Source organism: Heterocephalus glaber, unplaced genomic scaffold (assembly GCF_053883595.1).
Source record: "Heterocephalus glaber isolate CG9 unplaced genomic scaffold, H.glaber_assembly_v1.0 deba00001586, whole genome shotgun sequence".
Classification (NCBI taxonomy): Eukaryota; Metazoa; Chordata; class Mammalia; order Rodentia; family Bathyergidae; genus Heterocephalus; species Heterocephalus glaber.
Genome location: NW_028258364.1, coordinates 3684998 through 3757086, shown reverse-complemented (window position 1 = coordinate 3757086; position 72089 = coordinate 3684998). Strand labels below are relative to the sequence as shown.

The following is a 72089-nucleotide window of genomic DNA, read 5'->3' as shown; positions in this document are numbered from 1 at the left end:
CTGTTGGAATTTCAATTGGGATTGCATTGAATCTATATAGCAGTTTTGAAAGTATGGTCACTTTCACTATATTGGTTCTTCATACCCAGGAGCAAGGGATGTCTTTTCATTGTCTGATATACTCTTCAATCTGATATCTGATATCCTCAATCTGATATCCTCTTCTTTTTCAAGTTTTCAGAGTAGAGGTCTTTGATTCCTTTTGTTAGGTTGATTCCTAGGCATTTCATTTTTTTGGATAATATTGTGAAAAGAGTTGTTTCTCCAGTTCTGCTTTCAGTGAGTCTGTTGTTCATGTACAGGAATGCTTTTGATTTTTATGTGTTGACCTTGGATCCAGCTACTCTACTGAATTTGGTTATTAGGTCTAGAAAACTTTTGGTGGAGTTCTTGGTGTCTTCTATATAGGGTATCGTGTCATCTGCAAATAATGATAATTTGATTTCTTCATTTCCTATCTTTATGCCTTTTATTTCTTTCTCTTGTCTAATTGCTGTGGTTAATGTCTTCAAAACTATATTAAACAGGAGTGGTGATAGTGGACATCCTTGTCTTGTTCCTGAATTTGGTGTGAAGGATTTCAGTTTTTGACCATTTAGTATGATATTGTCTGTTGCTTTTTCATAGATGGCTTTTATCAGATTGAGGTAGAGACCATTTATTCCAGTTTTCTGTAGGGTTTTATCATGAATGGGTGTTGGATTTTGTTGAATATTTTTTCTGCATCTATTGAGATGATCATATGGTTTTTGGTCTTGGCTCTATTAATATAGTGTGCTACATTTATTGATTTACATATGTTGAACCATCCCTATATCCCTGGGATGAATCCCACTTGGTTAGGTTGTATGATCTTCTTGATGATCTTCTACATTCTGTTTGGCAGTATCTTATTGAGGATTTTTGCATCTGTGAGATTGGCCTATAGTTTTCTTTTTCAGTTGGGTCTTTCTCTGCTTTTGGTATCAAGGTGATGCTTGCAATTTCATGGAAGACTTTAAACAGTAGTGGCAATAGTTTTTCTCTAAATGTCTTGTAGAATTCAGCAGTGAAGCTGTTAAGATGCAGGCTTTTCTTCATTGGTAAGTTTTTAATTATGTTTTCAATTTTGCTTATTGATATTCGGTTGTTCAGAATTTTTAGGTCTTCTGTGTTCAACTTTGGCAATACATATGTATCTAGAACTCTGTCCATTTCTTCTGTATTTTCCATCTTATTGGTGTATAGGTTCTCAAAGTAGGTATTGATGATCCTCTGGATTTCTGCCAGGTCCATTGTAATTTCACCCTTTTCATTTCTAATTGCATCGATTTGGGTCTCTTTTTTTTGCCTGTTTTTGATAAGGTTGGCTAAGGGTTTGCCAATTTTGTTTATTCTTTTGAAGAACCAACTCTTTTCTTCATTGACTTTTTGTATCATTCTCTTAGTCTCATTTGCATTGATTTATGCTCTGATCTTTATAATTTCCTCCTTTGTATGAGCTTTGGGTTTGTCCTGCTCTTCTTTTTCTAGAAGCTTGGGGTTCAGCCTCAGGTTTTTATTTGAGCTCGCTCTGTTTTCCTAATATGAGTATTCACTACTATGAATTTCCCTTGTAAGACTGTGTTCATTGTGTCCCATAGATTCCGATATGTTGTATTGGCATTATCATTTAATTGTAGAAACTAATTTCTTCTTTAATTTCCTCTGTGACCCATTGGTTATTCAGAAATGTGTTGTTCAATTTCCATGTGTTTATGAAATTCTTATGGTTTCTTTTGCTATTGATCTCCAATTTCATCACACTATGGTCTGATAATATACAGGAGATAACCTCAATTCCTTTGCATTTCTTTAAACATGTTCTACAAGCGTGTATGTGGTCTATTTTGGAGAATGACCCATGTGCAGCTGAAAAGAATGTGTATTCTGATTTTGTGGGGTGGAACACTCTGTAAACATCTGTTAGGTCCATTTATTCAAGAGTTTGATTGAATTCTAGTATTTTTTAATTTTTTGTCTAGTTGATCTATTTGTGACAGTGATGTATTGAGGTCTTCCAGTACTATTGTGTTAGCACTTAGTTGATTTTTCATGTCTGTTAGTATTTGTTTTATATAGTTGTGTGCACTAGTATTTTGTGCATATATATTTATGATTATCATCTTTTCTTCTTTGATTGTTCCCTTTACAAGGATGTGGTGGCCTTGTCTCTCTTAATCAGTATTGGTTTAAAATCCATTTTGTGTGCAAATAGGAAAGCTACTCCTGCTTTTTTTCAGGTTCCTGTCATATGGAGTATTGTTTTCCACCATTTAACTTTCACCATTTAACTTTTCTTGAATGCAGCATATTGTTGGATCTTGCTTCTTGACCCATTTGGCAAGTCTATTTCTTTTGATTGGTGAACTGAGACCATTAACATTGATGGTTATAACTGTTAGGTATTGACTTATCCTTGTCATGACCTTTTCCTGTTGTTGAATTCTCCCTCTTTGCACTTAATTTCTTGTCTTGCCTAATGGATTCATTCTGCTGAGCTTCCTGGGGTTGTGATCCTCATTGTCTTTTCCTAGGATATTGTTTAAAAATTTTTGGAGTGCTGGTTTGGTATTCATGAAGTTCTTCAGGTGCTCTTTGTCATGAAAGTATCCAATTTATCCATCAATTTTGAAAAATAGTTTTTCAGGGTACATCAATTGGGGTTGGAGGTTGTTTTCTTTTAGAGCTTGAAATACTTCACTCCAGGCTCTGTGTGACCTTTGCATTGAGAAGTCTGCTGTGATTTGGATGGGCGTTCTTTTGTATGTGATTTGCTTCTTTTCTCTAATTGCTTGTAGTATTTTATTCTTCTGTTATATGCCTTGGTGTAGATTTTTTTGGATCATGGCTAATTGGAGTCTTATATGCTTCACTTATCTGTATATCAAATTCTTTTCCCCTGCTTGGGAAGTTTTCTGCCATTACTTCTGTGAACAGTTTTTTAAAATTTTGTCTGCACTCTCTCCTGTTTCTTCATTGACTCTGATCAGTCTTATGTTATTCTTCTTTGCATCATCTAGTAGCTGCTGGATTGATTTCTTGTGGTCCCTTACTATTTTAAACAAATTTTTCTTTTCCTGGTCACTAATTGCAATCCTGTCTTTTAGATCTGAAATTCTATCCTCACATTGTCTCATTTGGCCATGTAAACTTTGAATGGAGTTTTTAATCTCCTGGATACTTGTTTGCATATGTTTTATGGATTCCATTTGTTTCCTATGTTGGGCTTCCATGATGTTCCTCAACTCCTCTTTTTTTTAATCTGTGTCTGCTCTAGAGTTATTAATCATGTCTTGCCCTATGGACACAATTTCTTTTGTTATCTGAGAAATTATTTCTGATTTCATTGTTTTCCAGATCTTCTTTTGTTGACAGCTCTGGGAGTCCAGGTGGTTGAGTATCAGATAGTTCCATCCATTGCCTCTTGGTGTTGCCTTAGGTGATCTAGAAGTTTGATTTTGAGTCTTTCTTATGTGTCTTCTCATTTCAACAGATGCAGCCTGCTGTGCCTTGGTTGAGGAGCCGTTTTGCTTGTCCAGTGGCCTTCAATTCTCAGCAAGCTTCCGAGACCCCTTCTCTCTGTTGCTCATCAGTTTTTCGATTCCTGGGTTCAGAATGGTGGCCTTCTGGATCCCTGTGTTGTACTGTTGTCTCAGTGGCATTCTAGCTGGGGCCTGCTAACACTTAAGATGGTATCTGCCTTGCTTCTGGCTGAGACCTGCCCACCTTCATAGCTGTTTTCTGGGAGGGCCTTTAGCTGGGAGCTCTGTACCTCATTGCTGGTATCTGAGTGGGCTTCTGGTCAGGGTCTAGGCACACATACCGATGGTATCTGGGCAGGCCTGTGGCTGTTGCATGTGCACCTGCACAGCTCTTTTCTAGGCACACCTTTGGTTAGGCCCTGGGCCCAAGCAGCTGGTGTCTGGGGGGGCCCTGCCTGGGACCTTTGCACCCATGCTTTTCTGGTCCACGTGGGCCAAGATTAATTCTTTATAAATTTACAAACTATACAGTACTACTTTTTAAAGTTTGTTTCCTGTGGCTATAACAGAATATCTGATACTGGGTAATTTATAAAGGAAAGAAATTTATTTGGCTCAGGGTTCTGGAAGTTGGGACGTCTAAGAGCATGACACAGCCATCTGGTGAGAGGGCCCTCACAATAGATTATACCATGGCAGAGGCTAAAAAGCAAGGGATGCCAGAGCCAGCTGGCCAGAGAGGGCAGAACTCATTTTTTAATAATCTTCATGATCATGAATACACTTCCTTGATGACATAATGCATGCATGAGGTCAGAGCCCTGGTGATCTAAACTCATTAGGCTCCAGCTCCCAACATGGTTGCATAAGAGATTAAGCATATAAGTGAACTTTAGGGAACATACTCAAAGCATAGCATCTATATAAAAATATGTGAAGAACATTAAGAAACATATAATAACATAATTTATTAAAGGAATATACAAAATTTAAATAAAATGAAGTTTTTAGATTTTTTTCCCCTGTACTCTCAACCATCATTTTACATCCTCAGAGGAGCCAGTATTCCCCACTTTGTACACTTCTAGGCATTAATGTCTGAAGACTAATGCTAGAACAAATTAATTCAATATCTTTTCCTTGTCTGTTTGTTTTTGCAGTATGGAGGATTAAACCCAGGGTCTTTGCACTGAGCTACATCCCTAGTCCTTTTTTATTTTGAGACAGTTCACAACTTGTTAAGTATCACAGAGTACTAGGATTACAGGCATAGGCCACCATCCCTGGCCACATTTCTAAGATTGATAATTCACACAAAATTTTTTCTAATTCACAATAGTTTTCAGTCAAAAATAGAAGTTTATCAGCAATTCTGAACCATATTAACCAAATTGCTAAAAAGAAAGTGGAAAGAATACAAGATCTGAAATAAGGAGGCCTCAGTTCCCTCCAACTCTGTCATTAACACCATTGCCCCTCAGTTAACAATAAATACTGTGCCATACATAAGTTATTATTGTTATTTTAATGCATAGTTAAAACAGATAATATGGTAATATGAAGGGAGGAGTATTTTCTTGCAGCAGTTAGGTTTGAAAAACTCAGTAAGAGGTGGAGGACAGAAAATAATACCAACATTAAAAGCTACCATCAACAAAGAAGGGCCTTAAAGGAAGTTCTTAAATCTGTGCTAATATAATTCTGTAGATTGTTAATCAGAGTTCAGTCAGCTTGACTAGCTGTTACTAAAAAAGGAGGTAAATGGTTTGCCAAAAAGTTTTAAAGAAGATAAACAACAGAAAAACTAAAATGCCTCTATGTAACCATGTTAAGTATATTGTTAACATGCTAAAAACATTGCTTAATATGTAAATTAAGTACAATGATATGATTAAGAATCATGAAAGAAAAATAGCTTCAGAGATAACTGTATGGGTTTCTCTGGGCCTCAGTTTCATTGTCTATAAAATGGGATCAAAAGAGAAAAATCTATAAATCCCTTCTAGGTAAAATATTATCTATGGCTACCATAGGCATTGGACCCACAAATGTGTATCTGAGAAACAAGATGTACTCTTCTTTCTGTGATTTTATTTCCCTTAAAAGAAAACAAATCATATCATTAAAAGAATTGACAGATTTGTCAATCAAGGAAGAAACCACTGGAAAAATTAAGTGTCATACCCGAAGACATGACATAGCCTGGCCACTCTTCCACCCTCCAGCTTGGCTAGGTGGAAAATTTTACTGCTTGTGGGAAGAGCCATTACAGACAAACTTGGCGCCAGTGAGAAAAGGTCATCTCATCCTAGCCCTGGGCTCCAAGAAACATCTGTCCCACCACCTAGTCTGAGGAGTACAAACCACCCTATCTTTGCCCCCAGACTACTTGAGACAACAAATCCTCTGACCATTGCCTGGTAACTACCTAGCAACCATTTTTCTACTTAAGTCTATGCTCCTCCCTCATTCTATGCTGGTTCTTCTCAGCACCAGTCCACCTGTTTGCCTGTGCTGAATATAATAGCTTCATTTGTTCACCCAAGGCAAGTCCAGGTGGTTTCTCTGCTCCCTACATCTCCATTACATTTGGTGCTGAAACCTGGGACAGGACAACTCTCCCTAGAGAGTTTCTATCCCTATCTAGAGCCTCTGCCTTGACAAGGTGAAGGCCATTCCTCAGACCACATCTCAGATCACATCTCAGACAGTCCCTCGCAGTAACCTCTCATTGGCTGAGAAATTTCTCTTTTATCCTCTTTTTTGGCTCTTGCTCTTCCTGTTGCAGCTTCAGCTACCCCACAGTGCCCCTCCTCCTTCCACTTCCCTTTACCTGCTTAGACTGTTCTCTTTTACCTCCTAAACTACCTGGATCTTTCTCTCTTTAACCCCTTACCTGCTGAGACAGAAAGAGACTCATTCCACTTTCTGTGTTCCACAAATCTAGCACTGGTCACAGAACACTTCCAGGGAGGAACTGTCCTTCTTTGGTGGCTGGCCAACTGCAGAGATGTCTGCCTTGACCACTTACTCACATCCCATTATAGCTCTGTGTCTCAGCTGGAGAGTCCTCTGTTGATCTTGCTGCTGCTCTCATTATCTCTCTCTGCTTTCTATGGGGAATCTCCCTCCTTCTATTTCCCTTTCCTCTCCCCTAGCTTGTCTCCTACAAAACCTGAAACCTCTCCATCTCTACCCTGATCTGGAGCCCAAACACCTATATGTTTTGTAATACTGCCTGGCCACAATATAAACTTGAAAATGGCTCTCAATGGCCAGCAAACAGCACCTTTGCTTTTTCCATCTTGCAGGACTTAGATAATTATTGCAGAAAATGGGCAAATGGTCTGAGGTACCCTATGTTTAAGCATTCTTTATTGTAATCTGCAGCCTCCTCACCCTATGCTCTTTCTGTGATTCCTCCCAACTCCTTTCCCTTCCATCAGCACCCCATCCAATCCCATCCAAGGCAGACTTTCCCTTAACAACAGATCCAACTGACCTTGCTCTTCCCTGGCAGTTCCCCTCCCCATCTGCACCTGTGGCAGGCTCCACTGCTCACCCCCCCCCCCCGAAGCTTGGGCCACCACAACTGACACAGTCACTTCCCCCCTTCCCCCAAAGCTTCCTGCTGCAGCCACTGCAGTGGCTCCCTTCCCCTGAGCCTTCTGCCACTCTTCCCAGCCAGGCCCCTGTGAGGCCTCTTGTTTATCCTACACTACCCCTTAACTCTAATCCTTCCTTGTATGTTGAACCCAGCCCCACTCTGCCCCATACCCAGTCTAGATTATGGATTATGGTTTGGCTGCACACTCCTTGCCCCTTGCTTTGACTTCAAACCCTTAACCCCTGCCCCTCAGTTTTTGCTCCGTGAAGTGGCCAGTGCAGAAGGAATAGTCAGAGTTTATGTTCCTTTCTCTTTGACAGATCTTTCCCAAATTAACCAGCATCTGGGCTCCTTCTCTTCAGACCCTACCCAGTATATTCAAGAATTCTAATACCTAAATTGGTGATATAACCTCACCTGGCTGATTTAAATATTATCCTCACCTCCACACTCTCCCCAGATAATTGAGAATGAGTAATCCCCATGACCCAAACTTATGGGAACAAACCTCACCTTCCTCAGGCCACCCTTATGTGGGGCACTGTGGCTGTGCCCTGGAAGAACCCAAACTGGAACTATCAGGCAGGATCTGGGAACATAGCCAACTGAGATTGCATGATTGACTACCTATTAGAGGAGCTTCAGAGGGCAGTTTATGAGGCAGTTAATTCTGACAAGCTCAAAGAGACCACTCAGGCCAGAGATGAAAATCCAGCCCAATTTATCCACCTCACCTGGCTGCTGCCCTTAGGTGATATACAGCATTAGACCCAGAAAAACCAGAGAAGGAACCCATCCTTAAGAAGCACTTTATTACTCAGTCTGCCCCAGACATTGGTTAAAAAAAAAAAAATTTACAAAGTTGGAGACTGGCTCTGAAACCCCACAATAACACTTAATCAATTTGGCCTTCAAAGTCTTCAATAATAAAGAAGAAAGTGGCTGAAAGTAGTGCATTTCTGAGCTGCAGATGCTAGCCTCCATCATAAGAAACCCCCCAAAGTCAACCACGGAGTTGACCACAAAAAGATCAAAAGTGCCCCTGATTCACATCCCTCCACTATCGTGCTTCAAATGCTGCCAGAATGGTCATTGGGCTAGGAATGCCCACAGCCTGAGATTCCCTCCAAGCCATATCCTTCCTGTGGCAGTCCCCACTGGAAGTCAGGCTGCCTACACTGACAGCTGTCTCTAGGTCACAATTCCAAGGGTCTCTGACCAGCTCCTTCCCAGACCTTGGCCTGGGGACTAAGGACTGACACCATCTGGAAGCCAAAGATGTGCCCTAGACCATCTTGGACATCAAATTCTGGGTAACTCTTATGGTAGAGGGTAAGCTATTCCACCCTTAATACAGGTGCCAGTTATTCCACCCTTCCTTCTTTCCAAGGACCGACCTTTTTAGCCCCAACTACTATTGTGGTATTGATGGCAAAGACCTTTAAAAACTCCCCCAATTTGGTGTCATTTGGGCCAACACATTTTCCCAAACTCATTTTTAGTCATCCCCACCTGTTCTTTTACGGCAAGACATCTTAGCTAAGCTGTCAGCCACTTTGACCATCCCTGGGGCACAGCCAACACTTATAGCTGCCCTACTGACTCCTTCTCTGCCCTACCCTTTTGCTCCCATTGCCTCCCCTCACCTCAACCCCAGGGTCTGGGATACTTCCACCCCATCCCTAGCTTCATTCCAACAACCACTCACCAACCCTCTCAAGCCTAACCACCCCTACCCTGCCCAATGACAGTATCCCATCCCTGACCTGGCCTTATGAGGCTTACAACCTATTACTTCAAATCTATTGCAGCACAGTCTCCTAGCCCCTATAAACTCCCCTTATGACACCCCCATTCTCCTGGTACAAAAGGTAGATAGTTCTTATAGGCTGGTACAAGATCTCTGGGCTATCAATTAGATTGTCTTTCCCATACACTCTGTAGCACCTAACCCCTACACTTTCTTATCCTCCTTCCCTCCATCTACCACTTATTACTCTTAGATTTAAAAGATGGTTTCTCACTATCCCCTTGCACCCTTTCTCACAGCTTCTCTTTGTCTTCACCTGGACAGACCCTGACACTCATCAGTCCCAACAGCTACTGGGAGCATCTTGCCACAGGGTTTCCTGGATAGCCCCCACTACTTTAGTTAGGTCCTTACCTCTCACTTGCTTTCTTTTCACCCTTCCTTCTCTCATCTCATATAGTATGTAGATGACCTCTTCTTCTGCTGGCCCTGCTATGAGGCATCCCATAAAGACACCCTCTTATTATTATAACATCTAGACTCCAAGGAGTATTGTGTCTCTCCCTCTAAGGTCCAAATTTCTTCCTCATCTGTCACTTATCTGGGCATCATTCTCCACAAATATACCTGAGCCCTACCTATCTCCTAGATCTCAACTCCTACCACCAAACAACAGCTCCTTTCCTTTCTTGGCATAACAGGGTATTTCTGCCTCTGGGTTCTCACCTTCGCACTCCTTACTAAACCCCTTTACAAACTAACAAAGGGAGATCCTACAGAACCTTTGATCACAAAACCTCTCCTCACTTATCTTTTCAATCCTTAAAAGAGGCCCTACAGACAGCCCCACCCTCTGCCCTTCCAGATCTCACTGAACCTTTCAGTCTCTACAAAATAGAATATGGGGTGTGTGCAGCAGGGGTCCCATCCCATGTCCCACAGTATTCCTGTCCAAACAGTTTGACCCCACCATCACGGGATGGCCAACATGCCCACAGGCATCTGCTGCAGGAGCCCTATACTCCTAGAAACTCTCAAAATCACTAGACATGCTCCACTCATTCTTTACTCTTCTCACAATCTTCAGGGCTTCATGTCTTCATCCCAACTCTCACACTTTCTCTTGGCCTCTTGCCTTCTTTAGCTTGATGCACTTTTCATGGAAACTCCCATGGTTACCATTGTCTTAGGCCTCAATTTCAATCCAGCGTCTTGCCTCATAAACATGTGCTTCTTTCTAAAATCCTGAACAACATGACTGCATGTGTTTAATATACCTAGCAACCTCCCCTTTCCCACACATTTCCCCCATCCCCCTTCCCAACTCTAACCACACCTGGTTCACTGATGGGAGTTCATACAAGCCCACCTCCAGATCCCCTACCAGGGTGGGATAAAGCTATCATCTGCCATGATTCTATCATAGGAGCTAAATCTCTCCCCTCATCCACTTTCTCTCAACAGGCTGAATTAATTGCTCTGACCCATGCTCTCACAGTAGCCAAAGGCTTACAAGTTAACATCTATACGGACTCCAAGGATACATTCAATTTATTACATAATCATGCTGCCATTTGAGCAGAAAGAGGATTTCTCACTTTCTGAGGGTCTTCAATCATTAATACTCCACTCATTAAAGCCCTTCTCCGGGCCACCTTCCTGCTGACTTGGGTGGCTATACTTCACTGCAAGGAACATCAGAAACTTTCAGATCCCATAGCTGCTGTAAATGCCTTTGCAGACAAAACTGCAAAGGAAGCAGCCAATCTCCCCCTCCACACCCACAAGGGTCAATATTTTGTACTTTTCTGCTTCACCCTGGCCTATTCCCCTTCCAAACATCAACAATATCAGGATTTTCCACCAAAGGCAGATGGCTGCCGAGTCAGGGAAAGTTCCTCCTTCCTGCTTCACAGGCCCATGGCAGTCTTTCATCTATTCATGACAATTTTCACACACTACAAAACCTCTAACCTGACTGCTTGAGCCTCTTACCTGCTTTCTGTCCTGGAAAACCCTCCTCCAAATCATCACTGCTCAATGCTCTGTTTGCCACACAGTCACAGCTCAGGGCTTCCTGAGGACCCCTCCTTTTCCTACCTATCAAGCAGGGGGTTTTTCCTCAAGTCAGGACAGGCAAATTGATTTCACATACCTTGAGTACAGAAGCTGAGAAACTTCCTGCACTGGGTCAATACCTTCACTGGGTGGGTAAAGGCCTTTCCTACAAGCTCAGAGAAGACCTCAGCCATTATTAACTCCCTCCTAGCTAAAATTATCCCCCAGTTTGACCTTCCTACCTCCATTAAATCAGGCAATGGCCCAGATTTCATTATTCAAATTACCTAGGAGGTGTCCAAGTTGCTTAATGTCCAGTGAAACCTCCACACCCCCTACCGGCTTCAATCATCTGGAAAGGCAGAAAGGGCTAATGGCCTCCTCAAGGCCCACCTCACTAAATTCACACTCTGGCTACATTAAGGACTGGGTTTCCTTGCTTCTGAATGCTCTCCTTTACATCCAAGCCACCCCCCTACCCCTGGGAGCCCATAGGATACAGCCCCTTTGAGTTTTTATACAGCCACACCTTTCTGCTTGGACAAAACTTCAGCCAAGAGGCCAGCTCCATTAGAGACTATCTCCAAGTTATACAACAAGCCCAAAAAGAGATTCAACATGCTCCTAACCTTCTCTTGCTTTCTCCTGACACTTAGCCTCACAAAGATAGCCTGGCTAACATATTTGTTCTAGTTAAAGATCTAAAGCCCCAGTCTGCAGCCCAAGTGGACAGGATTCTTCCTGGTCATCTACATCACTCTGACAGTTGTCTGTCTACAAGACCTCCCCACACACCAGGGGGTGCAGTGCTGTTGGGTGAAGCTGTGTCCAGTTGATAACTAGCTGACTTTGTAGAAATCACAAGTACTCTCTCCTACTTCCCTCAGGCTGACCAAAATTCCAGAAGACACTTAAATGCCTTACCCCTAAATATTTGCCTGTTTCCCCCTCTTCCTTTGTTCAGTCTGTTTTGACCTTACTTGGTTTCACCCCCAATCCTCTAGCCTCAAATCCTACCTTATGTGGATAGATCTCCTTTTTCAGGGAATTCTGTGTGACTTTTCCCCAGAAGAAATTGAATTGTTTTCCTTCCTTCTCACCTTTCTCGTATTTAATGATTGATAAAGAGGAACTTAAATACCCTCTGTGCCTATTATGTGCTTTCCTGTAGATTTTACTTATGATCCTGTTATGGCTTCAATTCAATTGTCTTTTGGCACAGGGATAAAATAATTTCTTATGCTCACATGCAATCTCACCTTAACTATTTTATTCTCCTCCTCCTCTTTGAGCTATGTCTCCTCAAGGTTCTCTCAAGATTCCTCAAAAATCAAGTTAAGGTTTTCATCAATCAGTCAGTGCAGCAAATGCTTGCTCTGACTCTCTTACACCAGCTATGCCCCAATAACTCTCTCCTAACTAAATGTTTCTATAGCGTCCATGTGTCCTGCCTAAAGCAGCCATGAAAAACAATACTCACTTCTACCTTTTTTTCCTTTTATAACAACAAAGATACAAGAATGTCATACCTGAGGACATGACATAGCCTGGCCACCCCACCCCCACCCCCAGCTTGATCAGGTGGGAAACTTTGCTGCCTGTGGGAAGAGGCATTACAGACAAACTTGGTGCTGGTGGAAAAGGCCATCTGGTGCCAGCCCTTGGTTCCAAGAAACATCCATACAACTGCCCAGTCCGAGGAGCATAGACTGCCCTATCTTTGCCTCCAGACTTGAGGCAATGAATCCTCTGACCAATCCCTGTCAATCACCTAGCAACCACCTCCCTACTTAAGTCTATGCACTCCCCCTATTCTATGCTGGTTCTGCCTGCCCTAAATAAAGCAGCATCATTTGTTCACCTAAGGCAAGCTGGGGCAGTTTCTCTGCTCTCCACGTCTCCGATACATTAAGAACTAGAAAAAAATTTTCATTTTCTGAGTCTGGCTAATATTATGAGTATTTATACATATAACATGGTGATGACCTCATAAAAATTAAAAATAAAGCAAATTTTAAATTGTCTTTATAAAATTAATAAAACTTCACATGTCTACATAGTGCCTACAATAGTGGCTACATAGTCTACAAGTAGCTAATAGAATATCTGAAAATTCATGAAAAAACTTCAAAGGGAATGACTGCATGCAAAACAGAGATTATGAAATCGGTGGCAATGCTAAATTCTAAAGAGGTAATCCTGGAACCAGAAGAGTCAATGTTGAACAATGCTGAATCATATCCTTTTAGCCTACAAACGTGATTGTAAAAGCAAGTAACTGTAGACATTTCCCAGAGCCTCACAATATCTACAAATTGAAGGTCTTAGAAATTTGAGTAGACCTAAAGAAATATAAAAGGAGTTAAAAAAGGACATGAAATCCTAGAGCATATGAAGAAAGGAAATAAGAAAGAACTAAATTCACAGAACCTGGAAAAGAAAACAAAGAAAGAAGAACCTAGGACTATCAGCATATTAGCAACAATTAAGAAAAAGTGTTTGCAATAATTTAAAAGAAAAAATAAATTAGAAACTCAGCTTAGTGAATGGCTTAATACATTGTAGCAAGTTTGTTGTAACTAAAGCTATATGAATTACCTAAGTCTCGATGGCAAGGGTATAGAAATTCAATAATATATAAGTTTTTATTTCCAGACTATAAAGTATACATAAACTGATGGTAGACTGGATTAGGTCTCAAATATGGTCTGGTTATAACCACAAAAACAGAACTGATTTTTATAGTGAGGCTGTTTACCAGAGAGTTCAAAGACAGAGCTGCTATAGCCTTCTGTGACAGACATGCCAATATTACTTGACCTCTACTGTCAAAATTATCTTCGTGTCACAGGAGACTTGCTTCTTGCTTCAATTACAAGTTAAGGTAGACTTTTAGTCAGTTTTTCCTGGATTCTAAAATGGAACAGCCTGAATTATCTTTTAACCTTTTCTTGATGACTCATAGTTTTCCTATCTTCCAAAGTACAAATTATGAATACATGGCTCAAAAATGATCACAAAGTGAGTTTGCCTTTGCACACCACCCAGGTAAGGAATATGAACACTGTCAGCTCTCAGGGCCTTTCCTTGTTCTATTTTCTTTGCCAGTCACCACTTCCTCCCTGAATTTCTTTTTTTCCAGTACTGGAGATCCAACCTACAGATGTTCCACTACCAAGCTACATTCCCAGCCCTTTTTATTTTTTATTTTGAGACATTGTTTTTCTTTTTTTTGGTTCTGGGGATTGAACTCAGGTCCTTGTGCTTGCATAGGAGGCGGCGAAACCATTGAGCTAAATCCCCGGCCCCGAGACATTGTTTTTTTTAGTTTGCCAGGTGGGACTTCAATTGGCAATCCTCCTGCCTCAGCTGTTCTCAGCACTGGGATTACAGGCACCTCCCACCAGACCCACCTTTATTTGTCTTTATTAAGACATATTTCACATAAAATTCACCACTTTAAAATGTGCACATCACTTCAAAATAAACCCTGTATCTCTTAGCAGTTATTCCCAATTGCTATTTCTCTTTTATGTCTGGCTTCTTTTGCTCAACCTTAGGCTTGTGAAGTTCATGTTGTGTTCAGCAGCCACTGTGCTTTAGAGAAAGCCTCAGGAGTAAAATACAGGTTTTTAAAATTAATTTTTGTTCTCAACCCTGGATGCATACTAGTTAGTATCCACCAGGGAGAATTAAAAAACACTGATGGGTAGGCCTCACCCTAGAATAAGAAATTAAAATTAAGGGGATGAAATGAGTAAACCAGGGTGTTCGTTGTTTTAAAAGCTCTAAAGGAGCCAGGCATTGTGGTACATGCCTGTAATCACAGCACTCTGGGAGGCTGAGGCAGGAGTATTTCAAGTTTGAGCCCAGTTTGGTCAGCTCAATGACTTAAAATAAAAAATAAAATGACTCAAAATAAAAAATAAAAAAGAGCTAGGCCTATAGCTCTTGACCTATAGTTCAGTGTGAATCTTCAGTACTGTAAAAACAAACAAAAACACCTCTAGGTAACCCTATTATGTAGTCAGGGTTAAAAACTACTCCCAAAAAATTTACCTGATCCGAAGAAGGCTCTAATTTAAAAGGCAAAGTTTGGGTCTGGGAATCTGCATTTTGTCAAGTGCCTATCTGTTACTTATAAGCACTTTTGGAAATACTTGTGGAACAAATGATTATTTGTAGGAAAACAAATGACTTAATCAACAAAACTTTCCAGTATTTTCAAACAAAAAAACACTAATGGTAGTTTAAATACATTAACAAGATACTAAGGTATAATTCAACGAAGTAGTGAGAGAAAGATATATTATTGTATCTGTTTCAGTTCTTTTAATTTGATGTTTGGTCCAAAGTGGAAAAGTATTGGGAAGTAGCCTGTTCCACCCCCTGCTCTAAGGTTAACACAGGAAACAGGTCTACTTTTTTTGGACATCAAACCAGGGCCCAATACTGTCAACAGGCTATGAACTTCTCAGTTTGCTTTCACTCATGGGAGACAGTGTACAGAAGAATTTTTTTCACATCAACAGATAAACACACAGCAAAATTTTTAGTGTGATTGCCAAAATGGCAAAAGAAATGAAAAATAATTCAGAAAAGAAACATCAAAATAGTTGGAAATAGACCTCATTACACATTGTAGGATAATAGTGACTTACATTTTATAGAGTAGGATTCTTTTTATTTGCTCCAGATGGGGGCAAGGATAGTTCTTTGTATGTTACAGATGTTCTTCAATTTACAATGGATTACATTTCAATAAACCCATTGTAAACTCAAAATACTGTAAGTCAAAAATGCATGAGAAGAATTTCTTTTAAACAGTAATGGGATGGAATCCAGGGCCTCATGCATTCTCAGCAAATGCTCTACCACAGAGCCACACCCCTCGCCCCCAAGAACAATTTTAAATTGAACTAACTTGTGTTTATTCCAAGAATGTAGATAAATGCCTGCTTTTCCACTTGCTCACTGAGAATTTTATCTCTCATATTTTCTCCTCTAGCACATAATGTTGCCTTAAAGTGCTCTGCTCTACATTACATTACAGGAACAAATGTATAAGTTTTTCTGTGTCCCTTCTGTAAATTGTATCTCTTTTTTTATTACTAAGTAGAATTCAAATGTCAATCTTATAAATGAAATCAAATGGAGAAAATTTTATTTACTAGTATGCCTATTTCTGGAGAACTCTTCTAATTCTGGTCCTTTTGAAGAATGGGAGTTTGTGGAAGAGGGTGAATGTAAGAAGAGCTCTTCTGGAGGCTAGGGATGATTTCACTGATTTAAAGAAAAAGGAGAGAAGAGAGAAGAAAAGCAAGAAAGGAAGGTAATGAGGAAACAGTGAAATGTTAGCACTGCACTTGTTTCAATTTGTCCCTTTTACAGCTTACTCAAATCTTTACTGAGTACTTTTTAAAAACCCATGAAAGTGTTTGATGTGAATGAGTGCATTAATTGTAGACAGTAAGATTGAGGGAATTAAGGATGATGGGAGGAAACAGAAAAAATGTGCCAATATTGTGAAGTGAGGGACTGGGTTTGGTCCCCAGCCTTGCCAAAAAAAGGAAAAGGAAAAAAGTCCTAAGGAAACACTAAAGACAAAGAAAAGCAAAAGAGGGTATGTGTGTGTGCAGGTACATGCATATACATTTTTATACGTTTGAGGGCTACAATATAATTTTATGCAGGGCTCTTCGTTGTTGCAGTTACTAGATTTAAGATTTGTGTGAGATGTGACATGAGACAGGAAAATCCTGATGGCTATACACATTTAAAACAGTGCGTCACATTTAGTTCTTCCTATTGTTTGAAAATGTTTTCATGTTAATATGGAAATATGAATTTTTTATTGAATAACTTCTTTCTAAAAATGACCATTCATTTATCTCCTATACACTGTACAAAAGAGATAAATGTTATTATAGTTTCTTTGAATTTTATGTTTTATATTCTGATTTCTGGAGATTTACATTTTATATTTCACTTATAATTGAACCCATTATAATTTACTGATATGGTTACAGTGACAATAGACCTAGGTTAATTTGTTTCTATATCATTAAAAAAGTTATTTCATTCACTATTGCCTTACTTCTGATTTGCAATAAAATGTTATAATAGTCTGACTATAATTGGTCAATTTTTGATATTTCAAGGTTATAACATGATGTAATAAATTTTTATTTTTTACTTTATTTTTTTATTTTTAAAATAAAAATTTATTAGTCTATAATTTTAATTTGTAGTAAAATATATATAACAAAATTTACCACCTTGATAATGTGTAAGTGTATAGTTCAGTCACATTAGGTACATTCATATTGCTGGGTAGGTAATTAGTTTTCAAGTCTGGCCTTACTCTAATGTTTTAAGAAATAATTATTTTATATTTTTGTTCCCTTTAAATGGGAACAAAACCTGTCAGGGATATAAGTCAATGGAATTTAGAACTCCAAAGTGTAATAGGAATAACTTTGCTCAACTTTATGACTTAAAGGAGCGGGTAACAGGCTAAGGGAACAAGAGTCACTTCACCTGGCCAAACTTTTGAGAGCATAGGAAGGAAAGTTTGCCACCTACAGGACAAAAGAAAGAAGACACCTTTAGTTTTTTTTAAAAAAATTCATTAATTTTATTGGTACATTTTAGGTATACAATATGATGACATTCATATTGGGAATTTGGACCTTTACATGATATAGCTTGATTCTTATTTTTCCCCCATTCCCCTTCCCTCCCTTTCATCCCTCCCTATTTACAAAGACTGTTTCTGTTTTTTCCTTTTCTCATATTTATTCCTTTTCCTTCCCCTACCCCTCCCACTTCCCCTTCCCCTTTAGGTCTCATCTTCCTATTTCACATTATCTCTTCTACATTTTGATTCTTATTTACACTTTCAGTTTCTCACACCAGAGAAACTATTTGGTATTTACACATGTGTGTCCTATTTATTTCACTTAAGAGTATGGTCTCAAGGTCCATTTATTTAGCTATAAATGTCTCTAGTTTCTCATTTTTTATGGCTGAGTAGTACTCCATTTAATAAAAATACAACATCTTCTTTATCCAGTCACCAAGTTGAAGGGAAATTGGGCTGTTTCCAAGTTTTAGCTATTAAAAATTGTGCCACTATAAACATGGGTGCACATATATCACTGTGGTATGATTCTTTTAATTCTTTGGGGAAGATCCCCAGCAGGGGAAGAGCTGGGTCAAATGGGACTTCCAGTCCTAATTCTTTGAGGTATCTCCATACTGATTTCCACAGTGGTTGCGCCAGTCTACACTCCCACCAGCAGTGGAGCAGGGTTCCTCTTTCCCCACAATCCCGCCAGCATTTGTTACTGGTTGATTTCTTGATAGCAGCCATTCTTTCTGGAGTGAAATGGAATCTCAGTGTTGTTTTCATTTGAGGAGCAAAGCTTTGAGTAAATGAAATAAGAGTGTTTCTTTAGGAGTTATTATAACACAGAAAGACTTGGATAATGCAACAGGGACTTAGATGCCAGGATGCAGATGTCCAGTGGATAACTAAAAATAGGAAAGATCTCTGCCTTCAATCTCTCTCCTTATTACCTCAAAACTTTGTGTCAGAGGGGCCGGGATTTAGCTCAGTGGTTCCGCTGCCTGCCTTGCAAGCACAAGGTCCCAAGTTCCATCCTCCAGTACCAAAAAAAAAACAAACAACTTTGTGTCAGATACCTGTTCAGCTCTACATGTAGGCACATTAATCACCCAAGGAGTGACTATATTATAAGGTTTATTATCCCTAAATTTACCTAGTTCATTTCATCTTCTTTTAAGACTGAACACGAAGATAAGGGTAACTAGGTAATTTTCAGGAGCTGTCATCTTATGATGGGAACCAAATTGCCCCCATCAGTGATGATGGCTCTCCCAGGATCTCACGGAACAAGTCCTCAGATACTGATCAACCAGACCACCAACTGACTAGGATCACCTAGTGCCAGCTATTCAAAGCCCCAGCTATACACACCCTCAACCCTTGTCGTTTCCCTTTTCTATAAAACCCCAAAGTTTCTGTCAGCCCCTCAAAGACAGAACTTGAACCTCCTTATCTGTCCTCCTGGCATAGCCATGGTGATTAAAGCTCTTTTTTTGCCTTTCACCACTGTTCATCTCCTTGATGAACATTATGGGGTCATGTCTGAGCCTAATCTGTTGGGATCCCCAACCTGGAACCTGGGCTTTTGCCCCCAAGCTCCAGTAACAACATCGCCTTTCTTAAGCGTTTTTAATGTAACAAATTTCTATTATATTCTTTTTCCATTAGTATATAGCACTATGGTGGCAAAAAAAAAATAATGGTAGAATGCTGAACAACACAAATTTGTAATGAAAAAAGGATGGAAATGTTTCTTAGTAACTGAGAACATGCTCTTTTTCAGTTGGTATTTCCTCCTACTGCTAAGAATTATCTCAATGGACAACAGAAACCCTCTGATTATGTTGGGACAACTGAGTATCCATTTGGAAAAGGTTAAGTCTTAACTCATATAGTCTAATAAAATAAACTCCAGATGCATTAAATATTTAAATGTGAAAGATAACACCAAAAGAGTAATAACAGTCTATACAGATGACTGCAACAAGATCTTTGAGTTGGGAAGACGTTTCTAAACAGAACACCAAATGAAGAAAATAAAGATATTTTATAAAAAATAAGGAAAGATCAGTTTTCTTTCTCATTAATAATCAATAATCCTTACAAATAAATAAAATGAGATCGAATTTTCACCCAAATTGGTCAAACTAAACTAAAATTCTAGAGGTTACAAAAGTTGAAGAAATTACACTTGTTTTTGGTAAAGCATTTTGAAGAACAATAGAGCAAAAATATGTCAAAAATGCTGAAAACTGTCCATCTACCTGTTGACTTAGAATCTACTACTAAGAATTTATCCAAAGGAAACAATCATGAAAAAATTAAGTTCCAAATACTTTTATGATAGTCTTGTTAATAATAGTTCCCAAGTTTGGAGTTGACTTTTAAATATCTGATGGAACCTGTGGTAAATAAATTATAGTAGATTATTGTCCTGGAATATTGATACCAATGAAACTATTTTGCTGAACTTTAATGATATTGAGGAATAATATATTAATTGACAGAAAAACATTATATGGCAGTGTGTTTGATGATCCCACTTTGGATCATAAAAAAATCTATATCCATACATAAAGAAGGAATCTTGGAAAGCCATACCCACAATATTAATAATGGTTACACTGGTGTGTGGGGGAAACAAAGAAAAAAAGGACCGAAAGTTTCCTCTAAAAATGTTCCCGAAGAGTAAGGGAAAGGATTAAAGGGTGAATGTGTTCAAGTACCTCAGGGTGGAAATGTAAATAAATGAAGAGAAAAAAGGAATCCATAATTAAAAACAAAAAGGAATGGAATCTGGCTGTGAGGCAATGAAGTACTTAGGAAGAATGGAGGTACCAGAACATGCAATAAAATAGGCCAAGGATAAAAATGCAGGATAGGAGCTTATACAACATGATCTAGGAGCCTGGATGGAAAGCCATAAATAGCCTGGATAATTTGGCATGACTGCCCCACTCAAAACGTGGATTGTGTAATCCCATGAATCAATCTGAAACCGTTTTAAAAGCTCCACAGTAATATATTACTAAGTAGCTACAGGTAAAAATAACAAAAGACTAGATTTTTAAAGACTGACTTGAGAAGTATTTGTAGCTTTTGAAACACTTTTCTTCCTTGTGAAAAAAGATGAACGTTAGCCATACACTGCACCCCAATAAAATGTACTTTATTGAAAATGAAACCTATGAGAACCCATAGAAGATGATCTTTACAAACTGGGTTAAAAAAGATTGCTTAAATATGATACTGAAACAAAATCCAAATTATACTTGTTCAAACAACTCAATATACTATTAATATCACACTTTTATTAAATATTCATAAAAGTATAAAACTACTGTATACTATAAAATATGAAAAAAGACCAAATTAATATAAAAAATTTATTTTCATAACCATCAAGAATTATTGATGGCTAAATAAAGTGGTAATGTATGTGTAATCATGTAATACTCCCATTTATTCCTGCTTTTATAACATCATCTTAGGAATATTCTTTTAAAAAATATTTTAGTGCCTATTAATTTTATAATTTATTGAGTTTCAGTGTGGTATTTTCATATATGCAAGTATTTTGATCAAACTCTTCCTTCATTACCCTCCTTTACACCCTCCTCCCTCTTACTGGATTTCTCTTCTCTAACAATAGTCTCTCTTCTACTTTCATGCCATCTTTTTTTGGATTCCACATATTAGGAAAAACATGAGATATTTGTCTTTTTGAGCTTTCTGGCTTATTTCCTTTAACATGATGAACTCCAGTTCCATTCAATTTCCTGTGAAAGTATTCCTATAAATTACATTTCAAAAGTTTCAAATGGTTTTACTTACAGAAGGTAGAGCAGATAAAAAAATTTATTTCATTTTCATCTTTTATTGAGAATCTGCTCTCCTAATGTCCTATTTTATTAAAACACAGTTCATATTCTGCTACAGGCAGAGTTTATGTGTTTGTGTTTGTTATTTGTGTCCAGATTAGCTCCTGGAGAAAGGATGTTGACACTTTTGATCATGTGCCCCCAATAGAGGCAAATTTATATAAATATATACATGTCCTGGTTAGCTAATAGGATATGTAAATTATATTATAAAGAAAAAATTCAATTACAGAATAAGTTAAAAATAAGGAGAAATAGAAATTCTAAATAGAATTTCTCCTGCACTCCCATGGCCCTTCTTCCCATGGCCTTCTTTTCTCCCATAGCCACCTTCTCCTCCTCCCATGGCCTCCTGCCAGACTGTGCTGCTAAATAGGTTGGGCAAGACACTTAACCTGTGTGCCTCAGTTTGTCTGTAAATTGAAGATAATAAAAATGCCTGTCTCATAGAACCACCATGAAGACAGTGCGCGGATGCCTGGGAAGTGCTCCCTCTAAAGCCATGTGTGAGGAAGTGCCTTGTATCACTATCAATACTTCTGCAGATGATTGCTGAGTTCAAGTTAATTACACACTGATATTTTAGTTTCATATAATACATGAAGATCTATTATATTACCTTACATTTCCTTACCTCTGTGCCCATTTCCTACATCACTGTCCCCCGACTGCAGCTAACTGTATAATTTTTCAGATTTTTGGTAAGCTATAATTGTGTATTTTCCCCTGAGCATGTGGGCTGAGTTTCCCAGGGAAGGGTAGTAATTACTTTGTATTTTAAAATCATTTCTTTTTATTCTATTTGTTACTATACAGTGATTATCAGTTGGGCTTCACATTTAAGTCATGTGGGGAACTATAAAAAATACAGATACCTGGGCCCTAGAGCTTCTGATTTGTCTAAATGTTCCCTAGGTGAAGTGCAGCCAGGGATTGGCAGCCACTGCACAAGAGAAAAATCCTTTGATGTCAGCTGCTTTCAACTCTAGCACTACATTATAAGCATCGAGGGAGCTCTAAAAAAACACCAAGGCTGGGCATCCTGACCTTAGACTAATTAAACAAACATCTGCCATTGCTGTCTGGGCATAAGTACTTCTTAAAAGTTCCTCAGATATTCTCTTAGGACGTTAGGGTTGAGAAGTACTACTCCATGTAAACATAATACCAAAGTAAGGCAGGTAAGTTACAGTAAGAACCTGGCAGCAGCATTTGTACAGATGGCATAGACACATAATAAGGGCAAGCTCACTGAAGAGGGATGGATTTATACTCATCTGCTTCTGATTCCTCAGCCTCCCTAATTTGAGTTAGGCTGGGAAATCCAAGAAGTAGAAAATAGCCTGCTACTCTGTGGAAGAAGCCACAAGGAGCCTAGCAAGTCTTTAAAAATGGTTAAGCTTTGTCAATATTTTCCTCCACTGCCTGGGTTCTTATCTCCTCCAGTCACCTGAAGAAATTAGATAAATCATGTTTAGTACTTTGTTTTCTGACTGCTCTTATCTCCTGAGAAGGGACATAGCCCTTTGGGTTTATGGGATATTGTTTCTAATGACTATAAAGCAGAAATGAGTGGGAGGACGAGGATGGAAAGGAGAATCACTAAAACTGCAAAGCTAAAGAATGGAAGTCTCACAAAAATGTTTTATAACAATGTCCCAAATGCCTGACTCACTTACCTAGACATGAGCATCCAGTTTATATTTATTGAGTTAGGTTTATCACGTGTCATTGAAATCTCCAAACTACTTTCAGAATATATATTTCAGATAAAAGGAAACAGATTTACAAAGTTTAAGTGATTTGTGCAAGGTCACATGGGGGCGGAGAGGCAGAATTTGAACAAAATTCTCCTAAATCTAAGTCCAGAATCTTAGAAGTTGGTAGCTTCCTATTGTCGTGCATCTGTCACAGAATGGAGTACCTTTAGATGGCCCACAGGAGACTACAATCCATTGTTCCCAGAACCTGGAGATAACACTATTCTCTGAGACTGAACAACCATGAAATGAATGAATGATTATGTCACTTTGGGGAAGATGTCTCCCAAATAAAAGCTATAAGTCACTCAAGGAGACTCTGTGGTGTAGCCTCCAAAGGGCAGGGCTATAGGGCTGAATAGTGTGCATCAGAGCTGACCAGAGTTCTCCTTCCTGGCTAATGGCTCTTGAAGAGTGACCAGTGGTTGTATCAGAGGAGGCCTTAGATTTGATTCCAGCCCTAATAAACACTATTACTAGCTTTCTAAAGAAATTCCTACACAAAGAAAATTCTGGGCTGTTCCTGTGTATCCTGGTCTTCTGTCAGTTATGTTACAAATATGTGAAATTAGCTATCAGTTTACATTAATCTCTAAGAGTTTGGTTAGTATGGATTAGTTCTCCTAATGATTATTTCCTGCTATCCGGACAAGAATCTGTGGGTCTGCAAAGCTATGATCATGGAAACCCTGCCACGTATACTGACATCAAGGAACTTGCACCCTGTGAGACCCTGGACTACACTGACCCACCATTGCCTTCCCTCCATTCAATTGAGCCTTTTAGAGTAGAGCAATGGTATGAACTAGTGAACCAAGAACTGTCTCTAAACTTAATGGTTTCAAATTTCAGAGTGGCTCTAATGTTACATTGGGCCCATGCTTTACACAGGATATTTATCTTTTGTAAAGTCTGGCCATTAAAATAATCATTTAATAAGAAAAATGGTATAATGAAGATCTCTGTTGGAATTTTGGAAGAGGTTGTGAGTTTCTTTGTTTTTCTGAGTTCCTGGGAATGAAACTTACTTGTCTGATTATATTTTCCAGGAAGTATACTTGTAATTTCGTCCAAAGTGTTTACCATCATCTCATTTCTTTTTCTAAGTTGTATGAATTCTCAGTTCACAACCTGTTCTTTGCAATTTAATTTCTGATTTCATTTTAAACTTCTGCTGTTTTCAAAAACTTCAATCTAAACGATTTAATTCTTTTTTTTTTTTTTTTTTGGTACCGGGGATTGAACTCGGGTCCTTGCGCTTGCGCACCAGGCAGCGAAACCACTGAACTAAATCCCCAGCCCCTGATTTAATTCATTTTGAACATAATTTTTGCCTGCTATGTAGCTGCCTGATGAATTTTCATTATCTATTGTAATACTGTTTGGTTTGTGCTATAGTCTGAATGTTTTTAGCCCCTCCAGAAACTCATGTGTTAGAAACTTAATTCCCAGTATAACTGTTGGGAGGCGGGACCTTTTGGGAGGTGTTTAGGAATGATTCATGTCATGATAAAATGGGGCCTATAGTGTGTGTTCACACTCTCTTGGCTTTCTACCTTCTACCACATGAGGACATAGTAGGAAGGCTCAGATTGGATGGTGCCATCGTAATCTTGGACTTCCAGGCCTTCAGAACTGAGGTAATAAATTCGTTATTAAATTACCCAGTGTGGTATTTCGTTATGGCAGCATAGAGAACTAAGGCAGTCTGTTTTCATCTTTGCTTATACTTAATTTGATATTAAGTGGCTTCTCTTTTTCCCTAACCATGTACAAGGATTTTTGTGGATCCCATCAAAGGAAGGGACACCTGTGGAGATGGGGATGGGCCAGTGTTAATTTTTCAGTTTCATTACTCCAGTGCTCTCTGCTGTTCTTAATGAAGGGCTGAAATATAGCCTGGGTAGCCTTCTGTGCTTACCAGAGTTAAGTCTGGTAGGAAAGATTTTCTATCTCCATCTATGTTTCCTAAAGTTTAAGGAACCTTGTCTCTGAGATTACATTTATTTTCAGTGACCTTATTCCAACTAGGTCTCCTGCCAATCCCAGCCTAATAAAAATGACATGAATTCCTGGAAGAGGTTATCCACCTCAGAGTCTGAGCATCCTTTGCATACTAATTGGGTATGCCAAGAATGCAAAGACTTGATTCATCTTTATCCAATCTATGTCCAGTGTTTATGTTTATACTAAATGACCTTGAAGTATGTGATAACAGCTCCTGCTGGACAAAAAAGCTGGACTGTTTCTGCTAATTAAAAAGCAGAGAATATCCCAAGCTCAGGGTTCCTCTCCAACAACAAAATCCACTGTGTGTAGGTTCTCACTGACCCTGTGGTACTCAGAAAAAGAGGGAATTAACGAAAACTAACATAAAGCTCTAGGTATAGCTTTTGCTGTTGAGTAATAAAAGGCATTTTCCTCTCACTTAGGTGTTTTATACATCTTATGTAGAGTCCTATGAAACAGCAACAGACTAATTTGTTAGTTTACCAGTAACGTATATTCTCAGACCCTGCAGTTACTGACAGACATCAATTTTCTTCTTCTTGGTAAGCAGCTAGCATTTTCGGCTCTATGACTTTACCATTAATAAATTTATTATTAGCATGATCTATTACAAAGGATTATTTTTCAAAGACATAACAATAACATTACAAAAATAAAAAACCCTCTAATTTCTGTGAATTTATCTGTACATGTCCAAGTCCAGTAATAATTTCACTGTCTGTTTGCAGCACTAAGAGTACTAAGTCCAGTGCTCGGCGCCATGCCTCAATCTTTGGTGTAACAACATCATAAACTCTTGGAAACTGCTCCAGTTTGTTTGAAATGCTTGAATTAAAAATTCCACTAGCTAGTTTACTATATTCTTTCAAGATATAAGATGAAGGAGAGCCAGAGCCTATAGCATTTTGTAGATGATGCTGAATGAATGTGCTGGCTTCCAATTCTGATGAGTAACTGGCAGTGTTATATAGGAGAACTGAGAGGTATTTGTACCATCCATTTGCCAGGCACTTAAGCACAGTTGGTCTGTATATTGCCAGAGATGAAGCTAGCCAAGAGGAAGTATCACGAAGCCATCCCAAACAGGCACGGTCTCCTTTTTGGAGAGGCTGCTCAGCAAGAATTTGAAGATGGCTAAGACACAAAAATTCAACTGCACTGCCTCCAAGGAAGACCTTTTCCTCTTTTAGAGCATGATATATACGATATGCACATGTCCAGAACCTATCTTCTTTGGTTTGCATCTGTGCACTAACTGGGCTAGCGAGCACTGCTGTAATCAAATTAATTCTTTCTGTTTTTAATAAGACTGGGATTCTATTGTTCCTATCTACAACATCCAAGGGTTTTCTCCAGAAGGCCACAGAGATCCCATTGCCCACACAGTCTTCATTCACTTGTGTGATATAGGCCACCTGCACTGCTCCTGTGGCCTCTGCGAAAGCCTGTATCACATGGCCATTCACTGACCCAACAACCAGCCGCTTACTGTGCATGCATTTTTCAGTCAAGTGTTCAGATACATTTCCTTTTACCAGGATGAGATTCACATTGAACTGGATTAACAGTTGTAGTACATGATTTGCCCACAGTTCTTCGGAGCTGTCTTCTTGAAGCTTCACGCTATCTAGCACTGTTTTAATATTTGTAGACTTATTAAATCCCAGGTGGCGATAGCTCTCTGTGAGGTCACCCTCAATAAGAACTACCCGAATAGGCTGATTCTGCAATTCCTTAATCAGAGCAGCACAGGATATTGACACCAGCATGATATATCCTGGACAAACACAAGAAAAGGTTTCAGGTAAGCCTGGTAGAGTGCAAGTGAAGAGTCTTGAAATGTCAAACACAAATGGCACTCCACAGTTGCCTTGTTGCATACAAGCATTCTGATACTGCAGCCGTACTGCTTCTTCTACCAGTTTCATGCTGCTATGATCACCATGACTCAAGCCCACTGCCAACTCAGCCAGATCATCACATCTGTAAGTTTGGAAAGTAGTGGCACCACGCTGTTCCTGAAATCTATCTGGCTTGTGTATTCCTTGATTATTATCTGTCCTGTTAAAATGCCTACTATGGATAAATATAGATTTTCTGAAGGTGTCTGTATGTAGACTATTCTTCAGAGTTTGTGATGTGTTTTCACCTGCTTCAATTTTAGCATCAGGTTGGAAGAACTTAGGTGATTTAATAGGTCTCCTGGAAAGATTGTAAGTGGTTAACTGAGGTACACCATCTCTGTGATCATGCTCTTCCTGTACTGAACTAGCACCTGAAGGGTCTTGTAGAAAAGGACACAAACTGACACTAACTGTCTCAAGTTCAGAAATTGCCTTTGTGCTGCCCATATGGTCAAATATATTGTGGACAGGTACCTGAAGGGAAACAACCTCTTCACTACAGGAGTTCAAGGCTTCTGACATTACTGAAACAATTATTGCAATGGGGACACCCAGGTGGAGACATTCTTCAACAGCACTGCTCCATGCACCAGCAAGAAACAAAAGAGTGGTGGCTCCAGTTCTATATGTGTCATTCTGTGCTTGAACTGCTTCATTGAGAAGTTGCCCTGTGGCACTGGTCATCTCTAAACTTTCAAGAAGCCTTACTGTTGAGCTGACTAATACACTTTCATGACATTCTTCATCAGTAATAAATTTTGATGATTTTACTGGGCCTAGGAATGTTCTTCCTGTTTCTGCAAATGAAGAAAGCTGCTGAAGTCCCATGTGCCTTCTTTTGTTCATGACCCTGCAAGCCATCACCATGAATCATCCATCACCTGCAAATAAAAAACTTGGAACTTTATTCACTGTGATTCTTGGTTCATGCTATATAGAAAGAAAAGTAAGATACAGTTCCTGTCTTTAAATATAGTTACCATTAAATGTAGTCACTTGCAAGGATGTAGTATAATATTAATGATGGGTGCAGGGCATGAAGGATGACCACTTCACCCAAAAGGGGAAACAAAGCACACAGCAACAGGTACTGTTTCAAAAGAAGGCACCCCATGGAATGAGTCTTCAAGGATAACTTGAAAGAATTAGCATGCTGAAGGAGATGGTAGTAAATGCCATATATGTGAAAAAACACAGTGTTTTGGGGTAATACACGCAGTTTGGTGTTATGGGAATATAAAGAATGCAGTAGGGAATAGTAAGAGATGATGCAGTTTGGTATTTTGTGAATCTAAAGAATGCAGTGGGAAACAGTAGGGGATACTTCAGAAGAGGAAAGGAGCTGGATTATGAAGGGCATTGTGTATTATGTCAAGAAGCTTACATTTGATCCTATCATGGAGACCACTGAATTGTTTTAAGTAGATTAAGAAACCACCTGAAATGGGGCTTCAAAGTTTGTGCTTCTGAGTCTAGAAGTCTGGGCTTGACTTTGGCTCTACTGCTTCTTAGCTGGGTACCCATCAGCAACTTATCTGACTACCCTAACTCTCAATTTCCACATAATAAAAATGGGGAAGATAATAGATTCACAGAGTTATTATGAAGAATAAATATAGTGCTTAGAACAGTGCTTGGCATATACTGTCTATGAGGGCTTGCTTTAATAATAACAATATCAATAATGGTTTAGATCTATTTCCGTTCTGATAACAAGTTTAGACGACTAACGGGCTGAGTGCCAGACTGCAGGTAGAGGGCCAGTTAAGAATCTTCTACAGTTATCTAGATAAGAAATATGAAAGCAGATGGAGGGACAGAGATGGATTTGATTGATGATTATATTACAAAGAAAAGGACAGTGCTATTTAAAGGGAGGCTCAAGAGCAGCTGGATTAATCTATATAATATTTGAAACAAATATAAAAATGAATAGGAAATGGTAAGAGAAAGACTATATAGCTCAGTAAAAACAAACTTTAAACATGGTGTTCTCTAATTGAAAAGCCATTTGTAATAAAGTCGTCTGCCTTGTGAGGCATGAGTTCCCTGTTACACAAAGTACTGAAGAGAAGTCTCTTCACCTCTAATACTTCAGGGTTCTTTGAATCACATGTTTAACCACAATTTTTAAAATCTCAAATATTAAAAAGCAAAGAAGAAAGATTTTTGCTTTTCCGCTACTACCAGCCATAACATTAATACACTTGTTTCTCTAATACCTAAATTCATCTTTGAAACTGAAGAGCATCATAGTTCAAGATACATCTCAAGATCAACAGAAGACACTATTTCTCAAGTGTGGCTTCCTATATGCTTTCTGGGACTAGGGAGGAAAACTAGGACAGCCTAGGAAACTATGTATTAGATTTGACTCAGTTTCAAATTCTCTTTTGTGAAAATTTCAGTTCTATATTCCTAGATAGCATCAAAATGTAACATCACAATATACTCTAGGACTCTAACTTCGACAATCCTGAGACCCATCGTGTCTTATAACTATCTGATCTTGCCACATTTTACTGTCCTTCACCTCTTCTATACCATCAACTCCCTACCTGGTTTCAGTTTCTTTGGTCAATTATTACAAACATTTCCTTGCACAAATATCAATTTTTAGTCTTTTGCCCCTTAAAAAAAATTTTTTTTTTGAGACAGGGTCTCACTATGTAGCTCAGGCTTGCCTCGAACTCATGGTGATCCTCCTGTCTCAGCCTCCCAAATGCTGGGATTACAGGCATGTGCCACCACGCCTGGTGCCCCTCTTTTATTTCATTATACTCACCCTGCAAAGCTATTAATCTTGGTGAACTCCAACTGTCTACCCCATGCTTCCACTGGTGCAGCAGACCACACACACACACACACACACACACACACACACACACACACAAAACCATGTTCACTGGTGTCATTTTTGGTTCATGACCTCAAACCTCAGGTGGCCCTTAATACTGCCTAGCAATCTATTTACCTAAGCCATTTATCTTTTTAAAAAATTTTGTTATTGTTTTCTGTGTCCTATGTAGGAAAGTTTTGCCTACTTTTATGTAAAAAATATATTCTATGTTTCTTTTAAGATTCATGGTTTTAGTCCTTTAAAAAACTGGGTGAAATTCATCTAATATAAACTTAACTATTTTAAACTGTACAATTCAGGGGCATTTAGAACATACACAGTGTTATACTACTACTACCTCTTATTCCCAAACCCTTCAGCTATTAAACAGTCACTCTCTGTTCCCTTCTTTCCCAGTCCCTGGCAATCACCGATTTGCTTTCAGTCTCTATCACTTAACTATTCTTGATATTTTATATAAACAGAATCATGTGACCTTTTATCTTTCATTTAGCATAACGTTTTTGAGGTTCAACTGCACTATAGTATGTATCAGTACTCCATTCCTTTTTTGTGGTTGAGTAATACTCCACCACGTGTATCACATTTTATATATCCACTCATCCAATGATAACGATTTGGGTTGTTTTACCTTTTGACTACCAGGAATTGTGTGGGTTAGCATTTATGTGTGCGTGTTTGAGTACCTGTTTTCAATTCTTTTGGATATAAAGTTCCCAGAAGTGAAATTGTTGGGTCATATGGTAATTCTATGTTTAAGTTTTTAAGGAACTGCCGAATTTTTCCATAGCAGTTGAACATTTCCACCAGCAATGTACCAGGGTTTCAATTTCTCCACACCTTCACTGTATTAGTTTCTCAGGGCTGGTACACCAAATTACTACAAAGTATTGGGAGGCTTAAAACAATACACATTTATGCTCTCATGGGTCTGGAGTCTAGAATCTGAAATTAAGATTTTGGCAGGGAAGTGCTCCCTCTTAGGACTCTAGGGAAGAATCCTTCTTTGCCTCTCCCAGCTTCTTGCTGCTCCAGGCAGTCCTTGGCTTTGAATTGTGTAATTCTAATCCTAGCCTCTGTTTCAAATGGTTATTTTATAATCATGACACTAGTTGTTGGATTTAGGACCCCTGAATCCGATGTGATCTCATCACTAATTACATCTACAAAGACACTATTTTCAAATAAGATCATATTCTGAGATACTAGGAGGACATGAATTGTATGTGTTCGTGTGTGTGGTGGCACTATTTAGTCAGTAGTATTCAAAAGCACTTACTGTTATTTATGCAAAATTAAAGACATCCTAATGGATGTGAAGTGATATCTCTGTGGTTTTGACTTGTATTTTCCTAAAGACTAATGAGTAGTACTTGAGAATCTTTCCATGTGTCTGTTACCCATTTGTATGTCTTCTTTGGAGAAATGTCTATTCAAGTAATTTGTCTATTTAAAAACTGGATTGTTAGTTTTGCTGTTGTCAAGTTGTAAGAATTCTTTCTATAATATTCTGTATGTTAGACCCTTATCAAAGAACAGTCAGCCCTTCTGTATCAGTGATTTCCATATTTGTGGATTCAACTAACTATGGATGGAAAATGGGAAAAAACTTGTCTCTGTACTGAACATGTATGGACTTCTTTTATCTTATTATTCCTTAAACAATACAGCATAACAACTATTTACACTGTATTAGTTATAAATGATTTTAGAGACGAGTTAAAGTTTATGGGCAGCTGTGTGTAGGGTATATTCAAATACTACACCATTTTATGTAAGGAGCTTATGCCCCAGTGGATTTTGGTATCCACTAGGGGCTCCTGGAACCAATTCCTCCAGATACTAAGGGACCACTATATTTGATGTGCAAATACATTGTCTCATCCTGCATATAAAAATGTCTAGTTTTTTGACTCTACACTTTGATGCACCAAAGTTTTTAATTTTGCTGGTCTTATTTATGTTGCCATTCATGCTCTTGGTATCATATCTTAGAATCCACTGCCAAATCTAAGGTTATGCATATTTAATTCAATGTTTTATTAAAAGAGTTTCATTCACCTCTTAAATTCATCTCTTATATTTGGTTTGTTGATCAATTTTGGGTCATTTTTGTATATGTTGCATGGCAGAGGTCTAACTTCATTCTTTTACATATGGATATACAATTGCCTTGGCATCATTTGTTGAAGAGAGTATTTTTTCCTCAATTGAGTGGCCTTAGCACCTTTGTCAAAAATCAACTGGCCACCCGTGTATGGGTTTATTTCTGGATTCTCAATTCAGTTCCATTGGTCTATGTATGCATTTTTTGTGAGTATCATCTTGTTTTTAACTGCAGATTTGGAGTAAGGTTTTATGTCAGGAAAAATGAGTGAAACTTTGCTCTTCTCCTTACATGTATGTTTATAATTTAAACTGTTTTTTGTAAATGGTGTGAGGCAAAAAGTCCGCCCCCCTTTATGGCTATCCAGTTGCTCAAAGAATTATTTGTTGAAAAACAAGTTTCAAATAACAAAACTGACTTTTTTGTTTTTGTTCTTCATTTCTAATGTATGAACTCACTGTATATGAGGCACTTTACATGTATTATATGATGTAGCTTTCACAATAATGAGATGAGGTAGGTGCTACAACTGGCCTATTTTAGTGATGTAGAAAATGAAGCACAATATTTAAGTAACATGTACAGAATTTCATAGCTAGTAAATAAAAGGGTATGGAATAAAACCCAGGTTTGTCAGATTCTAAAGTCTATGCTATTAACTACCACACAGTAGTACCTCCTGGTTGCCTCACTATCCAGTATGATAGTATCTTATTCTTTCTTTATCTTTAGAATTTTCTACTTCATTTCCCTCTTTCAATCTCTCTTCTAAGCCTTGTTCATATACTGCTTATGGTCTACTGTCTATACAATGCTTAACACAAGATATTTTTACACGAATGGGAAAGAATTTAGTGCAAAAGGAAAAAATCATGGGCTCTTTCAGATTTAGTCTGTATTGAATTTACAAGATTTCCCAAAGAAGGCATGAAATTATTTAAACAAAACTAATCTACAAAAAATTCATAAAGTTGATTCCAAATAAACAGTCAAAGAAGATCTGTTTCAGCATTTGAAGAAGCTATTCCAAATCTGAGTGGTAACTGAAAAATAGTCTTAGAATTCTAAACTTTGGAAGAGCTCTTAAATTATTATTTTGAAGAGGCTGCAATGAGCTACCATGAACACAAAATAAAAACTGAAAACAATTCTTCATCTTCTAAGGGGTTGAGTATAAAAAAAGCAAAAACAGTGAAGGGGATGGTGAAATGGATAATTTCAAAGATAATAAGTGCCTTTGGCAACTATTCTTGGCACTGCACTGACACATTCTCATTCTTGTCCTGCTATGCATCAATGCCAATGTTTCCACAAACAGTTCTCTGTTTTTATTACTTGCTAGCTTAATATTGCTTTAACTTTTAAAGTACGTAATGGAAGAGCAGAGTCAGACTATTTAACTGGGATTTTGACAGGAGAAGAAGTTTTCTTTTCATAAAATATCATCTCACTATTTAAAAACAACTCAGAAGACAGTCTTCTTTGTTTGACACAGGAGTCCCTTTCAAAAATAAACTCAGATCTGAAATGCTCAAAATCCTGCAAAATTTCCCCAATTCACTCCAAGTGAAAAACCACAGTCTTTACAATGCCCTCATGTGTTCCTCTCCCTGACACACCTCCTCCTACTCCTACACTTTGCTTTCCCCTCCTATTTGTGCCTGGGACATACAAGGCATGCTCCCTACACTAATGTTTCTGTTTTAGTGGTTCCTGCTTCCTGGAGTGCTCTTTTCCAAGAAATGTACTGCCTCAACTCCTTCAAATATTTTCTTAAATCTCCTTTCAATGAATCTTACCCTGAGCATCCTATTCATTATCACAAACTGTTCTTTACCCTCTATACTCTGTATACCCTTTATCTGCTCTTTTCTTCTGTAATGCTTATCACCTTATAAAATAGTGTATAGTTCATGGATTATTTATGGATTATCACTCTGTTGGTATGCTATTTTCAGTTGAGCAATCTTAGTCATCAAGGTACCCAAGTACCTAGAAGAATATTGCCCAATAATGCTATTGGAGGCACTCAATAAATATTTGACAAGTGAATGAATCAGTGTTTTTCACCACATTTGGTATCCTAAATTTAAGTACAAAACAGAAAGAAGAGAAGACAGATGCCACTGGTAGTATTCCTCCAGCATGAATCTGAGTTTCAACTACCTCTTGAGTTGACGTGATTCCTATTTGGCATTGCCTTAGTTGAAGCTCTGTAATTACTTTTAAAGAGGGTTTCTCCTTCATGTGGTTGTCAGAATTGTCTCTGAAAAAGCAAAATAAATGTAATAAGACATTGCCAAAAACATTTATTTATCTTAGAAAATAAAGTCTTTGCTTTTTTTAAATCTAGGTGTTCTATAACCTAACCTCAACCTTATTTATCAGACTCCTCTTCTACCTTTTCTTAAAAATTCCATGAACTTGCCAGAATGTATCCTTTATTGTCACTTTGTACATGTTACCTCTGCATTGAACAGCCTATCTTTTCTTCACCTCCTTCAATTCTACATCTGTCACAACCTAAGACAAATGCCACAAATTTGATATAGCTCTCTCCAAGGCCTCAGGGACTAGCCCTTCCTTTCCATGCTCCCAAAGCAGTAGTAACCTGTATTTAAAACACTGTTATTTATCTTTTTGTCTATTTCCCCCACTAATCTATGGGTTCCTGTGCTTTACTAATGTTTTATACTCTAAGTCTACCCCAACTCCTTTCTGATTCATTCAGTAGTTGGCATAGTGTATGACATGTAGAAAGCATCTAATGAATTGGGTAGATTTAAGAATGACTATGGGCTTAATATTTTCCTAGATTATTGTTAAAATTCTATTATAAAATCAAATTGGTAACTGCTATTTTCAAGACTGAATATACCTTAATAAAAAACTGGAATCTTAGCCTATCATTAGAATATTACTAGAACATCATAAATATGAGAGTTGAAATCACAGTGATGTAAAAACAGGCTAGCATAATTGTTTGGCTTTTTTTTTTTTTTTTTGGTACTTGTGCTTGTGAGGCAGCCTGCGGCACCACTGACCTAAATCCCCTGCCCTGTTTAACCTTTTAATTGTCACTAGATCTAGGAAAGCCTAGAAACTGGAATTAACTTGGGTATACAGTTAGTCAATATTCATTTCTAGGTCTTAGAAATGCCTTTCAAATTAATGTTAAAGATGAAGTTGACTGATCAACAGCAACTTTCCAGGTGAGATAAATAGGCTGAAAAACCATTATACTTACATGACTTAACATTTTACTTAATTCACAAAATGTCCTGAATTTATATAATTTTAATTTTTACTGAAAAATCACTTCTAATGTTAAGACAACGTTACCTATTTCCCAGAAGCCTAAGGAGATTAAATGATTACAGCTGGGGATTTAACTCAGCAGCACTGCACCTGCCTTGCAAGTGCAAGGTCCTGAGTTGATCCCCGGTACCAAAAAAAAAAAAATGGTTGCGGTGTTTGAGTGTCTGCCTGCGATATAATGGAACAAGACAGACTAATAGCTTTGGGAAACGTGTCATGATTCATTTACTAATGTATAAAGAGTGATTTGGAAGGCTGCTTCAGGAATGTACTTTGCATATTTTTTCTGCCCTACCTTCAAAGAGATAAGGGAAATAAAGGAAAGAAAGTCTAGGCAAAAGTTAATATTCTTCCTAACGTTGGAGAATTCAGTATGATCTTTAGAAATGTAAATATTTATTCTAGAGAAGGATTGCAGGAGGCATGAAAGGGGTCCTAATATACAAGCAATCAAAGATTAGGAGTTTTGAGACACCATCACCTCTTCATTCCTACCCCTACAATACCATACCATGTGTAAAAGTCCTCTCCTATTCAGTGAAGTTTCTTGTATATTCCAAGACCCTCCCGCCCTCAATCCCACTTCCTTTCCACCATTCCTACCATTCGGCAGTCCTATTCCCTGCACTGTGGTGCCTACTATGGCAGAATCCCTGTCGTCCAAGCAGGCGGGAAATGGCTAAAAGCCCAGGCATCGTGGGAGCTGAGAAATGTCTAACTGCGCGGAGAGGACAGTCCTCTCCCTCTGCAGTGCTTCTTGCAGGGTGCTGGACCAATTTATCCCAGGCCAGCAGACTATATTCTCATCCTTTCCGGAACGGAAGAGGTCACAGAAGCAAACAAGGTTTCCACCAGAGTTAGCAGTCTGAGGAAGAAACTCGCTACTAACCTCACGCCTTTCTCCTCTTCCAGGGTGGGGCTAGAGTCTCCGGCTTCCCACCGCAGGGGCGGTTCTGGCTGGTACAGGGACTCAACCGGCCTGCTAAACTCCGGCCGCTTCCCTCTCAGCAGCTTGCGCAAGTGCGAAGGGGCGGTCTAGTCGTTTAAGAAATGCAGCCCCAGAGGAAACTTCCGCTTAGCGGTGGGCGGAGAAAGGAGGGAGCACCACGCTATTGGTAGGGAGTAGAAGGAGGCGAGCCTCAAGTGCCTTCTTTTTGACTATTGGATAGAATGACCGTCAATCAATACGGCTGGGAGGGCGGGGATTGTGACGCTAGAATTGCTGCCTTAGCAACGGTTTCCTAGCTACGAAAGCAGCGGTTGCTCTATGCTGAGGGGCGGGTTGACGCTAGGAGTCCCTGGCTGAGGGAGCTAGTTGGGGACTTGGTGAGTGCGATGCTATAACCTCCTTAGAGTGGGGCTGGGCAAGGAAGGAATTTTGTTTAGCTTATGAAATGTATCATTTTCATTTGTTTCATAATCCTCGAGGGTCATTAGTAACCCTCTTCATGTCACCAAATAGGAGCGTATTTTCAGGAACTCTAGCAATAGATGAGCAAGTCTCCAATTAATTTTTTTCCCACATCAACCCTAACAATTGCAAATGCCAACAGTCTACAGTAGGTTGTGTATTAGAAACAGAAATCAATTTTTAGCTTGCGAGGAATTGAGTGCAAAGAATAAGATGTTTAAAACTGTTGGAGGGCTCGGGGGAGCGGAGTGTAGACTGACTGGCAGGGAAACTACTGATTCTTCCTGGGTTGGCGAGGTGAGGATTCAGAAGGCTGCCTTCGGAAAACTAAGAAGACCACAGCAGTACTACTGGCAGTCCGGGAATCCCGAATCCACAACTACCATAGCCAACTCTTAACACACTTGACGCTGGTGGTTTAGATCCCCAGAAACATGGAATCCAGTTGCTGCCTGCTCTGCCACTGCTCCTTAACCCAAAGCTGGAGACAAGACACCAAAATAAGGCTGCAGAAAGACACAATGAGAAACTGTGACCTAGCTTGCTGGCAGAAAATAGCAAACAGCAAGATGACCTCCACCTACTAAGTATTAGGTGAATACTGATAGTTGACCCAACATTCTCACATAAATCTTTGAAGTCATTTTTTTACCTGGAAAAAGTGGCTTTTCACTTTCCCCATCTCTATAATATAGGACAGTGTGGTAGAATAAAGTGGAAAAAGATACTGTGTTTCAGTCAAGCATGACCCCAAACAAACACATTTTATTGTGAAACGTATAGGTATTTATGAAAGTATACTTTTCAGATATACCAAGTAAAGCTAATTGTATTCTGACATAACATCAGGCACATTGTCTTTTGTTTCTTTTTCCTCTCAAAAGGCACTAATTTTGTTTTTGTTTTTTTGAGACAAGGTCTCACTATGTAGTTCAGGCTGGTCTTGAACTTACTATGTAGTCCAGGCTGGCCTCATATTCACATATGATCCTTCTGCCTCAGCCTCCTGAATGCTGAGATTATAGGCAAGTGCCACCATGGCCAGATTTCAAAAAGCTCTAGTTTTAAGGAAAGATCTGAATGGTAAAAAACAAAAACAAAAAAATAAGCTTTTCCACCAAAACATCAATGACTAAAATCACAAATGTTTACAAGGAGGAAACCATTGGGGTCGTTATATAGTAGGAAATAAGGTATGCTTAAATATATTCATTTATGACATTTAATTTGTTCATCAATTATTCTAGTTATATAGTTTATCTTTCACCCATATATGTATTTATTACAGGCATCTAACTACCATACAAATTTAGAGCAAGAGAAGAAAAAAGCAGCAAAAATTGAATTGAGTGAAACTCAAAAGCAAGAAATTAAAGAGACTTTGACTTATTTGACATATAGATGGGCCTGGAACCTTAGATGTGAAAGAATTGAAGATTCTGAAATTATTTCTAATTCTAAAACATTTAAAAAGCCTTAACATTTATTTTTGGAAATATTAAACCTTTCTTTAATAGTTTTTTGAAAGACTGATATAAAGTCTCTTCAGAACATACACCTGCCCTGCATTAGCAAAACAATATCTTGTTAAACATTTGAATTGTATTTTATAGATGAGTGGGCCAAAGCCCAGGGTGTAGCTAAGTGGGATCAGAACCTAGGCTTGCTGATCTAATTTCCTAGGTTTATCTCAGTCCATGTTGGGGGGGGCTATTAATTAGTAAGCAATTATAAAGCTCAGAATGAAATTGTGGCAAATTAAAATTTATTTCTTTCCTATTTCAGATTGCAATGCAGGCCTTAGGATTTGTACCAAAGAAAGAAGAAATTGAACAAATGATAGATGAAATAGACCAAGAAGGAGTTGGCACTATTAATTTTGAAATTTTTTTGCCATTATGAATGTAAAAATGGTAGTCATGATTTTATTTTTCAAAGATATGTAAGCAGTAGCCTTCTATATTTTGTGGCTGCAGCAATCAGAGGTTTCAGAGAACTGGAACTAGGACTTTAAAGATGGGTAGGATTTAGATAGGAATAGCAAGATTAAAGAGGTTTCCAGGAGGGTAATAAAAGACTGTATGGAGTACAGAAGAGGTTCTTGTCAGGAAATAATGATACTACAGTGTAATAATGATAGAGTAGAATAGAGAAAATGGGCCCAAGATTTTGAAGCTTTGTATTTGTCAAACACATATTGAGTGCCTATTTTTGCCAGGCGTTGTCCCAAGGAGCCTCAAATGAGACAACTTCCCTGATCTTTTACAACTTATAGCTTTGGTTAAGGGTGTGCACTGCTAGGGTACACTTTCTGTATCATCCTGTGGTGTTTCCCGCTTCAGCACATGCATTTAAGTACCCTGGTGGTAGATATGAGCACATTGGGAAAGTTGTTAAAAGTCAGAACAACAAAGTCAGAATTCAGATTCCTGCTACATTACAGATCAAGAAGTCAAAGATCTACTAAGTCCAACTTGAGGAGTAAATAAAAGACTAATGATAGCTATTTTTCTAAAAGAGTGAAAAAGATGAAAGAAATATCGAAGGCTTTCAAATTATTTGATGATGATGACACTGGAAGCATAACACTAAATAATATAAGGAGGGTTTCCAAGGAACTAGGGGAAAATTTAACAGACAATGAACTTCAGGTAAATCTTGCTTATTTTTATCACTATAATTTATGCATAATTATTCTGTATTCTAACTTTAGTTGTAACTTTTCATTGAAAATAAAATTTGATTTGAATATGTATTTGAGTATTCACTTACTCATTTTTAATAGTTTCCATAGGTCATGTTACATTTTTTTACAGGAAATGTTCAATGAAGCTGATTGTGATAAAGATGGAGAAATAAATGGGAAGAATTTTTGAGAATAATGAAAAAGATCATTCTTTATTAATACAGTTTTACATGCCTTCTGGAACACTGCCAATAAATTTATGTTCATTATACAGTTCAATAATATATTTTCTGAGTGTATTTATTTTTAATTTTTTCTTATATGCACAAATTGGTCTCTTGATGTCTAATCCACATGAGAAGATACATTTTTCTATTAATATATTGTTGAATCTACAGCATTGAGAAAAAAGAAAACAATGATTTCTTTAACCCATGAAAACATGAACAGTGTTAAAAGCCCCCAGTTTCCAAACAATTAGGACATTTTTTAAGTTTCATGAAGTTGGTGTCACACTCAAATTGAATTTGGCAAACAATCCATTGCTTTTCCTATTATTTTATTTTTTGTGCAACTCTAAAAAAGTTGATCAACAGTTGTTTTTTAACCAAAATTTCAAATATGTAAAGTATTAAGTAAAACTAGTAAACACATTATTTGCAAATCTTATTGCAATAGTTTGAATCAGTGCCCTCCAAAATTCAGGTGTTGCCAGTGTGGTGGTAGTAAGAGGTGGGGCCTTAGAGAGGTAATGAGGCTGTGCAGACTGCTCCTTCTTTAACAGGAGTAAAGTTTTTTTTAAAGGAGACTTCACATAACTTCTGTAAGCTTGCCTTTCTGTCTTCTACCATGGGAGAACACAGAAAATATGCCCTCCGCAGACCAGAGGTTGGTGCTTTGATCTTGGACTTCTCAGCCTCAGAACTGTGAGAAATAAATATCTATTCTTTATAAATTGCTGCATTTGTTATATTTTATTATTGCAAGAAAAGTGGATTCCAGGAAACCAAGATCACTGAGAGCCATTTTGGAAACTGCTTGCCATATTAACTAAAATCTTTGACATTAGCTTTTACTACCAGCCAACTTAGAGATAAGAGCCACATCTAATTTATCAGTATTGTTCATAACATTGGCATATAGTGGAGAATCCAAAATATTTTGATATCAATTAAGTGATTGAAATGATTTGCTTTAGTGTTCGTTGTTAAGTAAACAGTGTTCTAATTTCAGCCAGCTTTATGACAGATTCTCAAACTGCACATGTACTGTTGGATTTGATCTTTTGTTGATAAGAAGGGAAGTATAGATAACTAGGTAAGACTGAATTAATTTGGGATGAAAGTTAGTTAATTCTGAGATTTTTGATCAAAATGCTCCAAGCCTTATGTGACAATTAAGATAAAGTTTCATTATCTTATCTGCCTTTATTTGACTATGAAACTATAAAATAGTTAAAATTTTCCTTTTTATTTCTATTTTTATATTAAAATTTTTTTTGTGGTACTGGGGATTGAATCCAGAGCCTTGCAAGTGCTAGGCTAGTGCTACACTACTGAGCCAAATCCTCAGCCAAAGTTTCCTTTTTTTAAAACAAGTTATTTTGTATAGCTCTCTATATTTTGAGATGTAACCACTCTATCAAATCTCACCTTACCAATGTGATGGGGTTAAATTCTGCCAGGGCCAGCACAGAGACCTGAATATGCTCAGGATCTTCCCCTACTAGCAGTAATCCCAGGGCCATTTTCAGGACGTCAGGCATTTCAGCTGGGTACATGACAGCTAATCCTTCAAACACAGAACAAATATAAACAGATTTCATGCTCATAAAGCTCTTCTTTATTCCAGCATGAGATTAACTCCAAATCATGTCAACTAAAAAGTGAAGATTATGTTTTAAATGGAAAATCCAATGGCATGATAAAAAAATCTTTTTTCTTTTTTTGCCTTCAGAATTAAGCTATAGTCTGGTAGAAGTAAAATAGTCATTGTGAGAATAAATACTGCTAAAAGATGGAATATTGACATTTTACTGTCTACTGTTTGAACATCTGTAGAAATAATCTCATGAAGTAAATGTTTTATAAATTAAAGGATGAACCATAATAAAAAACAAAAGACAAATAACAAATGGAAATGCATGCAACATTTATGGCAAAAGAAGGTTAATTTGTTTTATGTATAAAGAGTTCCTACAGATCAATAACACTTAAAAATCCAATAGAAAAATAGGCAAAGGACATGGATAGACAATTCACAGGAAGGAAAAGAAAAATTAATTTTAAACATAAAAACAATGTGTTGGGTAGGGGTGGAAACTGTCGAAGTATTTCATATGCCTGTATAAATATACCAGATAAAACCCACTACTCTTTATAATTATATGCACTAATAAAAAAAGACAATGCCTCTGATAAAAGTAATGAACTTTTACTACAACAAAACATGACTTGCAGTTTAGAAGATTGACAGAAATCAGAGAATATGGTTATACTTTATCAAAGAATAGGCATTTTCATATACTATTTTGGGGGTGGAGTTTGGAAAAAATCTTTATGGAAGCAGTATCTATCAAATTTTAAAATGCATATAGTTTTTGATGTAACCATTTGTAAAAATATACACACACAAAGACATGTACAGTAAAACCTTAGTTTCTGAGCAAAATTCATTCTAGAGTTGTATTGTTCCAATTGGGTTGTTCCATTAGGTTGATCCAAAGCACAATGAATTTTCCCATAAGAAATTATGGAAACTCAGATGATTCATTTCACATTCCAAAAATATTCATATAAAACTGATTATAATACTGTAATATAATATTATAAAGAAAATAAAAAATATGAAGAAAAATACACTTACCTTTGAAAACCTTTGTGGCTGATGTGAGGGAGACAAGAGAGAGGAGGGTTATTGTGTAGGACAACTTTCACTATCACTAATGGAATCAGTGTTATCTATTGGCCCAATGGAATCTTTTTCTTTTCATGCAACGTTAACAAGGAACCTATCCAATGACTCTTGCTTTTGTCTTCTTCTGAGGATTTCATGGAAATGTGACATTGGAATGTTATTAAACAGATTCATCACTCACACTGCTAGAGGCTTATTTGGATAGTGCTTCTCCACAAAATTTTACAGTTTCCCACATTTTACACATCTCTCTAATCTCATCTGAAGTAAGGGATTCTGCTGAGAGAGAGAGGAAGAAGATGAAGGAGGAGGAGGAGGAGGAGAGCAGAGGAGAGGAGAGGGAGAAAGAAAAGAACCATTGACTCAATTATGATCATGTGATGTTCTGCCTCGTGTACTATTTATTGCAAGACTTTGCTCCTTTATCAAGTTAAAATTTATTAGAAATGTCTGTTCATCTTGCAGAACACTTGCAGAAAAAGTTACTCGCAATCCAAGGTTTTACTGTATATAAGTATAAAAATTATATTAATTTAAGCCAAAGATTAGAAACAAACTAAATGTTCACCAACAGAGGGCAGTCAAATAAAATATGACCCACACAATGGATTGCATAACCATTCCATTCCATCAGGATGTTACACAGATACTTTGTCTTGTTATATAACTATCTCTAATATATACTAAGCAAAAGAATGAATATACAAATACAGTTTATATAGTATGTTATCATTTGTAAACAAAGTAGTCTATATATATGTGCACATGATAGTACCTCTGCAATGATTCCTAAGAAACTGGTAAGGATAGTTTCCTGTAAGAAGAGCCAAAGCTTGGATGATAAGGAATCTTTATTTTATTATTTTACTTTGTTACTGGGGAGTGAACACAGGGCCTTTACACCAAGCCACATCCTGAGCTCATTTTTAAAATTTTTGTTTTGAGATAGGTTCTCCCTAAGTTGCTAAGTTGCCCAGGTTGGGCTCAAATTTGCTGTCCTCCTGTCCCAGCCTCCCAGAGAGCTAGATTTACAGGCATGTGCCATCATGTTTGATGCACATGTATTTTTATATTTTGAAATATAAATTCTTTAACAGTTTGAGATAAAATTTACATATGAAGTATGTTTATTAGGTACTTATTTAATTAAGAAGAAAATGCTACATAATTAGGAATTAAAGATATTGATACTTAAGTGTACTTAAAAATGCTTAAGAATGTTCATAAGCTTATGCCAATATAGCTTTAATCAAAGAAAACTTATTGTGTTGAAAAAATAAAAACCTTCAGCCTTCCTTCCAGTTGATCTAAAAATGAACCAACTGGGGCTATTGAATTTATCTTTTCTTTCTTTTCTTTCTTTCTTTCTTTCTTTCTTTCTTTCTTTCTTTCTTTCTTTCTTTCTTTTTTTTTTTAAAGGGGAAGAGGTTTATTTGGCTTACAGTTCATAGAGGTTTCAGTCCATAATTGGCTGGCTCCAAGGAAGGGATGGTGAATAGGCATTTCAGAGGAGAAACAACATGGCACACACAAGGCAACAAGAGAGACACTTCCTGCCCCTTTTATCTTATTCAGACTACTTAGGGCAGGTAGCACTCACCCCCTTAATCCTAGAGCCTTTGAGCTTAGCATTGCATCATGAATCAATTCCAGCTTCACATACTTTAGATAGAGCCTATGACCACAGGAGGCTTTGAGGGGACATCTAGACCCAAACCATAACATTCCGCCCCTGGCCCCACTAAGAATCATGTACATTCCTATACACAAAAGGCATTTAGTCCATCTCTAAGAGTTGCTAAAGTCCCAAAAGTTCCAGCATTACTGAAAAGTCCAAGTCCCAAGTCTCCTCTGAGATTTAAGGCAAACTCTTAGCTGCAAGCTTCTGAACAAATGAAGAGAAAATTAAATACTTGCAACATTCAATAGCACAGATACACTTTACCATACCAAAAGGTACAAATAGGGGAATACAAAGGAATAGGACCAAGGCAAGTCCAAAATCCAGCAGGGCAAACATTGAATCCCATATTTCCACTGCCAGCATCCCTGGCAATCTGTGGCAAGTTGTACACTCCAAAGGATTTGGGTGGTTCTGCCTTTGTGGCACTTCTGGTGGTTGTAGCTCCCATGGCTTCCTTTTTGGTCCAGCTCTCTTCCTTCCCTGCAGCTTTTCTCAGATGATCCACACTCCTGGCTTCTCCAGACTTCTGGAGTTTCCACTGCACCTTTGTGAATTTACATTTTCTACAAGCCTTTCTTGCTACAGATATTGCATGATTTTCTGAAAATATTCATGTTGGACAAGTAGTGTTTTTTGTCTATTGTCAGGAGCAGAAATCTGAGCACTTCTTGGTTTGAGAGTCATCAAGGAGAAAAGAATGCAGTCAGTCCACTGGATGGGACCATCCTTCTCTAAAATGGAGAAATGCTGGAGCAAGGTCAGCTCTGGTAGGGGTGTCCATGCCCCACAGCCAGGAGGCTGAGTGAAAGAACCTGACATGGAGAACCTGCTAAATCAAGCTCAGATTCATGATTTACAGAAATACCAAGGTCATAAATATTATTTTAAGCTACTAAATTGTAGAATAATTCATTAAACAGAAATAGATAACAAACATAGTCTCCCATCTTGAAACTTTTGTGTATTGACTTCTCCCCTACTAGACTGCTAGACATACAAGTAACCAAGTAACAATTCCAACTATCAGATACTGAATTAGGAGATTAATTGTGGGAGGCCACCTCATTGATTATGCCCAAAGCAGGCTGTAAGTAGTGCAGGTGGTAAAGAGTTAACCCCACAACTGGCTTGTTTACAGAACCAAGTCCTACCAAAGTCTACATGCTGAGGCCAAAGTGACTCACACCCAAATTCCATTTCCAGAGTTAAAACTTGCTTTACTAAAAAGACAAGGTTAATTATTAACCACAACCTATATTTTGTCTGTTCTGTTCCTAATTCAAGAATGCTTTGTTTCTTCCTTTACAAGCCTTGCCTGCATCACCAACATGTACAGAGCAACTATGCATCCTCTCATGTAGCCCCTTTACCTCAATCTAACCATGATGTCACCAATAAATATCAACAGCTCAGGGTGTCTATGCCCTTTACTTGTTCAGCCTTGCTTGTGTGAACATTGGTCAACCTGGCTCCCCATTTCTTGTCTTTTTAATTCTATCTTTGAGTTTTTCTTCTAACCTTGCATTGCAGCACTGAGCAGGAGATCAGTACCTGCCACAGGGGTCTCTGATATTAATTAGACTTCTCACAGCAATATCATCGATTAGGGTGCTACTCCTTTCTGACAGTTCCTTTTTCCACCTCTTATCTTAAATTTGATGAATTCTCTGCTTTGTCCTGTAGCTTAGGTTTATCTGGTGTATTTGTACAGACATATAACATGCTTTGGCAATTTCCACCCCTATCCAAGGTATTGTTTTTATGTTTAAAATCTATTTTCCTTTTCCTTCCCATGTATTGTCTATCCATGTCCTTTGCATATTTTTCTAGTGGATTTTTAAATGTTATTGATCTGTAGGAACTCTTTGTACATAAAAGAAATCATTTTTTATCCTTTTGGGAAATAGTTTTGGTCATAATTGAGGCTTTTGTATTTTGGCATTGCCCTTTCTCCTAGGATATAATACTTTTGCCTCTCAGCTAAAAGCTCAAGGTATTTACTGACATCTTTACTCTGACTGCTTCATCTTACTGGGCGTGGCCCCAAACTTCCACCTTTGCAGCAATGCAGAGCTGTTTAGTTAAACTTTTGTTCAGCTCTTTGTTCTAATCCTATTTTTCTGTTGCAATTTCTGTTGTCTCTCTCTGGGGATATGTCCTAAGGAGTTAGCCAGAGACTTGAAAAGGGACAAGGTTGGATGATTTGTTCATTTCATTTCACCTTGCTCACTCTCTATACTTTCTCCTCTGAAGTCCTACCCACTTTGGCACCAATAAATTATAACGTTTCTCCTCAGCCCACTAAGTCCTCTGCTTGGGTCTATTTCCTCTGTTTTGTGAAGTCCAAAACAAGTGACAGTGACAGCACAGCTCCCCTCCTTTGCCACTCTTCTCAAGGATCTTGGCCTTTCATTTCCAGTCATGCTCGCCGTGTGCTTTCCAGGTTCTCTACAGTTATTTTATGTTTTAGCTTTCATAGTTGTTTTCAGCAGGAAGACTAGTTCATCACATATGGAACTAGAAAGAAATGCAAACATTATTTTTCGGAAAAGAAATAAGTCTGGGGAAGTTCATTGCAATTGGCAGAGGGTGCGGGCCAAAGGGTCAGAAGTCTACTGTAACAGTTTAGACAAGATATAGTGATGGCCTGGCTTTTGAATAGCTGCATTTGGTCTTGAATGAGGGGTTCCAAGCAAATCTTTCATTCATGGTGTCTTATTCTAATTCACTCTGATAAAGTAGTAATATCAAAAAACAAATATTAAGTGCTCACTGTGTGTATGCACTGTTCTACCTCTTTTACAAGGACTTTTTTATTTAAGCCCATGCCTGTTGGACACTGTTATCATCATTCTATTTCACAGATGAGCATATTGAGATTAGAGGATTTAAATAACTACCTCATCATTACATGGACAGTAAATGGCTCTTCTGGGCTTTGCAGCCAGGCCTGGAGGTCTACCCTCTCTTAGGGACTACATTTCATTGCCTCTCACCAGGCCTCAGAATAGGGGTTCTATTTTAAATATGAGAAGCTTAGAATTTATATTCTTAGGGGAAGAAAAGCAATTTTTTTGTTATTTGGAGAAATAAAGGAAGTAATATTTAAAAGCAATAAATTGAACAAATAAAACTACAGAAAAATATATATTTATAAATGGTGGAATAGATTTAAGTCTTTGCAAATTCAGTAGTAGAGCATTGTGATGTGCCCAAGAATGGGTAGTGAAGGTGAAGAAACACTTGGAAGATTAGTGACTGAACTTCTGTAGCAACAAAGTTGTTATCTGATATTTTATATATGAACATTCCCCCTCAAATAATTTTTTCCTGCTTTCTGGTGTTGGTTCATTTTGATTTTTTTTTTAAAAGAAAGTTTAATTTTTTTTAAGAATAGGAAAAATTTATTGAGAGAAAGAAAGCTTCTAAGAGAGATGGAAGGGGGACTGGGAAGGGGGATGCCCACCCACCCCACTTTTCAAAGATGTTTTATACAGCAAATCCATGTGGTGAGGTGGGTACAAAGTGGTTCAAAACTATAAGGCCCAGTGGAAATTTATATACTATTAAAGTATAACAAATAAGTTTTCTATGTGTCATTTAATGTCTTCTAATCAAATAGAGGTGTTTGACTAAAAGACTTTCATATAGAGATGGATATTTGAATGTGTTCCAAAGACAAGGTCATCATGGTTGTCATGCTAAAATACTATGTGTGGCTTTTGATCTTATTTCTCTATATAATGTGTAACTGTTGTCTGTTAACATTCTGCAGAGATTCAACTAAATGATCATGGTTGGTAAAATAACAGCCCTCTAACTGTTCTTTATATTTCAAAAGTGCTTAATGTCCAGACAAAATTATAATAGTTAAGCTCACTGCTCCTACTGAAATACTTACGTCACTGATCTTCTCTTCTGGGTGTTCAACAACTAAAATTTGGAGACCAAAACTAGAAAGGTAACTGGACTATGAGGACAGCCAATATTTTGGCCCTGGCCCCTCAAGGTCAACAAAGATCCAGGACACAAAGGAACCTTTCCTACAGGATCCTACATCTTTGGTAAGTCATTCAACCTCCTGAGCAGGGAGATTGCTGGGCACCAGAGGACAGTTGTACCATGTGCCAAAGGAGGATCACCAAGAAGGAAAAGTCTCCCATGATTTCACTGAAAGTTTAATATTTTTTAAATGAATGAAAGAAAGAGTACAATTCCACTAGTGGTGACTTACAATCTCAGCTTCATCATATTACTGGAATTAGTAGTTCGGTCCCACATGAGATACACAGAGGCTGCCCCACTAGAGGGCGTTGAGGTCTTGCCTCAGTTTGGTGAGTGAGGGTGTGGTTTGATTTTTGTGTCCTCAGATAGTTTCACGTATTACTAGTGATGGTTTTAAAGAAAGAACAAAGCTAAAGCTATGATTTACTTAGCACAATTTGGAGAAAATGTGCAGAAGTTGTGTTATTCATTATTTCAGTTCCTTGATAACTAATTATTTACATTAATGAAAAGTCAAGTTTCACATAAACATATATGACACTATTCAAGTTGTAGGCATTGAATTATCAGGAAAAATGTATTATTGGAAAAAATTTTTGGTTTTTTTCTAATCCAATTTTGAAGATATTTGATATTTCCCTTTGGCTATATGAAATAGGAGCTGAATTACATTCTATAAAAGTGACTGAAAGAGAGACTCACCAAACAGTTGACAGTGGTTATGTCTAAGAGAGGAAACCATGATTTGAGATAATGGAAAGATGTTTGCTTCTTATTTATTATACCTCTGGGTTATTTGAGTTTTTATAAATGAATGTTTTTTTAATTTAAGTAAAAAAAGTAAAAAATCAATTGCATGTAAAAATGAAATTAAGGAGACAATTATAGAAATGATTTTGAAATATGTCCAAATGAATATGAAAATTATTGTGTCCCAAGGCATTATTAAATATTCTACATGCATCAAAAAGGAAATTACACGGTATTCTTGAGCAATTCTTGGGGTATATAGTGGATAGTCACATATAGGTTCGAGAAGGTTTTCAGAAATTAAATTTATTTAATTTGTTCTAACCCCAAATATGCCAGTTTACTTGAAAATAGAACACCTTTTTCTCCCAAATTTAACAAAGCAGTTAAAAAAACAACTCATTTTGAGGAAATCTGAGGTACACAAAAGAACATTTATAGTCAAAACAAATTATGTTCTGAATAAGGTTTTTCATATTAACTTCAAGCTGATGAAAAATATATAGGTATACTATATAACATTATTTTTAAAATTAAAAATGTGTAAGTACCTTTTACTTCTTTTGGAAATATATAAAATATATAAATCAAAACATCAAATCATATAAAAATAGTGAAAGAATAAACTTGTAAATGCAAGTAGTGACCTTATGATATCACTTACAAAACACCCTTAAGGAGTGTTTAATGGGAAACACAAGTAGTCAGATGGTCTTGGTTTCACTGCTAACTCAGTTGAGAAGGCACTCTTCCTGTCCAGAGGACTAGAGAGAGTTCAACCACCCCTCCATCAGCCCAGTAAGGAAATATCACAGAAGCATCTGGGCAGAGAATACAGAGCATGCTGGAAAAAGAGGACATTTTTAGGAACACTACTTTTCAAGATGAAATTTAAATTTAAGATGGAACAATGAGGTAAGCAGGAAGCTGTGCTTCTTTCCCCTGCAAATAGAGACAAGAGGGGTTGTTGGTGGTGGGAGCAACCCTTGAGAATAATTTAGGACATGTTAAGAATTAGCAAGGCTGGGTAATGGCAAAAGGTAGCAATCTAAAGTAAGCAAGAGTAGAAACTATTTTTTTTTCACATTTGCTAAACATATAGAGATTATATGTGTGACTATCTAACATAATCCTTCCAACTGTGTATTCTTAGTAAGTATATAGCATGAAACTATATATGTATTGTATACTTAGATGTTATTACTCAGAATAATTTGTCATTTTCCTTCAAATCCTTATTCATTTTTTTTTCAGTAAGTGTAGATTAAAGAATCCCATCAGATATTTGATGTGAGTGACCCTATGTAAATAATACAGCAAAATTTTGTTGTCTCAATTAGGTCAAACATGATAGAGATGAATTATCATGATAAGAATGTATTTTTAAATGCTTGTTTTTGCCTATTATGTATTCAAAAAATTATAAACTATTGTTTCATGTGTTTCAAACTTTACGTGATAGCTTATATAAGCATCCTTTTACCACTTGATTTTTTCTTGCCATTATATTCCTGAGATTCATTTATAATAATACATGTTCTTAGAGTTCATTCATTTCAACAGCTGTACAGAATTGTTATGTAAAAACTCCTACTTATTTAATGACATCTGATCCCGTCCCTCTCATTCACTCTGCTACCTAACTCCCCTTGATTAGTATTTTTTTCCTCATTTCCTCAAGCTTCAAGAATTTTATTTTCCTTTTGCTAATATGATTCCTCTCCATGCTGACATGAGGAAGTTTTATTGGCCCCCCTGAGGTACTTGTATAGGAATTGAGAAGTGCCCATTAGAGGAGATGGTTTCTTATGTTTCAATCTTGTAGACAGTCTATGAATCAAAAGGGATTTTTCAGGGTGAGTTTAACAATCTATTTTCATTGCTGTATGTGTCACCATTTTTCTGGAAACTCTTACTTATCAGGTAGAACTTTACCTAGGAAGGTCCTCTGACAGCTCAATTGCGCTCTGCTCTGGATTCCACAGTGAAGCCAGAAAGCTGTTAGTGTTGCTCTTGTTTCTATGGTAACTGTCTGAGGGGCCACAGATGGGATCATTGATTCACTGTAGGACCAAAAAAGGAACTAAGTGGTGAGGAAAACCCCTTTTAGTCAGAAATTTTTCATTAGGAGGTCAAGACCTTAGAAAAATTAATGGAAAAGTACCAAACAATTCCTTTACGTATTTTTTGTTTGTTTGTTTTAAATAAGTACTGCATTAGTCTTAACTAGGAAAGTTTACATTTGTGTCATAATTAATCCTTTTCCCCTTTACTTTCCCTGCCCCTTGCCCTTTCCCTTCTGTTAGCCTGTCTGTGGCGTTTTCTTTCCACTGTAACAGGATGCCTCTTTGACCCAGTAGGACCTGGAATGGTGTGTAGCAACTACAATGTGCAGCTAGCTGTAAGTAGTCCCATACATACTTGTGATTCTCTGAGGGATGATTCAGTAAATACTCTCCAAGCAGTGCTGTGCAGATTTCCTGCCTTATCCAGAGAAAAAGAAAGCCTCCTGAGTAGGAGTCAGGGTGGGGAAGTTGAGCAGCTTTCCAGTTCCTCCTGATTTAGGTCTTTATTATTCACCTTCAAATTCTGAATGTTTAGAGTTTTTGTTTCATAATAAAATATACAATTGTAAAAACATTAAAAAGTCAAATTAGCTTTTATTTTGCTAACCCACTATCATCTTTGGCATAAAAAAATTAACAAGTCACTATAACAATCAAGAAAGGGTCCGCCACACCATTAGACAATATACATAATAACAACAAAAAGACTTGGGTTTAAGATTGTTGCAGGCCTCTAGGGAAAATGCAGAAACATTTGAACATTTCTAAGTAGTAAACTAGTTAGTTGTTGGTGGCCACACCTTAATTTCTACTCCCCAGGGATTGTGTTATAACGAAAGCATCTTGAAGCTTTGAAAACATCATATTGCATAAATAGCAAGTAAACATTTTTATAGCTAGTAATTATATTGGGGTGCAATTTTTTCTGATCATTACTATGGGGCTTCTTCTGAAGTTGCTGAGCAGCCAGATAGAATCTGGGCTATTTATCAATTCCTTTATCAAGGTTAGAGATGGAGAATTAGGGTAATTCTCCAAGGAGAGTGAAACTACTTATTTTTATTACAACATAGTTGTTCTTTGATCTACGCCTGATTCCTGTATATTATCCCTTAGTGCCCACTTGCCAAGTTTCTTTACAAGTTATAAAAATGTTGTAGAAATGCTGAGCAAATTCTTTCCTTTTAAGTTCTGAAGGGAAGTTCCCACATAAATGTACCAAAAGTACAAAACTCTGTCAGTAGTTGGGCAAAATTCTTGCCCAAATTTATCCTCAATCAAGTTTTTAAAAAGATCCACTTTTCTTAAGCTTTTCAACACTGAAAAGGAACTGTAGATATCATTCTTGTGTTACATCTTTGCCGATGAGTATATATATTAACATTTGTATGTATACACACAGTTGTTCATGAAACAAACTGTATCTTCAATTTCTAGGTGTTGTTTTTGCTTCACTCGACATGTGCTTTTTCATCTGTGGAATCTCAAAAAGCAAAATGTTTTATTGTTTGTTAGTATTGTTGATAGTAAGAAAGCCTTAGTTTAAAATTGAAATAATTGATAGTATATATATATATATATATATATATATATTTTTTTTTTTTTTTTTTTTTCCTGTATTGAATTGAACTCAGGATCTTGTGCTTGTGAGGCAGGCAGCGGAAACACTGAACTAAATCCCCGGCCCCTGGCTCTTTATATTTATAATACTACATCCTAATTTCTCTGAGACTGTAAGAGATTTTACTACGATTTGTGAATTACTTGTACTGCTGTTACTTCTGCTATAATTTCTGAAAGCAAGAAGCACTCTGTGTAATCAGATGAAAGCTGAGTGATACTTGAGCCAGATGTCATCCCTTCCTTTCCTAAGGCTGAGGACGACAGTGCCTCCGTGTCTCCCAAGAGCCTGTGCAGGTGTCCGGGACTCAGGGAAGCTCTGGCTGAGCCTTGGATCTGCCCTCCTTCCTGGCTTCCTGGCAGCTGCTGGCTCTCAGACTGGAGAGCTTGTGGAGTGGCCAAAAGTGGTGCTTCCACTCAGACACACCCTCATTTCTGTAATCCAAAGAAAGGAGTGTTTTGATCTGTTTTGAAGAGAATTGAGTCACGTTACTATGAGAAGGGCAGGAGCCCTTCTGGCTTTGGGGTACAAGGAGCCAGGACCCAATTCTACCAGCACTTCCTCTCTCCTTTCCTTGGCCCTGCCTCTCTCGGAGCATTTCCCATAGCAGAGCAGGCAAGCTTTCTCCACACAGAAGAGGCCTCCCCCACACCAGAGCCTCTGCTCCCTCCCTATGGCAGGCAGAGGAGAACCAGGACCTGCACTATGGCCTGGTGAGGCATGGGGACTTCCCCTGTGGGTGGGTGGGTGTCAGTCCTGAGCCACTCAACAATGTGTAGAATATGGCACTCCTGATTTTTTTTTTCTGTATGGTGCTGGGAACTGAACCCAGGACTTGCAAGTTAGGGAAGCAGTTTATCTTAGAGCTACATTCCCAACCCTTAAGAAAGATTTTAATGTGCTTTCTGGATTACAGTTTCAAGCCCAGCCTGGGAAACTCAGTGATTCAGTGAGACCCTGTCTCAGAAATAAAAAGGGCAGGAGATGTAGCCCTGTGTTAAGGCCGTGGATTCAGTCCCCAATACAGTTAAAAATAAAAGTGCTTTCAGAAGGTACTCAGACTCATACTGATTGACAAGATAGTCTCAGTCTGTAGGCCTTTGGCTCAAGTCACCTATAATTTTCTATAGTTAAAAAAATATATATATACGGTTATCAACTGTGTACTTTTCTGGTATAAAATTAATGGAGAAACTAGTCAAATGATAATTTACATGATCTTTTTTAGGCTGTGAGAAAGACTATACAGAGAATGCCTTTCAGAATGAATTTAAGAAGAATATTCTGGTTATAAATACCAGAGCCTACATATCTAACCTAGTCTGATATTTAAAAAATATGAGACAAGATTAGTAAAGCCTAAAGGCGTCAAAGATTCACGTTTATTAAAATAGTGATGTTATGGAAGAACATCAAAATGCTCTCAGAAAAATAATATTAAATTCTTATGTTATATCAGAATAAGTTTGTACAATCAAAGCTAAAGTTATGGAAAAGTTTAACCTTTGAGCTCTGAACTGAGAAACTGAGAATAAATGAATGCATTTTAATGCAATTTTAAAAAAATGGAGCATACATATTGTTTCTGTTTTCTCTCTTAGTTTCTTTGAAGTCAACGTTTCTTCTAACAAAATATGGCCACTATTCCTCCATAAAAGAACTAAACATCCTTCTGAAAAATGAGTGTTGTAAAAGGGAGATTTCACCTTCAAGACATAGAAGAGGTTGCATGAAAGTCATGTCCAATCTTCCTTGGAGACATTTCCCAAGGGGTGGATGAACTGAAATGGTTTTAGGAATTCTAAAGGCCGTTTACCCTTGGTTCCAATTTTGCCTCCAATCAAGGATCACCAGCCAAATGAGAGAAATTAAACAATGACTTATTAATCTGTACAATCATTTTGGGGGATTCTTTGAATAAAAGTTGCCAATATTCTGTGATGGGGAACTCCTCTTAGGCCTGAGACCACAATAAGATTTCCTGCTGCCTTTGCAAATATGAAATGTGGGGGCTGAAGGCTCAGGTAAGTCTGGGAAGGGTGTGAGGGAGATGGGGGTGGAGAGAGAGAGAGGGCAGAGCAGACTCCAAGATCATTAAGCCCAATTTGTTGTGTGGGAGGACACAGGCCTGAGACAGATGCAGGTCCGTATCACCTTTCAATACAGCGGTCTGCCCACTTAGGAAAGGAAATCCGATTAACAATAAATAGTAACCAATCCGCTGCTGTTCCTCTTCCTTTGGAAAGAAGCAGCAGAAGGGGAGAAGGGTGCAACGTGAGAAGGAAAGACAAGCAGCAGGAGATGATGTGTTCTCTTGTGTGTGCTATAGCATTATTGACATCATTCCCTTACCTTATAGGGTTAAGTGGGGTTTTATGAAGCATTATAATATTTTTCTATGGGGGAAGGCGTTCTGAGTTTTAATAAATGACTCATAAATGCAGCCTTGCACTGTAACACATCAAACAGATTTAGTTGCTTTTTCAAATTAACTGTGCATTCGTCCCATGTACTGTGGTGACATATATATGGGACTATAGTGTGTCAGTAATGACTGAGTAGTCCTCCCAGAGTTCTTCAGAGTAAGAGAGTAGATACATTGTCCTCTTAGGCTATGCCAGGAAGTACACACATTTCAGCAAACAAAACAAACTGAGGTTAAACTAGGAAATGCTAGGAAATTATTCTAGAAATAATCACCTTTTTTTTTTCCTGGTTAAATTCTACCACAATTATTCACTGTATTAGAGAAATCATTGTACAGTTAGTTTTTAGTGCATTACATGCCCCATCCCCAAATTCAGGGGCCTAAAACAAAAACTACTTACATGACTTGAATTTCTGTAGATTGTTGGAGGCTGGGCTCCTCTGGGAAGCTCTGTTTTAAGTTATGTGTGGTCACACTGTTTGGGCTCAGGTCAGCTACCCACATGTCCGTTCTGGGGCAGCAGTCTGGGGGAGCTTTTTTCATGGTGATACCAGATGTGCAAGAAGACAAGGCAAATTGAAGGCATCTTAAGGCCTATGCTCATTGTGCTGCATTGTCATTTTCACTTCATTCTGTTGTCCATGGCAAGTCAGATGGATGAACCTAAAGTCAAGGTGTGAGTAAACTTATTCTGCTCTCTTAGTGTGGGGGAAGAACTGCAAGGTCTAGGGCAAACAGTACAGATATAGGAAGGGACTGACTCGATGGAAAAATTCCAAGATGCCCTGGAAATGGAGCTAATGATGCATCTAGCACAATGCTCATTGGCTCAGTGAGCTTAAATTAAATCTACTCCTTGAAGAAGTGTCTATGTGAGTGAGTGGGGGATTGGGGATCGCGGTTAGAGGAACAGGGCACGCTTTTCAGTGACATGCCCTGCAAAGGCACAGTGCCTAAACCTGCCATTTAAAAATTCAAGATCTTCCTGAATCTAAGATTTAAAAAGTTTGATCCACTGAGGTTGCTGGGGCCCTTAATGTCCATCGCAGAGCTATGACAAATGGAATCAACCAGGAACTTTTCCATCAAGTCACACTGACAAGAGGTAGTTGCCCCAAATAGTCATGAACACCTAGGGAGGTAACTATGGGAGAAAGATGTACCTACTGAGCAGCTGTGGGGAGTCCTAGTTAACTGAGAAAGTCCTAAGGAGGCCCATGAAGTGTTGGAGATGCGCCTCTGGATCACTACCTGATTGGGACTAGAGAAGAGATGCAGTATGGTGACTGCTCTCAACTTTTGTTGAGGGGGTATAAATATAAAAGTTTTATACTTTTTACAATAACATTCCTGACAATTGTGTTAAATCTGCTCATCAAACTTCTTTAGTATTGGCTTTCTTAGCAATGCCTTGGTGGGTTTTTCACAAATGTTCCGTCTATCTGGATTATTAGAACTGTCAAATTCTGGCATTTCAGCATCAGTACTGTTTTTTAAAATTCCTTCAAAGTTTGTCTTCTTCTTCTAGGTCAGGCAAGAGCCTCTTGAAGGGACTGTGGCTTTCTCTGACTCGATCTTCCCTTTTTGGGCAGACTCGCAGACTTCTCGGTTGACCATGACTTCCACCCAGTGTATAACCAGGCTGGTGAGAAAGCACCAACATTCTTTGCCAACAAAACGCTTTTTCAGGAGAGGCTGTTTGGGGCACTGACCATTCTTTGCCAGGTTTAGCCATCAGTGCTAGGTGACCTCTAGTCAGTGGCATATAGTCTGCCCTGTCTGTGCCTTTGTGCCAACATCCTCTTTCCAACACACACATCCACTGCAGACACTGCCTAACATTATAGTCCCAAGTCTTGTCCTTCCACACTGTTGAAGGCAGAGTGGTCCATGGGCCTCTCTATGCCCTCTCTCCCCACGTCTCTGCCCCTCTGCAGGTCTCATGGGGGTTAAGAAACGTGTTTAATTTTTATTTTTAAATTTGAGATAGGGTCTTCTTAAATTGCCCTACTGGGACTTGAACTTGCAGTCTTCGCACCCTAGGCTCCCTCAGTGCTAGGATTATAGGCATGTATCACCTCACCCAGCTATCTGTCCACTCTTGAAGCAAATCCCCATCATGAGGATAAAAACTTGAGTTTCATGTAGGCATCCAATCTTTATAAGAAATTCTAGTTGTTTCCTTTCTTTCTTTCCATTAGCTATGGGGAGGGAAAAGTTATGCTTCCATCCTTCTCCATCCTTTCAGTGGCAGAAGGAGGTGGGAGAAGGATAGGGTTAGTTATAGGAGATTTCTGAGACTTTAAACTCTGAAAGAATGTTGGGTATAAGTCCTGGCAGATCTCTTATTTTAAAATGTGAGGGTACTTGCTGGCTTTGGTTTTAGTTTGGGGTACTAACTACAATTCAAGGGCAACATGAAAAGTCTTATGATCTCTTTTATAGCTCTGGAGTCAGGGTTAACTTGTTCAAAACTGGGTTCTGCTGCTTGCTATTCAGTCCTACTTTCTTCATCTTTAAAATGGTGTCACTTTTGCCTGCTTCTCAGGGTTATTTCCAGGATAAGAGGAATAAATAAATGTCATTTGGCTTCCTCATTAGAGATGTTAAACACTACCAGTTATCTTCTCTCACCAGCCCATTATTCATGTCGTCTCTTGCACCTTATGTGTATCCATGTCTGTGCATATGTATACTTGTATGTAGCTACAAATAGGTGTATATGTCTGTAAAAAATTAGGCCTTTGATATTTTCCCCCTTGAATCCATAAGTTATATTATTCGTGCAAAGGACATATATTTGGGAAATGAATCTTCAACATTCAGTAACAAGAGCCCTAAATTCTTATATGACTCATTGAGTCATAAGTTACCAATGGCACCAGGTATGGACTCTATTTCCTGCAGCACATTGTGTAGGTGTATTATTACCAGAAATCTTCCAAAACGCTACCCAGTCATTTCTTTCTCTGTTTCTATAGAAATGACTAGGATGAAAGAAAATAAAGATTGAAACAAAGAAATGTGATTGTTTTTATGTTTTACCATCAAGAATACCCTTTTAGTTAAAATGAAATCATTCAAATGAGAATAAACAAATTTAAATAAAAAATGTTTGATGCTGACTGAACTGGGTTTTACCTGATAAAATCTACAAAGCATAATATTTACCCTCAAAAATCATCAGCCATACATAACCATTACTCATGCTTTCACACCTTGACATATGATAGATTTTCTAAAACCTTAAGAGATTGGGAGCTTTTTAGGCTATATGAGCCCAGCATTTAGTGAAAGAAGAAAGAGGTCAATAGCCAACAAGCATGTACGAAGTTGAATTACATAGCTAAAGAGCTTCTGACTTTCTTTTGCATTGTTTGAAAGTTAGAGGTCCAAGTGTACTAGAGGAAAAATGAAGTGTTGCATTTCACTTTTTTCCTTTTCTCCTCCCGTATAGCATTGGCCTCACAGGCTCCAACACCAGTTTTTGACACCCCCCCCCACCCAGTGTGAAGGAAGTTCAGGGTGCACTGGCTACTAGTTTATCTGAGCCAGTGAGCAGACCCCCCAGCCCCGCCACCATAAGGTGAGTTTGTTACTTACACCCAGAAAGCAAGGGACAGAAGCCTAAATTCACTGTGTGCTTATCCCCTGAAGGCCAGCAAGCTGCCTGGATGGATAGAGTCTTGATTGCTTGTGCCCCACTTGCACCATGGTTTAGGGGCCCCCAAAAGTAGCCTGCCTTGGAGTATACACCTCAGATCACATGATTCACTGAACTGCAGTGTGGAGGAAGTCCTATTCTGGGCAGGACTGGAACGCAGCTTGGGTCTTTATCTCAGGATGTTGCATTCCCAGCACATTCCAGTTATTCTTGAGAATGACAAGCAAAAAACCGAGGAGGTATGGGTCGCTGCAAGACCATCCAGAAAACTATCCTGCACCAACACTACTCTGACCACCTCCACTATCACAAAGTAACCTTAGAAAGATATGCTGTTAATTGGTCTGCAGGGAAAAGTCTGTAAGAACAAAGAAAATCTTGATTTATTGTTCCCTATATTTCACTATCTGCAAAATCTACACAATGTTTTCCTGGCCTATTATATTAACTAAGTGTCTTCTGTAGGTAGCATTTGGTAAACAAATATACATAGAATATTAGTACTCAAGTTCTGCTTCTGTTTAAATGTGCATGCACAGAATACACACACACATACACACTCATAGTAACCCTAAACTAACTAGTAGGAAGGAAGAATTTTGATTTTATTTCTAGATGAAGAGAACAGGAGGATGCACTCACATCTATGGCTTATTTAAATTAATACAAATGACTACAACAGCTCTGAATACCAGCCAAAAATTCCATGAGTGTCATCCACACACATAGATAGGGGCCAAGAAATCTAAAGAACAGAATATTGAAACTAAAGGAATCTCAGCAATTGCAAGTGCAAAGCTCTCATTTTACTAATAAGGAAATTTAGTTCTTCATATAAGGAAAAATTGTGAAAGACATATAAATGGGGGAAAAAAGATTACAAAGTGTCCTGTTCGGCACACCCTCTCAGGTTGTCTGATTCTATAAGGGTGTGAGATTTTAGTCTTTGAGCTATTTTATAATCAGTAAGTTGCAGAAAATTATAATAGTACAAGCAATTCTTCTCCACAGAAAAATGAATGTTTTCATGTGAAATGAACTGGTTATGGCTCTTTGGATATTCACCAGCTCCGTGTTTGCAAATTCATCTCAGCATTTCTGATAGCCTATACTTGTATGTCTATGCTTTTGAAATTGTTATATCATCTTACTGGTTCCCTCATTAATTAATATATTAAATAAAACATTTGCACATGCTCATTTTACATTTGTAGTATCAGAGTCATAATTTTCTCTTTCAAAAAATATCCTTTAAGCAACTACCTGTTGCATCTGACTAATACTAAATCAAAGATATTGATTATAATTAGTAATGGTGTACAATCAGCTATCCAGCACTTATCATTGTAAGTACTTCACATACCCATTTGGTATTCAGTTTACCAAAACTGCATTGCTCCAGAAAGTCTGATGTAGGGGGCTGGAGGGGGTGGGAGAGAAGGGAAGATGAGAAAGGGTAGAAGGGAGGGTGGACATGATTGATGCGCGATATATACATGTATGGAAATATCACAGTGAAACCATTAATTCATACAAGTAATACATATTAATAAAGTCTTGTATTTTTATCAGGACCTTCCATTATATATAAGATTGCATTGTTGTTTATATCTAGATGTCCCACCAAAACCCTATGTGCTCATAGGTGGGGCTTTTGAGAGGTGATTGGATCATGGGGGTATGATCCTCAGTGGATTAGTCCACTAATGAGCTTATAGATAAATATGATGTTGAAGGTGAGACCTGGTCAGAGGAGGTGGGTCGCTGAGGGCACGGCCTGGAAGGGTCTATCTCTTCCTCTCTTCTCCCTTAGTCCTTCTGTCTGCTTCCTGCTGCCACGTCATGAGCTCTTTCTCCTCTGCCATGCTTCCCAGCTTTGGAATCAGCAGACTATGGACTGAAACCTCTGCAAACTGTGAAACAAAATAAACCTTTCCTCCTTTAAGTTGTAGGTATCAGGTATTATGTCCCAGCAACGAGAAAATAAGACAGATGGATATTACAGTAAAATGAAAAGCCTGAAAAGTCACTCCGAACTATGCCTGTTTGACATAAAGGAGCAGCAAGTAGAAAAAAAACTATGTATAATCTTCATTTTTCTTCCCAAAGGCAGTCTATAAATTCTCTTTTACTGGAAACAGTTCTTAACCGGAGATAGCACCAAAGAAACATGCAAAGAAACCTTACTGTTTTTTCCTCAGATATTTACCTTCCCACAGCTTCCTGCCTTTGGATGGCTAAAGCCATTTTGCTTGGTCCTGTAATTTCTCTACAGATTTGTTTTTCTTAGCTGAACAACGGAGTTGTAAGTCACTGCTTTGTGTTATCTTTCATGGAGGTTTCTCCAACGTGAGGCATCAATAAACTTGCTTGCTTTTCTCTTATTAATCTGTCTTTTGTTGCAGGGGCATTTTTCAACTATGAATTTATGAAGGTTGAGAAGAAATTCTATTTCCTCCCTAGTAACATCAACTTTCCTAGTAGTGTGTGAGTAAACACTGACAGAATAGAGGATTAAACAAAATAAAATTTTTTTTTTTTGCTGCAGGTGTTTTTGGAATCTATATACCAATATCTCCTAATTGTACAGGAAGGGAGATATACAGAATTTCCCAAATGTATTTGATTATTGTATCAGTAACATTACGTTTGATTATTATGACAGGAAAAATGTAAAATATCTCTGTATTAAGTTGGGTAAAAGCTTATTTCTTTCTTAAGTAAAAGTACAGAGAGATAGATAGTCCTGAACTATTTCAGCTCTTTAGGGCATGATGGGCCAGGTTTCCATTGTTCAGCATCCCCCTCGTCTCACATAGCTGCGCCAGTCCCAGCCTAAACATCAACATTCTATCCCTAAGGAAAGAGGAAATAGAAAGAAGAGAATCCTCTCTCTCTTCAGGGATAGTTCCTAAAAGTTCAAAGTGAACTTTTTTGGTTATATCCTAATGATTATATCCTTAGTGACCACACCTAACTGAAAAAGAGGGCTAAAAAAGTGCATTCATATTCCTGCTTAAAAATTCTATTTCTATGTAAGAAGAGGACAGGACCATGAGTAGTTTCTGTCACAACCACGAAACTCTTTATTTTCATGGAACCCTTTACAAAAACAGTGTGGAAATGTTGATGTCAATGCATTAGTTTCCACAGCATTTCCTCAACTACTAAGAATCCAGGTCAAAGGCAAATCTATTAGAAAAGCCTGAGAACGAGGACCAGTAAACTGATTCACCAAGGCATTCTTATAGGGATTAGAAGCATGAGAAGAAGAATTAGTATTATTTATTTGAATCTAGATATTGTATTAATTCACATGAAAACTTGAAAAAAATTCAAGAATATGAACATAAAATCAAACATAGTGTGTGTTATAAGGGTAATATGAATAAAAAGTAAGAATTTTTCTTGTAAGAAAGGGAAAGAGACTGCTCCTACTCATATCTTTCCCTAGAGCATTTGTTAAACTTCTAACTGTGAATTCTTTCTTTGCCCCTTTAGAGGTGTGTGTCAATCTTTCTAAAATCTAAATAAGCCTCTTGCCACTTTTACAACATAGGAATATTTCCTCAAGCACCTGAAAGTCATTTCTTTGAAATGTGACCACCCAGAACGATACAGAATGATTATCTCTGGCTGTTGTCTTATTTACTCTCTTGTCACTGAGACACAATACTTGACACTCACAACTTTAAGGAGGAGAGGTTTATTTTGGCTCACATTTTAGTCCATGAGCTGATAGAGAAGTGCTATACAATAAGACAGGCCCTTGCCTTGCCTCCATCTGTTTTTCCACAAAATGCTTTGATTTTGGAAATGCAAGTTTGTGTTGCTGGTCTCCTGCCCAATGTATCAAAATGGTTTGTGACTGTTTGAACTGTGTGACCTTTCAGGAATGTTCTGTTAAACTCTGCCCCCTCACAAGAAGGTTTTGTTAAGCTCCACCCTCTTTCAAGAATGTTCTGTAACTCTGCTCCCCCCCCCCCCCAAGCATGCTTGCCTACCCTGTAGATCCCTATATAAGGAGGCTGACATTTCTGGTAGAGCGCTCAGACTCCTCTGAGCCTGCCAGGGCTCGCTGGTGTAATAAAAGGTTTATCTCCACCTCTTCAACTGACCATCAGATTCTCCAGTCTTCAAAGAATGAGAACTGTGTTCCAGAGCTGCCACACTGAGCTGTAAAGCTCAGCTATGCCTTCCAAGCTGTGGCACTTGGCTGCAACACTAAGCTATAACACTTAGCCATGCCTCTGAACTGTGGCACTTAGCTGTGACACTGAGCTGTAACACTTGGCTGTAGCACAGAACTGCTCCACTCTGTTGCAACAGAGCCACTGGCTCCAAAGAAGAAACAGCATGGCAGAGGAAAAGCTGTTCGTGTCATGACAGTTGGGAAGCAAAGGAGCCTGGGAGGAAGATAAAACCTTCCAGGCCACACCCCCAGGGACCTGCCTCTTCTAACTAGACTCACCCAACAGCAAGTCAGCTGTACCCACAATCGAATCACCTTTCAAAAGCTCCACCTTTGAGTGCATGAGACTTTGGGGAGACATCCAAAATAAACCATGACACCTCTCTCTCGAGGCAGTATTCCTTATTGTCACAAGATGGCTGGGCTCTGTCTGTGTCATGTCCAAATTCAATGATGTCAAACAGAAAAAGACAAGGTGTCTCTTTTCAATCAGGAAGTATCCTTTTTCAGAATTTCCCTAGCAGACTTCCCTCTTGTTTAACCATGTGTTCCTTTCCAAAACCAACAAACTGACAAGGAAGATGAAGTTACCATAGTAAAGTCAAGTTGATCAAGGCCTACCCAAGTCATGCTGGGGAGGCATGAACAGCCTGTACCTCTACTCAAAGCAAAGATCTATCTGCAATGACTGTACCCAGGCAATCAACAAAATCTGTTATATGTTTGCACCATAATTTATACTAATGGGGTTGGTTACTGAATCTGAGTGAAAGAGGAAAATTTGATTAAGACATCAAATGATCTGTAAAAATAAAGACATTGAAGCAATACCCTTAATCAGATTTTTCTTGAGATTTTTGCTGGGAAAGGGTCTTCACAAAGTGTCACTGATCAAACTTAACAATAACTGATTGCTAATGATGCTAGCACAATCATAACAACCTTTACTTACAAAGGGACATTATGATGTAGAATGCTTTTAAATTGAAATTCTGTTCTCCCCCGAATTTTCAATGTATCATACACATTATGGCTTCTTAGGTTTTAGATATAGCACTGTCAGTTAATGAAACCAATGAAAGATGAACCAGTAAAAAGACCAGAAAAAAATCAATAATATTTTAATACCTTATTTTTATATCTGAGTGAACAAAGTAGAACTGAGAAATGCTATCTTCCATGGTAATCATATTATTTACTGCATTAATGCTCTTTGAACTTTCCTGTTCTTTCCTCTCTTCCTGCCCATCACACGCAATGAGCTAGCACTCACCCTATTGTACTCATGCTAGAAACAAGGAATTGTTTATGACTATTGCTCTGTTCTTTTCTTCCCAATTGTAATTATGGAACTACTTCACTGCCCACTGGAAAAGGAGCTCTGAGGAACTGTACTTACTGTGAGGGAGATACTTCCCAGGAAGAATAGCTATTATTGGACTTTCTTCATTGCCTTAGCATATTGTAATGGCCAATAACCACTGTTTTTCCCATCTGCTGCTTGATCTTTCTGTAGGAATGGGCTCAACATGACTATTTCACTGAGGTGTCAAACACCAATAGACATAAACGTTGCATAAATACTAGATGAAGCCATGTTTCAAACAAGTTATATAGAAGATGAATTTGAGTCATTTAAAAGCTCCTATGTGAGGTTTGTTTTATCCAAAAAGATATGGTTCCAGCCACTATCTCTTTTCCTTTTTACTACTGTCTTGGTCCATTTTGTTCCTTCCCCTGGAATACTTTTCCTTCCATCTTTACATACTTACTTCCTATTCTTCCTTCTGATCTCAGCTTAGTTGCCATTTCCCTATGGAAGCCTTTCTAGACTTTTACAATCAGGTCAAAGTTCTCTATCATATGCATATATGACCATGTACTTTTACCTTATGCACTTATTATAGAGGAAGTTATATATTTATTTGTGTAAATTCAGTTATTATTTAATTAATGTGTTTGCATCATGAGGAGTGCCTACCAGTATCTGGTATATTATGGATAAGAAATACATTTTAAAAAGAAATGAACATGCTTATGTTGTTATTATAGAAGGTAATGGCATTGTTAGGTTAATCATATTCAAAATTTCCATGAATTATCTCCGTGAAAATGAAAGGATGAAGGCATTGACCTCAGGGCCTTGTATATACTAGGCAAGTGCTCTACCACTGAGTGACAGCCCAGCTCTATAACATGTCTTTTATGGAGGTATGAGGCCAAAATTTTTTTTCTTAAATTCTTTTATTGGTACATTTTAGGTATACAATATGTTTACATTTATCATTGGGAACTTGTACCTGTACATGATGTATGTTGGTTCTTATTTTTTCCCCCATTACCTGTGTGCCCTTCACCCCCTCCAACTATCCCTATTTACATAGATATCATTTCCATTGTTTTCTCATAATTTTTCCTTTCCCTTCTTTCCTTTCCTGTTCCCCTCCCATCACCCCTACCCCTTTGAACCTTTTCTTCCTATTTCAAATTATCAATTATTCATTTTAATCATTTTAACCCTTATTTACACCTTCAGTTTCTCACACTAGAGAAACCATTCGGTATTTACACATGTGTGTCCTATTTATTTCACTTAAGAGTATGGCCTCAATATGCATCCATTTAGCTATAAATGACTCTAGTTTCTCATTCTTTATGGCTGAGTAGTACTCCATTTTATACAAAAACCACGTCTTCTTTATCCAGTTTCCAGTTGATGGGCACTTATGAGGCCAAAACTTTTACTCAAATTTGTGCTATCTACAGTAAAAAGAGCCACTCTCTTGTATGAAAACAACCACTCACCTATGGATAAAGATGCCATAAGTTTCAGTGACCAGCTAAGGTGTACATCTCATGTGGTCTGAGAGTTAGATGCTTTTGTCCAGGTTGCACAAATTAGAAGCCACATCTGTGACTGCAAAAATCACTTGTATTGCCCAATACAGGCTGAAAACCATGAACATAAGAAGTTGCTATTACACACTGAATGTTTGGGTCTCCCCAAAATTTATATATGGAGGCCCTAACCCCTCACTGTGATGGTGTTTAGCAGTGAGGCCTTTAGAAAGTACCTAGGTTTAAAGGTGGTCATGAGAGTAGGAGCCCCATGATAGGATTGGTATCTTTATATATGAAAAGTAAGAATACCTCCCCTTCATATAAGGGCATATTGAGAGGGTAGGCATCTGTAAGCCAGGAAGAAGTCCTTTACCAGGAAGCAAATCTGCTAGCTCCTTGATCTTGGACTTCCTAGCCCAAAGCTGTGAGAAATAAATGTCTGTTGTTTAAACCTCCATCTATGAGATTAGGTTGTGGAGGCCCAAGCTAGGAATACCTCCATGGCTTTTATTTAGTGCCTTATTTTCCTAGGGTGGCCATAACAAAGCACAACAAAATGGATGGCTTGAAAAAGAATCTTACTGTCTCAGCATTTGTAGGCTACACGTCTGAAATGAAGGTGTCAGCAGGACTGCGCTCCCTCTGCAACCTGTAAGGGAATCCCTCCAAGCTCCTTCCTAATTTCTGCTGGTTTGCTGGTAACCCTTAGCATTCCTTAGCTTGCAACTAAACGCTTCCAATATCTGCTTTCATTGTATCATGGTGTTCTCTGTCTCTGTCTTCATTCATAACCATCTTCTTATAAGAACATCAATCATGTTGGCTTAGGGCTTCACTCTGTTTTTATGACTTCACCTTAACGAAGTGTACCTATACCAGCCCTACTTCCAAATAAGGTCACATTCTGAGTTACTAGGGGTTAGGATGTCAATGTATTGTTTTTGGGGAAGGACACAATTCACAACCCATATATTTAGCAAGACCCATCAAAGTTTAAAGTTACCCAGAGACCTTAATTTCCAGATGTTACTGTCCCCTCCATATTTCACTCCTAGTTTATTTTTCAAATAATAAAGTGAAATAGTAAAAAACTGACATAAAGAGTTGGTTGGCATTTAGAGGTAAAACATAAGACTTTTTTTGTTTAAGCAGATAAAGCTGGTTTGGAGGACGTAGTTTGTGCCTATCTAGAGTGTGACCTCCTAATACTGAATCCCAGAATTATATCTATCTACTGCATGGCAGGGCAGCCAGATCACTGAAGTGCTAAAGTTAGGTCTCAGTTTTGATATTTTGTCAATAGGCTTAATTGACTGATGCCTACTTTTAGATTATTTTTCATATCCTGAAGCTCGTGGGTGTTCAGAGATTGTGCAACATCCCAGGTTACCCTCATAGATGATCAGTGTGACAGCAAGAGTAACACAAACAATAGTTGTGAAGAAGAGATGCCCTTTGATGTATTAGTATGAATAAATATTTGAACATTCACTTTTAAATTATGGATAAGCAGTCTATGTTGTTTTTGTGTTAAGACATAGCAAATTCTAGGAAGATGCCAGTGGCAGAATTGGCACAGTTCTTAGATCTTCCAGTCTTTAGAATCCCAACATCAAAAAAGCAGTGAAATTTAAAAACCTGTGAACAACATTCACAATAAAACAGATGACAAGAAACCCCCTAAACCTCCAGAATATAAACCGCCAAATAGCACAAGACCTGTGATTTTCCAGCATCTGTACAGGAGAAAACAGTGGTAACCTTGGAGATTGCTGATGGCCTGACCAAAGGAGACCCCAAATGGTCCACAGGGCCTCACAAGGAGCTGCATGAGCCAGAGTGAGAGCAGCAGAGAGTGGGACAGTTTGCATCCATGAGACAAGGGCCCTGCAGAAGGTTGGCAGACAGACTTCCCACCTTCCTCCTTTCCCGACAGGGTCTCACACTCAGGCACAACTGTGGGAGGGAATCAAAACTGACCAGGAAGTGAAGGAAAAGGGAGTTCAGATAAAAAATGTGGCCAGCAAATAGAAAAAAACTCCAAATAATCAGGAAAACTAAATTCACATAAAAATGAGTAATAGAAAAGTATCAAAGCTAAATCCCATACAAAGACGCTATGTTTTTGATAAAAATTCCAATTTGGAAATTTTATACATCTTATACAGATTAATTAAATTACTGTGCCATCTTGAAATTTCATGAGGAGGAAAATAAAAAATCTTGATAAATTACTTTCAATTCTGACATGGAAAATGAAATACAGGTCCTGAGTCACACAGAACACGCTGAATCAGCCCACTGCAGACAGGCAGGTCTGCCCATGCCCTACCGAGGTCCTGAGTCACACAGAACACGCCAAATCAGCCCACTGCACACAGGAAGGTCTGTGCACGCCCTACCAAGGTTCTGAGTCCTGCAGAAGACACCAAATCACCCCGCTGCAGACAGGCAACCACCTGGTTCCACACTGCAAAGACACAGAGGACACCAGACCACCAGACCAAGGTACTGAGTCCCACTGTTCCCGGCCCAGAGGTAGGGGCTTGTGAGGCATCATCCCACTGCTCCTGGTCCAGAGGAAGGGGCTTCCCAGTCACCATCTCCTGTTGCTCCCAGGCTAGAGGAAAGGGCTTTTGGGCCACCTTCTGTCCCACTGCTCCTGGCCCAGAGGAAGGGGTTTCCAGGCCACCATCCCTCCCACTGCTCCCGGCCCAGAGGGAGGGGCTTCTGAGCCACCATCCCACTGCTCCTGGTCCAGACGAACGGGCTTCCCAGCCAACATCCCTCTGGCTGCTCCCAGCCCACAGGAAAGGGCTTTTGGGTCACCATCCCTACCACTGCTCATGGCCCCTGGCCCACCTCACTCACCTCAGAGGAGGTAATCCATGCAGGTGCTAACAGCCCCCTGCCCCAGTCGAAATGAAAAAACACATAAATAAGTCTCAAAACCAGACTTCCAGATCACCTACAGCAATCCCAAAGGGAAATGAGATGGAACACTCTGATACTCAACCACCTGGACCCACTGAACTGGCAACAAAAGGGGATCTGGAAAAAATGAAATCAGAAATAATTTCTCAGATAACAGGAGAAATTGTGCCCCTAGTGCAAGACATGATTAATAAATCTAGAGAGGAGCTGAGGAACATGATGGAGTCCCAACATAAGAAACAAATGGAATCCATAAAACAGATGCAAATAGATTTCCAGGACATGAAAAACTCCATTGAAAGTCTACACAGCAGAATGAGTCAATGTGAGGACAGAATTTCAGATACAGAAGATAAGATTGCAATTAGTGACCAGGAAAAGAAAAATTGCTTCAAAATTATAAGGGACCACTAAAAATCAATCCAGCAGCTGCTAGATGATGCAAAGAAGAATAACATAAGACTGATTGGGCTCAATGAAGAAACAGGAGAGAGTGCAGATGACATAAAAAAATCTCTTCACAGAAATAATGGCAGAAAACTTCCCAAGCAGGGGAAAAGAGTTTGACATACAGATAAGTGAGGCATATAGGACTCCAAATAGCCTTGATCAAAAACAATCTACACATAGGCATATAATTGTTAAGATTCCAGAAACACAACAGAAGAACAAAGTTCGCCAAGCAGTCAGAGAAGAAACAAATCACATACAAAGGAAAGCCCATCAGAATCACAGCACACTTCTCAACACAAACCATCAAGGCAAGAAGAGCTTGGAGTGACATATTCCAAGCCCTAAAAGATAACAGCTTCCAACCCAGATTGATATACCCTGCAAAACTATCTTTCAAATTTGATGGAGAAACAAGATACTTTCATGACAAAGAGCACCTTAGGAACTTCGTGAATACCAAACCAGCACTCCAAAGAATTTTACACAATATCCTAGGAACAGACATTGAGGATCACAACCCCAGGAAGCAAAGCAGAATGAACCCATCTGGTATGACGAGAAATTAAATGTAAAGGGAGAGAACCCAACAAAAAGAAAAGGTCATGGCAATGACAAGTCAGTATGTTTCAGTTATAACCATCAACGTTAATGGTCTCAATTCACCAATCAAAAGAAATAGACTGGCAGAATGGGTCAAGAAGCAAAATCCAACAATATGCTGCACACAAGAAACACACTTAACTCAAAAGGAAACTCATAGACTCAAAGTTAAAGGGTGGAAAACAATACTGCATGCGACAGGAACCCAAAAAAAGCAGGAGTAGCTATCCTCTTTGCAGATCAAGTAGATTTCAAACCAACACTGATTAAGAGAGATGAAGAAGGACACTACATTCTTGTAAAGGGAAGAATCCAAGAAGAAGAGATGACAATCATAAATATCTATGCACCAAACACTAGTGCACCCAACTGTATAAAACAAATACTAACGGACATGAAAAGTCATATATGCACTAATACAATTGTAGTGGGGGACCTCAACACCCCACTGTCACAAATGGATAGATCAGCTCGACTAAAAATAAGTAATGAAATACTAGAACTCAATCGAACTCTTGAACAAATGAACTTAACAGATGTTTACAGAGTCTTCCACCCCACAAAATCAGAATACACATTCTTCTCAGCTGCACATGGGTCATTCTCCAAAATAGACCACATACTCACACATAGAACATGTTTAAGTAAGTGCAAAGGAATGGAAGTTATCCCCTGTACATTATCAGACCATAGTGCAATGAAATTGGAGATCCATAGCAAAAGGAACTCAAAAAATTTCATAAACACGTGGAAATTTAACAACACACTTCTTAATAACCAATGGGTCACAGAGGAAATTAAAGAAGAAATAAGACAGTTCCATCAATTAAATGAGAATGACAATACAACATATTGGAATCTATGGGACACAATGAAAGTAGTCTTACGAGGGAAATTCATAGCAGTGAATACACATATTAGGAAAACAGAACGAGCCCAATTAAACAACCTGATGCTGAACCTCAAGCTTCTAGAAAAAGAAGAGCAGGACAATCCCAAAGCTCATACAAGGGAGGAAATTATAAAGATCAGAGGAGAAATCAAGGCAGTGGAGACTAAGAGAACAATACAAAAAACCAATGAAGCCAAGAGTTGGTTCTTCTAAAGAATCAACAAAATTGACAAACCTTTAGCCAACCTGGTCAGAAAAAGGACAGAAAAGGCCCAAATCCATGCAATTAGGAATGAAAAGGGTGAAATTGCAACAAGCCCAGCAGAAATCCAGAGGATCATCAATACCTACTTCCAGAACCTATACGCCAATAAGATGGACAACACAGAAGAAATGGAGAGATTCCTAGATACATATGAATTACCAAAGCTGAACGATGAAGACCTAAAAATTCTGAACAACCCAATATCAACCAGTGAAATTGAAAAGGTAATTAAAAACTTATCAACTAAGAAAAGCCCAGGCCCTGATGGCTTCACTGCTGAATTCTACAAGACATTTAGAGAGGAACTGCTGTCACTAGTGTTTAAACTCTTCAGTGAAATTGAAAGGGAAGCAATACTCCCAAATTCATTCCTGGAAGCAAGCACCATCTTGATCCCCAAAGCAGACAAAGACCCAACCAAATAAGAGAACTATAGGCCAATCTCACTAATGAACATAGATGCAAAAATCCTTAATAAGATAATGGCAAACAGAATGCAGAAGATCATCAAGAAGATCATACACCCTGATCAAGTGGGATTCAGCCCAGGGATGCAGGGATGGTTCAATATATGAAAATCAGTTAATGTAATACACTATATCAATGGAGCCAAGGACAAAAACCATATGATTATCTCCATAGATGCAGAAAAAGCATTTGACAAGGTCCAACATGCATTTATGATAAAAACCCTACAAAAAATTGGAATACATGGTCTCTACCTCAAACTGATAGAAGCCATGTATGAAAAACCAACAGCCAATATCATACTAAATGGTCAAAAACTGAAATCCTTCACACTAAAATCAGGAACAAGACAAGCATGTCCACTATCACCACTCTTGTTCAATATAGTTCTGGAAACATTAGCCCCAGCAATTAGACAAGAGAAAGAAATAAAAGAAATAAAGATAGGTAATGAAGAAGTCAAATTGTCATTATTTGCAGATGACATGATACTCTATAGAGAAGACCCCAAGAACTCCACCAAAGTCTTCTAGACTTAATAACCAAATTCAGTAGAGTAGCTGGATACAATGTCAACACACAAAAATCAATAGCTTTCCTCTACGTGAACAACAGACTCCCTGAGAGAGAAATAGTGCAAAAAATTCCTTTCACAATAGCATCCAAAAAACTGAAATACCTAGGAATCAACCTAACAAAAGAAATCAAAGACCTCTTCTCTGAAAACTATGGCACTCTGAAAAGAGAGATTGAAGGTGACATCAGAAAATGGCCAGACATCCCCTGCTCCTGGGTAGGAAGGATTAATATAGTGAAAATGGCCA

The 72089-nt window shown here is 38.2% G+C and overlaps 1 protein-coding gene, 1 long non-coding RNA gene and 1 pseudogene across 5 annotated transcripts; 2 read left to right on the top strand and 1 right to left on the bottom strand.

Moving 5' to 3' along the window:
• Nucleotides 1-25768: 25768 nt before the first annotated feature.
• Bbs12 (Bardet-Biedl syndrome 12) lies at nt 25769-36522 on the bottom strand. 2 transcript variants are annotated; one of them, XM_004854939.4, is made up of 3 exons: nt 36279-36522; nt 34238-34337; nt 25769-27985 (listed from the first exon to the last, which is right to left on the bottom strand). In XM_004854939.4, exon 3 carries the CDS (start codon nt 27969-27971, stop codon nt 25845-25847), a length of 2127 nt encoding a protein of 708 aa, XP_004854996.2. In that variant the 5' UTR covers nt 27972-27985; nt 34238-34337; nt 36279-36522; the 3' UTR covers nt 25769-25844. The 2 variants fall into 2 exon arrangements, with proteins under 2 accessions (XP_004854996.2, XP_004854995.2); XM_004854938.4 differs by lacking the exon at nt 34238-34337 and having other exon boundaries at nt 36279-36521.
• A 1435-nt stretch (nt 36523-37957) lies between these two features.
• On the top strand, nt 37958-39768 carry LOC101720216 (uncharacterized; annotated as a pseudogene). The gene is made up of 4 exons (XR_015443933.1): nt 37958-38234; nt 38584-38713; nt 39319-39451; nt 39617-39768. The product of XR_015443933.1 is annotated as an uncharacterized LOC101720216 (transcript).
• A 526-nt stretch (nt 39769-40294) lies between these two features.
• LOC110343977 (uncharacterized) lies at nt 40295-56262 on the top strand. 2 transcript variants are annotated; one of them, XR_002386247.2, is made up of 4 exons: nt 40295-40374; nt 44734-48150; nt 51148-51242; nt 54130-56262. It is a non-coding gene; the product is annotated as an uncharacterized LOC110343977 (long non-coding RNA). The 2 variants fall into 2 exon arrangements; XR_015443892.1 differs by having other exon boundaries at nt 40295-40412.
• Nucleotides 56263-72089: the final 15827 nt, after the last annotated feature.

Bases quoted from the DNA above. Each gene is read 5' to 3' on its own strand.
- Bbs12 (XM_004854939.4), bottom strand. From the start codon at position 27,971: ATGGTGATGGCTTGCAGGGTCATGAACAAAAGAAGGCACATGGGACTT.